Source organism: Bubalus kerabau, chromosome X, assembly GCF_029407905.1.
Source record: "Bubalus kerabau isolate K-KA32 ecotype Philippines breed swamp buffalo chromosome X, PCC_UOA_SB_1v2, whole genome shotgun sequence".
Lineage (NCBI taxonomy): Eukaryota > Metazoa > Chordata > Mammalia > Artiodactyla > Bovidae > Bubalus > Bubalus kerabau.
In genome coordinates this window covers 22127079-22199167 of record NC_073647.1, presented here as the reverse complement: position 1 = coordinate 22199167, position 72089 = coordinate 22127079, and the positions used below count along the sequence as shown (strand labels likewise).

Here is a 72089-nt window from a genome sequence, read left to right as displayed (position 1 = left end):
TGAGAAAATGGCAGCCCCTGAGCTGTCGACTCTGGGGCCCTCCGTGCCTGCAGAACTCCAGGAACTGTTACCAATGGACCTCGAACGCTGTCTCCACCCCTCACTGTGCGCCCCCCAGTCTAGGCTAGGAGCTTGAGAGCCGGCCTAGAAAAGAGAGGACTCATTCATTCTCTGGCTGAGGTCGCACTTTGCCTGTGAAAATCACTTTAGGTTTTTGGTTTGATCCAGCGCATGGGCAGGTCAAGGACTCTTGGCAAAGATAGAGAGAGGTGTGGAAACTTTCCCACGCTTTCTGTCATCCTAAAAGAAACCAAAGACGTGAAAGCCCCTCTGGTCTGTACAGGCTGCCTGGAACTGTCTTCCCGGGGGCCAGGAGTTGGACCCCTGGAGGAGGAGCAGGAGGAGGTCGGGTTTGGGGAGCCCGGGGTTCCAGGCAGCCCGAGCCGGGGCTCAGGCTCCCGCCGCCCCCACGCGCGATCTCCCAGACTCCTTTGCGCTGAGGCCGGCGCGGGCGGGTCGGGGCCCTTCCGGCCACCGAGGACCTGAGGGCTCCGGGGGCGCCGCCACCCGGCTGCTTGGGGCCAGCCCGGTTCCCCGCGGCCGCCGCTGCCCCGCCCCGGCCTCGATCCCGGACCGCGAACCCTGAAAGTTGGCTCGCGGCCGGCCCAGGGCCCCGCGGGCTCGCAATCCCGAGGCCTGAACGGCGAACAGGTTCCCACACCCGCCTGGCTTTGCGCTTAGGGTAGGAAAGGCACCTCGAGACTGCCCCCGCGCCTCTCATCTTCTCCCTTTCTCCCTGCTCAGGACGGGTCCCCTCGAGCCAGAAGGAGGCCTGGCAGCAGCCAGCGCCCATCCCACGGGAGGACCATGCCCGCGCCCTCCGGCTCCCTCCAGCGAGACCCAGGTGAGAGACCCGGCCGGTTGGGGACTGCAAGTGGCGGAGGGTGGGAGCCACGATCCGGATTGGGGGCATTGCCTTCCAGATGCGCTGTGGCCCTTGGCCCCAGGCCCCCAAGAGGCATCGAGCTTGAGGGCGTCCACACAGCCTTCGGACTGCGTAGTGCCCTTTTTCTGACTTAAAGCAGTCATCTTACACCATTATTCACACGGTCGAAGTTGCAGTGTGCCTAGATTTTCCTCCAAGGACAAAAATGTGAATAAAGCAATATTTTAGCCAAATATTTCCGTGTCAATTAAGAAGATTGCAATTCGTTCCAGACTATAAATTCTCTTTAACTCTCTAAGGTATTCATTCAAATTGTTTTTCAACGTTGCTAAATGTGCATCATAATGTGTGGGAGTGTGAAAGGAATCCACTTATAGTCAGCAGATCAATTGATCCGATGTTACCACCTTCAAGTAGGCACCTTTCCATTGTTTTCTCATCTTTTCCCAGCACATGTTATTTGTTAGGAAGCTGCGTGCACACAGCCTTGTATTAAGTTTATTAGACAGATGTGGCCCATAAACTAGGAAAAGTTTAGTCAGGCTCTAAATTTAAAATTCCACATTGCTGTAAGTTGTGGGACAAGATATATAGGTTACATTTATAAGCTAGAATTGAACATAATTTAAAATATTTTAATCACAAGGATATTTTTTGAAGGCATCCAGCATTTCCAGTTAGCAGTAATGACTTTTTTTCCAACAAAGGAACACTGCATCAACACTCTTGGCCCGGATCTGGACACAGAAGACTTCTGTTTCAAGAAAATACAGTCATCTCTCAAATCCTGTAATTTATATGCATTCTAAACTCACTAGGTATTGAAAACCACCCAAATGTCCCACAACACGGGATAAAATATAATCAATCACTCAGTGTAATATTATGCATCCTTTAAAAATGTTATTGGAAAATGTTTTATGATCTGTAAGTCAAAATAACCCTCTCCCACCATTTCTTTCTCCCTGCTGCTCCCTGATACCCATGCTTCTTTGTTCCAATTGGCATGTAAGCTTGTTTTCCCTGCCAAATGAGTCAGTCATGATGGGAACGTCAATTGATTTGAACAGATGTGTGTCAATGTTACTTGGAAAACTAGATGCCAATAACCACAGCCACACACACAAAAAAGGCAGTGGTTGCAACTATGTAAAAATTTATGCATACATACAGACAGTGACTAAAGTGGAACCCCAAACAGGAAAACAGTTGGATATACTCCAGTGCTGGGACATTAAATGATTGTATGCTGCTTTTGATTTTTATTAATATGAATAACTGTCCAATTAAAAAGACCTACTAAGGACTCTGCAGTGCAAATTTATTTTGCTGATTGTTTTAAAAAACACCATACCAATCAAATCATCAAGGCAGATGGGGCAGCAGGGGACTGGGTTTTTTCACCCAATCCTGAAACAGGCTCAGGGCAACACTTGGAGAAAAAGTCATCCTACACAGGTGTGAGCTAACTTCTAGGCAGCTTTCCTGAGAAACTGCACAAGACGAAAATAAAAATAGGTCCAAAAAGCATTTTTTTGAAAATCAATGAAAGTTTATAAATAGGAATTAAAGACTAGAGTTGGGGGCTATATCCAAGTTTGAGTAAACTTTTAGAGACCTCTTTTCCCATCGGCCTACAGTGTAACTTATCCTCATAACCCTAAAACTTGATATGCATTTGTGTTTAGAATGATTACATTACTCCTAAAAGAAAATCGATCTATGCACCAATTATAGCAAATGTGTAACTCCCTGCTATTCTACACCCCAGTTATCCTTCCCATTAGTTACTGCTCAGTAAATGAACAAAAATCTGCTAGCTCTTTCATAATATCTCACCTGCATGCAGCCTTTACCTCCCTCCCCTGCTCTAAAAGTGATCTCTTTGGCAAGTTTAAAAAGACATAGACCCCTGTAGGGATAGTAAATTAAACCATTGGGGAGGAGCCCTGACAAGACCTCCATTTCCAGGCAGCTGCTCAGCTTTGGAGCGCTCTACTTATGCCAGTGAGCTCTAGGATCTGAGCAGCCAGTGGGAGTCAGTGGCCCTGGCTTGGGCACTGCTGTTAGTCAAGGAGCTGAGAACAGAGCAGTATCCATGAGCTCTGAAGGCTTTGAAGCATGCCTCTCCCAAAGCAGCTCCCTTTACCTATCCCCTAACCCACCTGACCTGCCCTCCAAACCAGACTGTTGCCCCAAGGCTAGACATTTTAAAGTCCCGGCCACATAAACTACAATAATCAGAAACATAATAATCCTAACATTTTTCCTTTTAAAAAAAATTGTGCTTTTACATGCTTTTTCAAATGTTTTCATATTTTCTACCTGCAACAACCCGAAGAGATAGATAGGATAAAACATCAAGAAAAGCAATTGCTGATAAGAAGCCTGGGGCTTATGGGGGTTGAGGCTTTTATGGGGGTCTGAGGCTAGTCTGGGGCCTCTTCCTCCTGAGCTCATGTTGAACTTCTTGTTTCATTACCTGTTAATCAGAACCAACTACACAGTAGTGACTAGAGCAGGAAATGGAGTTGGGTTTGTTTAGAAAATTTAGAGGTGAAACTAATTAGTTGTCTGATGAGCTTTTCCCTCTGCCCTGGACAGTTCCTGCTTGAGGCCCATGATTGGCCCCTGGATGGCTAAATAGTGACAATAAATAACCCAGGTGTATACACATAAGTACACACAAACCAAAAAAAAAAAAAGTGTGATTGAAAATCGTTTTAAAGTCTCTGACCGGTATTGGATACTTTCTAAAGATTTAACCAAATTAATCTTAAGCAAAGATATGGAATGTCCAACCATAAGAGTTAACTTAATGTAGTCACTCACTCAGTGGAACCTCTTTGAGCCATGACAAATAATAATTTTAAAGGCTGAGTTGAAACCTGGGAAACACTTATGATATCAAGTTTTAGAAATCACGGACATAGAATCCTGTGGACACCACAATTGACAAGGGGGTCTATGTAGGAGCAGAAACTGGAAAGAACATCAAAACAAACTTGTTGCTTAAGATGGTGGAATTCCAGCGGAAGTTCTTTCTCTGCTTTTCCATGTGTTTTTTGTTATGCCGTGTTTTTTGTTACATTGTCAAACATAATTCTCTAAAAAGTCTTTAGGGGTCACAGACGATACAGCAGTTTTGAGTCAAGGATGCACAGACCTCAGACATCTCGGGGATCATCATGTCACGAGATACCACTGTGCACTTGTGACAGATTGATAACTGAAAGGTCTGGGAGCCGCTCATCTTCACAGCAATACAACTGGTAAGTATTACAAGACCCGTTGATGAAAAGATCAAAAAGTGGGTTTTGAGCGAGGAAGAAAGAGGTTGCTGAGGTGGAAGGAATGGGACAAGCTGTACTTTACAGTTTAATGGGAGGTGGGAGGAGTCAGACTTTGTGTCTTTAGTTGTTGTTTTAAGTTCCTTGTGATGAATTGACATTCATTCAAGGCATAAGATTTTATATTCATGCTAGAATGTTAAAGAATTTATGCTCAAGCAAACAACTGAAAAGACATGAACCATAAGCACTATAGACACAGGGTCATCCTTAATATGTTGTTGATGTAAGTTGTTAAGAAAAGGCATAAAAACTCCATGAACAAAAATTCACAGAAGAAGAATACATAAAAGATGCTCATTTCAGTACTTTTTGTTTTTGTTTTTGTTGTTTTTTTTGTCCACGCCATGCTGCATGTGAGATCTTAGTTCCCTGACAAGGGATGGAACCTGCACCCCCTGCATTGGAAGCGTGGAGTCTTAACCACTCGACTGCCAGGGAAGTCCCTCATTTCAGTATTTTTAAGAATAGAAATTAGAAACATCTTGATGACCAATGAAAAAGGATTGGGTAAATAAAAGATGGTGCCTCTAATATGTGGCAAGAGAATATGCTCCTGCTGAAGTATTTAGCAATAAAAGAAATGAGCAAATTTTTGCACCTTTCCCATCTATGCAATCTGAGCATACGGGGGGCATTCTGTATGTAGTTTTATTTCAATATACAGATAAAAGGCTGGGAGGAAATGTATCAAAACTTTTAAAGTGGTTATCTATGAATTGTGGTATAAAAAGTGTTCAGAGAAAGATGCTAAACTATTTTTGCGATGTGTTCCTAATATGTAATCTAAATGTATTGGGAACATTTTGCATTCATAGTTTTGTATCAATCTTCATATTATTATATGGAAAGAAGGCTAGGAGGACGGATACCAAAAGTCCATCAAAGAAAGATGCTAAACTATTTTTGCGATGTGTTCCTAATATGCAGTATAAATATATTGGGAGCATTTTGCATGCATGGTTTTGTATCAATATACAGATAAAAGACTGGCAGGAAGAAACCAAAAATTATATCATGGTTATCTGTGGGTTATGATATCATAAAGTGATAAAAGTAAGATGCAAAATTATTTTTGCAATATGTTCCTGAATATTTAATATAAGTATATTGGGAACATTTTGCATCCGTAGTTTTGTATCAGTATTTAGAAAAAAAGGCTAGGAAGGAATATACCCAAATTTAATAGTAGTTATTTCTGGGTTTTAGTATTATAGATGATATCTGTCTTTCTCTTTATACTTTTATGTATTTTCCAAGTAATACTTGTATAAACAACAAGATTCATTACTTTTATAGCGATAATAAAACTTATTTTATGTTTTTAAAGAGTTTGTACTTATTTAAAAAAAAAAAAAAAAAAACATGGTCCTTCGACCCGGGGATGGGGGAAGACTTCCTATTTGGGCAGCAATGGGCCTAGAATACATTTTCAAACCTGTCTGAGCAAAACCTACACAGCTTTGGTTGGCTCTGTGGTCCAAATGTATGTTATCATTTACTCTTGGCAAAGGAAAGAGAAAGTATAATTTTAAAATATAACCATGACAGAGTAATAATAATAATATTGCTAACCAGACTGTTATCTCCTGTCTAATCAGAGTAACACTTCAAGAAGTATAGAGAGTTGAAACAGGCTGCTTTTCCCCATGAGCAATTGAGGCTGGCGGGACTTGGGTTGTTGCCCAGGGCCTCAAGACACATTGGCCAGCTTGGGACAGGCCTGAGTCAGGAAAACACCTTACAGAAAGTCTAATTCCACTTAGCTAACTTTTTGCAGATGCAGATAAACCTCCTGCATCCCCCCACAATTCTGCTGCACTTCATAGCAACCCTGGTGGTGAAAAACACATGTGCCACCTGAAATGTAAGCTTTCCCTGTTCTTTTAAGAGAGACAGAGACCTAGAGGGGTGGGATGGGGGGGTGGGAGTGATGCTCTAGAGGGAGGGGAGATTATATATACACACACACACACACACACACACTTATAGCTGATTCACATTGTTGTACAGTAGAAACTAACATAATATTGTAAAAAATAAATAATTTTTTTAAAAAAATGAGGAGTCAAAATAACCTACCCAAGGTCAAGCATGAGGCCTGCAGCTAGAATTTAAAAGAGAGAGAGAGACCGACAGAGGCATTTGGAGACACATCAGGCTCACAGCCTGACAAGACAGCCACCAAGGGTCGAACGCTCCTCAGTTGCACTGATTTGAACAGAGACACTTTATCAGAAGAGGACTAGGGTCCCACCCCCATCCTTTAAGTAGCACTCTGGGGAAACTGTTTCCCCTCAAAGAATCATTCAAACCCTGTAGCAAGTCCATATTATTAGACATTATTTTTGAAATAAGACTTTGAGAACAGCCTTCCAATTTCCTGGTGCCATGCCCTTTTTCTGCTTAAGGACAATTGTCATATAACCAACCGTGTCCTTTTGTGTCAATGGTTGTGCTCCTCTTTAATCTTTCATACGCACTTTTCTCTGCCGCATTCTAGCAATCTGAGCACATTTTCAGGATACCTAGCTCTGTGCTACTTATTTTTGCAGGGAGGAGAGGACAGAAGAGAAGCGGGTGAATGTGATACTAAGCCAGAGTGCCCTTGAACACACCAATCCTGTCTTCTGTCTGCCACTGAGTACAGAGCTGTGGCTTTGACCTTCTGAGACAAGGCAGACCATACGGAGAATCTGCTTTGCTCAGCTGAATTATCTAGCATCTTCCTTTTCGCCTAGATCCAGAGCATGGAATGGGGGAAGGGTGTGGGAGGGCCCCCTTCCTCATTGGAAGCTTTCCTGTACAGCTGAGAGAGAGAGAGAGGGTGGTGGGGGGAAAGGAGAGAGAGAGAGAGAACTCTTAACATAAGCACTGACCATAAACTCTTCGTTACCAGAGAAAAAGCCCCCGACTTCTGATTTTCTGAACCAATAAAATGTCCTAGAATTTGGCCACTAAAGAGAGTACTCCTAGTTGGGAATGTGCCAAGAGGGGCAGGGTGGGGGAGAGGGGGGCAGGGGGCCGGCGCAGGAGCTGGGAGCTGCCCTTTGCTAGCAGGGTCAGTGCAATCCCTCAGTTTACAGAAGAGGAAATCGAGTTGCTGAGAGAGAGGAAATAACTTGCAGAGAGGTCGCAACTTGCAAAGAATTGGTGGTGACGTTAGAACTTGAACCTTGATCTTCAGGGCTCTTTCCACTGTAATTTATTGCGTCTAAAGGACAGAGAGAGCGACTCAGGAAGATGCTAGATAGGATGTGGGGCTTGATGAACATCTGCAAAGGTAGATGGAGCCAGAAGAGGCAGAGAGGCACATAAGGACACTCTAGGTGGGGGACAATGACCCGGGGCAGGCACGGGCAGGGTGGGCGTGCTGTGGCACTAGGGCAGTCAGGAGGCAGGTCTGGAGGAAATTGCTAGGGTCAAGTCTAGATTGTCAACGTGGGCTATGCAGACCCTAGAGGGGATAAGACATTGTCCCAAGGGGTACAAAAAGCCACGGAATACAGATGACACAACTTCCAAGAGAAAGATTTGATTCAACAGTGGGTCATTTAAAGCACTGTTTTTCTGTTAAGCACAGATTCAGGAAGATAAAACTGAGATGTCAAAATCATTTCAAGTTTGTTGCAGGCCCCTGTGGGCTGCCCCACATCTTCCATCCCAGTCTTTTCCCAAGGGAGGATTTATGCATTTGTCTCTAGACATTTGGCTTTCTGCTTGTTTTTCCTGCCAGTTCCAGGATCCTTGACTTCTGCTAACAGCCGCCCTGCTCTGCCCTTTAAGGTGACTGCTGCTTACCCCAGGAAACTGCTAGAGCCCCATGTCAGGCACAGGACCCAGGTCAGGCCAGTCCCACAGTACCCCGTGTCCCATTACATACACATCAATTACACTCTAAAAATCTCATGTGACCCCAGCCTAATCAATGAGAATACTTCTCTTATTGATGGGAGTAAGGGTGGGTTAATCCTGAAATGGGAAGTCTTTCTTGCAGTTTCTAAGCTTGGGGCTGTATGTGGCTATGCCCTCACCTACCTTGCTCTTCCGTGTCCATCACTGGGAGGAAGTCCATCTTCAGCAGGAGAGAATGAGAACAGCATGCACCTAGAAACACTTAGAAACACAGCAGGAAGGGGAGGAGCAGTGGGGGAAGGGAAGGGAGGCAAATGACCTAACTTTAGTCCGATCCCAGGTTGGGAGCACGTATGGCCTGTTCCTTTTTTGTTTAAGCTGGTTTCATTTGATTTGTTAGAAAAATACTTACTGAGCACCTTCTAGGTACCAGGTACCATCCTAAGGCCTGGACATAGAGCAGTAAACAATGCTGTCATGGAATTTACATTCTAGATTGAGTTGTGCTTCTGTCACTTGCAACAGATTGCGGAAGAATGTACATGCTAAACATAAGGACCAGAGAGAGAGAGTCTATACTATAAACAAAGGAGTATGAAATTTCTTGAGCAGGGGACTCATGTGATCTTTCACAGCAGGCCTGGCTGGAAGCAGTGACTATGAAAAGACTGGAATGGCTGGGGCTCCAATTTGCTCCATTTTTGAGATACTCTCATGAAGAGAATGTCATGGTTCCTGTGATGAAAGTCAACTTCAAAGGAAAATAAAATGCTTCCAGGAAGTGTTCCGGGCCCAGCTCCTCTGGCCCTCCCACCACCCCCACTCGCTCTGGTTGTGTGGTTCTGCCCATGTGCAGTACGATGACTGCTGCCTGCACGTGAAGTGCAGATGCCACTGACCAGAGAGTAGTAGCTGAAGGGAAGGCCCACAGGAGCTGCCGTCTAGGCTGCCCTCTCCCTGCCCCAACCCACCCACCTAAGATCCATCCCAAGTGCTTCATTCTCTAGAAGACTCCCTTGACTGCCCCACCAGGTAGAACCTCCTTTGGGCTCCTGCCACTCTCGTATCCGGGCACTTGCTCATAGCAGAGGTGGCTTTTTTTTTTTCAGGCGATCCTCCTACAACTCAGTAGGAAGCTGTCTGAAGACCAGAGCCAGGCTCCCCTATGCTACTTCCCCCCACAGAGCCTAGCCCTGTGCCTGACACTGCAGAGAGGGTGCTCCACCCCAGTTAGTTGATGAGACTGATTGTGGAGATGACTGAGGGGTAATGATCTGAAGTCCTTTTCCTGGGACAGTCCTGTTTCAGCCTATGTTATTGCCATAATCATCAGCAGCATCCTCCCACTTTCAAAAGTATCATGTGATAAAATAGATTGTTACCTACTCGTCTGGAGGGCACCAAAGGAGCTGTTGTCACAGCCAAGTTGAAAGGGCTCCTGATATAGGACAAAATACTTATAAAATCAAAGCAGCATTATATTGCAATTCTGTGCTCTGGTTACTTGGAACTGAATATGCTCCTTATAGAGCTCTGGAGAGACTTGCCTGCTAGGCTGCATCTGGTTCCCACACTTGCTCAAGCACATGAAGCATTAAAGCCACAGTCCAGCCTGTCACAACATCCTGGTATTGCCTCCATTTATTTCATGCCATGGGTGTATAAAATAGTGCTGTTACACCCCACAAAGACTGAAAAGGCACTGGAGCTCAGTCCAGAAGCAGAAAGAGTTCAAAGGCAATCATGAACACCCCAGAAATCCAGCAGATGGGGCAAAGTGCTGCTTGATGATTCTTTTCAGCTCTTAGCTTGTGAGAATCTGCCTCCCAGGGGCAACCAAAAAAGAAAAAAACAGCCTCACCCCATCACCCTCCCATCTCCCTCTCTACCTCTGTCTCCCCAGGGTTACAGCATCATTTTGCCACTGCTCCATACTCACCAGCTTCTGTGTAGAGGCCCTGTGAGACAAACATTTCTCCCTTGGATGGATTAAAGAGGGCCACAAATTCTTTGACACATGGCTCCCACTGGGATATAAGGTCTATGTCCTCTCCCCTCAAATCTGGGCTGGCCTCAGTGCCTTGCTGCCCTGGGTGGCAGAAGTGGCCTTGCAGCTTCCACCTGGGCCTCTTGGAGCCTCGTGCTTCCACCTATGAGTCCAGTTGCTCTGAGGAGCATGCTCCAGTTGCTCTGGACAAACCATGTGAAGAGATGCCATGGAGACGCCCCAAGACTCCAATAAGGAGAGAAAGAGATGCCCAGGCTGCCCCTAATTGTTCCAGCTCCCAGCAGTTTAGGTCACCCCAGCCGAGTCCCTGGATATCACAAGTCATCTCTGCCAAACTGCAGATTCCTGAGCAAAATCAATGATTTTCATTGTCTTAAGAGACTAAGTTTTGGGGTGGTTTGTTCTCTAGCAACCCATAAGCAGGGTACTCCCTCTTGGAAATATTTATTGATTTATCAATTCTTGTAGCATAAGTCTGGTGCACTGTTCAGCTCTAGGAGCAAAAGTGCAGATGGGGAAGGACTCAGGGGTGAGCGGAGGAGGGAACCCTGCACTGCTGCATTCCTGGTTCAGTAACCTGAGAGCACAGCTGCGAGTAGGCAACAGAATGGTGAGACAGTAAAGGGGAATTTTTTTAAATGTAGTACTATGACTGTTTTTAGCTTCTTTTTTTATGGCAAGCAGAAATGGTTTTGTGTTTGCCATGTTGCTGTTGTTGCTGTTGCTGTTCAGTCGCTGAGTCATGTCCAATTCTTTGTGACCCGCTGGACTGCTGCACACCAAGCTTCCCTGCCCTTCACTATCTCCCAGAGTTTGCTCAAACTCATGTCCATTGAGTCAGTGATGTTATCTAACCATCTCATCCTCTGCTGCCTCCTTCTCCTTTTGCCTTTAATCTTTCCAAGCGTCAGGGTCTTTTCCAATGAGTCGGCTCTTTGGATCAGGTGGCCAAAGTATTGGAGCTTCAGTTTTAGCATCAGTCCTTCCAATGAATATTCAGGGTTGATTTCCTTTGGGATTGACTAGTTTGATCTCCTTGTTGTCCAAGGGACTCTCAAGAGTCTTCTCCAACACCACAATTCGAAGGCATCAATTCTTCAGTGCTCACCCTTCTTTGCAATCCAACTCTCACATCCATACATGACTACTGTAAAAACAATAGCTTTGACTATAGAGACCTTTGTCAACAAAGTGATGTCTCTGCTTTTTAATATGTTGTCTAGGTTTGTCATAGCTTTCCTTCCAAGGATCAAATGTCTTTTAATTTCATGTATTTACCATAGTGAAATCAAATTATACTTACAAAATAAGTGTATGTCACACCCATTAGGATGGCTACTATGGAAAAAAAAATAATAAGTGTTGGCAAGGATATGGAGAAATTGGAACACTTGTGCATTTCTTATAAAATGGTACAGTTGCTGTGGACAATCACCCAGCAATTCCTCAAAATTAAACATAGAATTACCATGTTATCCAGCAATCCCACCTCTGCATATATATATATATACACATACAAAAGAAAGCATATATATATATATATGTACACATACAAAAGAAAGCAGATTGAAATAGATATGTATACACCAGTCTGTGTTCATAGCAGCATTATTCACAATAGCCAAAATGTGTACATAATACAAATATTCATCTACAGATGCATAGATAAAGAAAATGTGATATATCTATATAATAGAATATTATTCAGCCTTTAATGGAATATTATTTGGGCTTCCCTGGTAGCTCAGTTGGTAAAGAATTTGCCTGCAATGCAGGAGATGCAGGTTCGATCCCTGGGTCGGAAAGATACCCTAGAGAAGGAAATGGCAACCCACTCACGTATTCTTGCCTGGAAAATCTCATGGACAGAGGAGCCTGCTGGGCTATAGACCATGGGGTCACAAAGAGTCAGACAGGACTTAGGGACTAAACCACCATTCAGCCTTTAAAAGAAAGGAAATTCTAACACAGGCTACAACATGGATGAATCTTGAAGCCATTATGCTAAGTGAAATAAGCCAGACACAAAGGGGCAAATATTGTATGAGTCTACATATATGAGTTATATGCTTTTATGAGTAATAAACTCATACAGACATTAATTCTGGCAGCTAGCCACAGTCTTCAAGGGCCCAACAGCAGAGTCATCCGCAGTTAAGAGTCTTCCCGGTTTTATTTCCAGGGTCCCAGCAGCCGGGGAGCCCCTCTGGCACAACACATCCTGGGAGAGTGTCTCTAGACCTCCAGTAAGAGATCAGACTCTGGACAGGTCAGAATTAACCACAAGGCATTGGCCCTGCTGGGACATCCTGCAGGCGCCCAGGGGGTCCCCACCTCCCCCAATAATGGTGGGGATGCGCTCTGTCCCAGGACTCGGATGGACTCCCTCCCAGAAGACTTGGGGATGGACCCGCTTGTATTACCCCAGTATACCCGGCGGTGGAGTCTGGGGGAGAAAGTCAAGCCTCCCGGCTCCCCCAGGGTCAACCACCAGGACCGAAGGCTGACTGACGACCACCCAAGGGTGTTTAAGCCTCCGCCTCCGATGCTCTTTGGTACTTGGATAGTACTTGGACGGGGACACGCGACACTGGAGCTGGAAGCTCTGTCTGCGACCTCCCCCAGGACACAAACCTCAGCACAGCACTGCCGACCTGTGAGCACACATCCATGTGGAAGGGTAACCTGACACATGTGGGGCATCTTGGCCCAAGTGGGTTAAGGAAGGCATCAATATGGAGAGTAGGAGTGAATTCTAGAAGATCTGCCCTTGGTAACACTTGACACAACTGAGAATGGGAGCTATTCACCAAACCAAAATGGAAAGGATTAACTGAAAGTCAAAATGAATGAGAACTATATTACCATCACCCCAACCTGTCTTTCCCACTGAGTTTCCAGAATGCTGGCAACTGGGCTTATGTCCCCCAGACAGCAGGTGGGATTTTATTCTATGTAGTAGACACCTCTGGTGCCTCCTGTCCCTTCCCCTTGGGGCACCTCTGATTTCAGCTGCATAAGTGCACTGTTTTGTAAGAGATCAGACTCACCTCATATTGGCAGTGTTTGACCTTTAGAGAGTATTAGGTCTCTCTTTGCTTTCAGTTCCAAGGCCTTCTCTAATGCTGTGTGTGTTATGCTGTGAATGTTTATGTCTCCACTCCCGAAAATTTCTATGTTGAAACCTAACCCTCAAGGTGATGGTATTGGGGGATGGGGCTGATTAGGTCAGGGTGGGAGGCAATTAGGTCCTGAGGGTGGAACTGTCCTCAGGAATGGGAGTAGTAACCTCATAAAGAAAGCTGAGAGCCGAAGAATTGATGCTTTTGAACTGTGGTGTTGGAGAAGACTCTTGAAAGTTCCTTGGCCTGCAAGGAGATCAAACCAGTCATCCTAAAGGAAATCAGTCTTGAATATTCATCAGGACTGATGCTGAAGCTGAAGCTCCAATACTTTGGCCACCTGATGCAAAGAAATGACTCATTGGGAAAGACCCTGATGCTGGAAAAGATTGAGGGCAGAAGGAGAAGGGTACAACAGAGGATGAGATGGTTGGATGGCATCACCGACTTGATGGACATGAGTTTGAGCAAGCTCTGGGAGTTGGTGATGCGCAGGGAAGCCTGGCGTGCTGCAGTCCTTGGGGTTGCAAACAGTTGGACACAAGTGAGCAACTGAATTGAACCTCATGGAAGAGGCTGGAGAAAGATCCCTTCCCGCTTCTGCCAGCTGAGGACACAGTGGAAAGAGGCCAGTCTATGAATCAGGAGGCAGACAACATGATGCTGCACTTCCCAGCACCTAGAATGGTGAGCAAAGAATGTCCATTTTTGATAAGCCCCTCAGTTTGTGGTATTTTGTTATAGCAGCCCCAGTGGACTAGGAGGCTGTAGGAGCTACTTATAAAAGTAGCTTGTAAGTGTGGTCAATTAACACCCCAGGGTTAATAAGACTTTATTAAGGGTTAGTAAGGCTTTACCCTCACCCAACAGGGAGATGGGAGCTGGTGTTTAAAGGCTGAAGCTTCCTGTTCTTCAGTGGTCAATTCTGGAAGGTCTCTGAAAGCTTCTAGGGAGGCCCCGGGTGGAATGAAACTCATGTTTCCCACAAGGGTGACCTCAATAACACTTGGTTATATTGGCTTTTCCTCTTGCCCTGTGTCACTCTCTTAGCTCCCTCATTCCAACTTCCCGAGATCAACTCCCAGATAAACTACCTGCTCTCAATTTTTTTTCTGAGCCTCTGCTTTTGAGGGAATGCAAATTAAAATAGTCTTCATTTGAAGACACCAGAATGAAAAGCCTGTGTGCTGGTCCAGCTGTTCTAGATTGGAGCCAGTGGACAGGCCTGACACAGGTCACAAAGCTTCCAGTCAGCACGTTAGTGTCTCATCCCTAAATGTGGATCAGGGCCCAGAGCTGGGATGAGAGTGAGCCAAGGGAGGCGCCCAGGGCGCCCTGCTTGCCTCTCCTGGCACTGGCTGAGACAGTAGCAAAAAGCCTTAAGACTAAAACCAACAAATGGAAAAAAGAAACGCTAATAAAGGAAACAATGCACACAGCAGAACACAACTTTGAAAAATCCACCGTATCTCCAGAAACATAATTTATGCATTCTTCAAGAAGAAAAGAAGGAGCATTTACAGAACAAGAAATGAAAAGTTTAGGGCATCTCTTAAAGAGTAGAACAAAAAGGCCGAGTAGGAAAATAGAAAAGAAAAGGAAAAGAGCATTAGAGGACTGTTCCAAGAGACAAATCATAGATGTTTCTAGAAAGAGAGCCAGAAAAAAAAATAAAGGGGGAGAGGATCTTATGAAAGAAATAGTACATAAAAATGCCCAGAACTGAAGGACATGAGTTTCCTGTTTGGCAGAATACAATGTGTGCCCAGCGTAGTGAATAAAAAAAAAACCACATCAAGGCACCTCATCATGAAAATTTCAAACGGAAAGATAAAGAAAAGTTTCTAGGAGCTTCCAGGAGAAAAAAAAAATAGATTATACGTAAAAGATCAGAAACCAGGATGACTTTGGATTTTTCAAGAGGAAAACAGGCAGCTAGATGACAGGAAACAATATTCTGAAAGAAAATTAATATCCAACCTAGAATTCTGTATGCAGCTAAAGCAACAATTAAGCATGAGGAGAGAATATAAACATTTGCACACATGCAGGGTCTCAAAAAAGTTGCTTCCTTTCTCAGGAAGCTCCTGGAGGCTATGTGCCACCAAAATGAGAATGAGAGACTTCAGCTTCTGCACATGGCAGGCTAGGTCATTTGGACCAACACTTCTGCTGAAGACATCAAAGAAGGTGGATAACATAATTTTAAAATATTCTTAAAAGCATGAAATACTTAACAAGATAGACAGTAGTGTGCCAAGATCCAGGAGAGATGAGACCAGCTCTTGGGGTCACTTTGGTTCAAAGATATTTTTCCAATCAGAAAGAAGAAGCCAAGAGACTGAACATTTCCAGTGGCCTCCAATGGGTAGGGAACAAAAGTCAGAGTCCAGGGTCAGGCCACGACAAAGATTCTGGTAAATCATCACCTGTCTTGGGCTGGGATCTGGAAAAGCTGTAGCCTAGAAGTAAGGATGGCTTGGAAATAAACCAGGTCTCACACGCAATGCAGCCTGCCTTCCATTCTTCCAAGTAACCCCCAAAACCTCATGCCCTGAAATTGTATTCAGTGTATTTCAGATAGCTAGCAGTCGCAGGCACCTGGGAAAAACAAATAAAAACCTTTGGAGGAATAGAACAGTATCCTAGGCTTCATTAAAAAAGTTATGTCCAACACATAATCAAACTCCTAAAGTTTTTAGATACTATGAAGAGCAAGAACCAGTAGAAATGATAGCCAATACAAATTAAAGCAGAACTCCCAGCACCACAATTTTCAACCATGATTGTAAAACAGTGATGTGTATTTTGTTCAGAGGGGAAATGCCAAGCTTTACAACTGTAGCTGGAAGCTGAAAACCATAAAACAAATCATAGAAGATTAAAAAAAAAAAAAAAAAAAAGGAACATGAGAGTAAACCAATGAAGACGAAGACATGGGATCCATCATATAGAGAATGTAACACAGGTGAAATACAAAGGAAATTCCCCCAGCAATAGGGTAGGAGGATGCCAGGATGAAATCTGTACACCAGACCTTGGGAGCTACCAGTTCAGGTTGGAGCAGGAACTGGAAGGCCTCAAGAGGGTTGTTTTCAGGAGGAAAAAAGTGGAGCAGGAAAAAAAAATAGAGTGGAGTTGATAGATTCTCTAATGTATTTCCCATATGAAAAACTGAGTTGAAAGTTGTCATACAAAGTTACTGGACATTGAGAATTCCTCTGCAGTCCAGTGGTTAGGCCTTGGCGCTTTCACTGCCCAGGGCACAGGTTCGATCCCTGGTTGGGGAACTAAAATCCCACAAGCCCCATGGCACAGCCAAAAAAAAAACTTATTGGGTATTATGAAAATATTTAGCCAAAGATTTGAAGAAAGTCAAGGAGAGAGGGCGAGGGTGAGGAAGAGGGAGGGAGGGAGAGAGAGAGCACAAGAGACGGGACAGAGGCAGTCAATAGGAAATATTTAAAATTTTAAAATCAGGAAAGAGTGGTGTTACCACAGGATTTTATTTGTTTCTAAGTCTAATATCTCACATAGCTTCTTTGATCTATGGGTTATTTAGAAGTGTGTTAGTTTTCTAATATTTGGGAATTTCCTGCCTTCCTTGGATTAATATTTCTTTGTGATGATGTAATTTTCTCTATTGTCTTCTTAGCTTTACTTCTTTTTGTTATTTTTTAGCAGTTGCTCTAGGGTTAACAACATGCATCCTTAACTTAGAAAGTCTATTGAGAGTCATTATTGATACAGAGACAAAACATCAGACTTCGAGCTTTCCCTTCTCATCTTGTGTGTGATACTTCACAAATCTAGGAACCTTAACAACACAGTAATTCCATACACTTGCCCTCCTGTTCTCTGAGCAATCACTGTCATATCTTTTACTTCTATAAGTCTTATAAACCCCAGCTGACAGTTTCTATTGTTTATTTTTATCGTCATTTGTCTTTTAAGTAAATGACAGGAAGAAACACAGTCTTTTATGTTTACTCACTTACTTGCCATTTCCAAGGCTCTTCATACCTTCTTGTATATCCAGAAAAAATGCTAATGCTATTTTGATTAACAAATTAATCACTCTGGTTAATTTTTTAAATCCCACCATTGGGATTAACAAAGACCCTACTTTGGAAGTTTTAACCCATCTCAGTTGAACTGTGAAAGGACCTGCTCTAAGTCAGGGCCCTCCAGAAACCACAGGGAAGAAAAAAAAACTATTTTGATTTTGCATTAGTTACTGTCTTAAAAATAATATACAGCTGTTAAGGGCTTCCCTGGTGGTCCAGTGGTTAAGAACCCACCTTGCAATACAAGGGACACTGGTTCGATCCCTGGTCCAGGAAGCTCCCACATGTTTTGGAGCAATTGAGCCCATCTGCCACACCTACTAAAGCCCATGCACCTAGATCCCATGCTCCACAACAGAAGCCACTGTGATGAGAAACTCTCACACCGCAACTAGAGAAAACCCCTGTGCAGCAACAAGGACCCAGTACCAGCCAAAAATAAATATTAAAAAATAATTATAATATACAGCTATTAAGAAGATTGGTAATAAAAGTCTGTGTAACAATTATAATAAGAATTGTCATTTATTGACTATCTACCTACCCCATGTTGTTGGAAATGGACACTCAGTGGGAACTGAACCTTGCTCAGATGCCAGGGGTAGGGAGGAAGTGGAGGTGAGCACATAAATTCAATTCTGACAGTAGGTACATGTTGGTTTTCTCATGCAATAGCCTGGAAATGTGTATGACACACAAATGTTAGTGTTAGTTGCTCAGTTGTGTCCAACTCTTTGTGACACCATGGATTGTAGCCCACCTGGCTCCTCTGTCCATGGAATTCTCCAAACAAGAATACTAGAGTGGGCAGCCATTCTGCTCTCCAGGGGACCTTCCAGACCCAAAGATAAAATCTGAGTCTCCTGCATTGCAGGCAGATTCTTTACAGTCTGAGTCACCAGGGAAGGCACAAAGCTAAGCCCCAAAAAATGTCATGGTCATACATAAAGTGTGATTAGCATTAGGATAAAAAATACTATGCACTATGATCGTGTTTGGATAGACTTTTCTCTAATTTCCACATTTTTAAAAATCAGAGAGCAGTAAAATCTATAGGAGCACAAACAGGTTTTCTTCTTGATGTAATCAGAAAGACTGAAAAATAATTGAAAAGAGGAAAAATCACAGAGAGTTAGCTTTATTTAAAAAATTATTTTCTTCTTTCTCTGTTTTGGCTACAAAGCAAATAGTTTCATTGTTTTTCTGATTATATAATTTTATCATGCATGCTCAGCTGCTCAGTCATGTCTGACTCTATATGTACTGTAGCCCACCAGACTCCTTTGTCCATGGGATTCTCCAGGCAAGAATACTGGAGTGGGTTGCCATTTTCTCCTCCAGGGGATCTTCCCAACCCGGGGATTGGACCTGCATCTCCTGCATTGGCAGGCAGATTCTTTACCACTGAGCCACCTGGGAAGCCCCATAAACATTCAGATATATACATAAAAGTTCAAAAATCAAATAAACAACCTGATTAAAAATGGGCAAAGGACTTGAATAGACATTTCTCCGAAGAAGATATACAAATAGCTAATAAACAGAGGAAAAGATGCTCGACATCACTAATCACAAGGAAAAAGCAAATCAAAACCACAGTGCAATGCTATTGATACTTCAGACCTGTGAGAATGGCTGTTATCAAGAAAACAAACAATAACAAGTGTTGGTGAGGATGTGGAAAGTTTGCAACCCTTGTCCATTTTGGGTGGGAAGATAAAATGGTGGAGTCATTGTGTAAAGCAGGATGGCAGTTCTTCTTCCAAAAAAAAGTTAACAAAATTATATGGTAAACATCAATTCCATTTCTGAATATATACCCCAAAGAATTGAAAGCAGACACAAATGGGTATTTGTAACCCATGTGCATAGCAACCTTATTCACAATAGCCAAAAGGTAGAAGCAAACCCAAGTGTGTTATTTGCTAAGGGCTGCCATAACAAAATGCTACAGACTGGGTGACTTAAATAGCAGAAATTTCTTTTCTCAGTTTTGGAGGCTGGAAGTCTAAGATCCAGCTGTCAGTAGGGTTGGTTTCTCTTGAGACCTCTCTCGTTGGCTTATAGATGGCCACCTTCTTGCTGTGTCTTCACATAGGCCTTTTGCACTCGGTTTCTTGGACTAGGGTCTTATACTCATGACTTCATTAACTCCATTACCTCTTCAAAGTCCTATCTCAAATGCAGTCACATTAGGGATTATGAATTTTGAGGAGACACAGTTCAGTCCATGACACCAAATGACCATCAGTGGATGAATGGATACACAAAAAGGCTATATATACATGCGATGGAATATTATTCAGCCTTAAAAAGAAAATTCTGACACATGCTCCATGGATAAACCTTGCAGACATTATGGTAACAGACATTAGCCAGTCCCCAAAGGACAAACACTGTATGATTCCACTTACATGAGGAATCTAGAGGAATTAAATTCCTAGAGACAGAAAGTAGAATGCTGGCTGTCAAGGACTAGGAGAAGGAGAGACTGGGGAGTTATTGTTTAATGAGTACAGAGTTTCAGTTTGAGAAGAAGAAAACGTTCTGGAGATGGATGATGGTGATGGTTGCACAGCAATGTGAATGTGCTTCATGCCACTGAATTCTACACTTACAAGTAGCTAACATGGTATGTTTTATGCTGTGTATGTATACCACAATAAAAAATGTGCAAGAACTTCCCTGAGATAGTAATCATTAAAACTAGGAAACTGGACTTCTCTGGTAGACCAGTAGATCAGAATCTGCCTGCCAATGCAGGGGCCACGGGTTTGATCCCTGGTCTAGGAAGATCCCACAGGCTGTAGGGCAACTAAGCCCATGTGCCACAACTACTGAGCCTGTGCTCTAGAGCCCAGGAGCCACAACTATTGAGCCCACAGACCACAACTGCTGGAGCCCATGCACCCTAGACCCTGTGCCTTGCAACGAAGATTAGCTCCTGCTCGCTGCAACTAGAGAAAACCCGCAAGCAGCAACGCAGACCCAGAACCTCCAATAATTAATTAATTTAAAAACACACAAAAACTTGGGGAACTCATCTTTTCATGCATCTTTACACTTACATGTATATATATTATGTGGTTTTTGTCCTCCTAGAAATCCTTTTAATTTCAAAATATTTTATTATTGTATGATATTTCAAATGTATAGAGAATCAAATGCAGATGCCCATGTACCCACCACTCAAGTTTAGAAAACTTTTTTGTATTTTCCCATTCTGGCTTGAGACCTTTTATAAAAGTCTCTTATCATGTAATATTCAGTACCTACAATATTCTGTGTGTATAAAATTAAAATGCACACTTAAGAACCTACCACAACACCCAGTCTTGGAACTAGGCCCTGTGGATACCTTTGAATCCACCTGTGTCCAACACCATGTCATGTCATTCCTCTGCCTCTGCCTACTGGCACCCCGTCCCCTGCCACCAAGAAACACTGTTCTGACTTTTGTGTTTATTTTTCTCTTGCTTGTCACATATGTATCTAGCTCTATTCTGGCCACTTCTTGCTGCCTGAAAACCTGTCTCAAAACAGTGATTTAAAGCATCAGGCATTTAATTATATCTCATGATTCCATGTGTCAGGAATTCAAGCAGGGTTCTGGTAGGAGATTCTTCTATTACAAAGAGTGGATGGGCTGGGCTGGAAGGCCTACATGGGCTCAGCACAAGTCTGGAGGCTTGGTGGAGATGGCTGGGTAGAAGGCTGGGTTCAGCTGGGACTGTTTACTGGAGCCAAACCTCCTGAATAACTGACTCTGGGTAGTCAGACTTTTCCTAGGGTAGCTCAGGGCTCTCAGTGTCCCAAGAAAGCCAAATAAAGCTATAAGACTTCTTATGACTTAGTCTAGATGTCTGGAATGTCACCCTGCTGGACTCTATTGCTCAAGCAAGTCTCTAAGGCCAGCCCAGATTCAGGAGGAGGGGAATTTTCTCCACCTCTTGATGGGAGGATTAGAGAAGAATTCTTGGCCATATTTAATCTATCACAACAGCCCCTAGACTATGTTTTTAGTATTTTTATTGCCAGATGGTGACAGGGGTCCTGTACATGCTGAGCATTCCATAGCAAATGTCACCTTCTCAATTAAGCTTATTCGGATATCTTGTTTTTCTTCCTTTCGTTTAAAAAAAAAGTTTTATAATGGAAAATTTCAAACGTATAAAAACATACAATAGATCCATCACCCTGTTTCAATGATCATCAGCTCATGGCCAATCTTGCTTTCACGCCCCCACCTATTATTTCCCCCATCTCCCATATTATTTTGAAATAAATCCCAGACATCAAGACTTTTTTGTCTATAGATAATTGAATATTATTGTATTTCTAAAAGACAGATTATTTTTAAAAAATAACCACAGTATATTATTTCATATTCTAAAGTGAAGTTGCTCAGTCGTGTCCAACTCTTTGCTACCCCATGGACTGTAGCCAATCAGGCTCCTCTGTCCATGGGATTTTTCCAGGCAAGGGTACTGGAGGGGGTTTCCGTTTCCTTCTCCAGGGGATCTTCTCAACCCAGGGATCAAACCCAGGTCCCCCACATTGCAGGCAGATGCTTTACCATCTGAGCCTTCTAAAAGCCACAACAATTCCTTGATATCAATGTACGTTCAAGTGTGTGCAAATTTCCAGTTGTCTCCTAAGTGTCATAAATGTGTATTTTTTTCTGCACCAACTCTCCCTCTTTTAAATATGCGTGTATTTTAAAGTTTATTTGAATTGGGATCCAAATGAGGTCCATATGTCACTATTGATTGATATTTCTTCTTCTTTTTTGGCCATGCCACATGCATGACATGTGGGATCTTAGTTCCCTGACCAGAAATCGAACCTGTGCCCCCTGCAGTGGAAGCCCAGGGTCCTAACCACCGAACCTTCAGGGAAGTTCCTAATTGATATTTCTTGAATCTCTTTATCTATTGGTTTCTCCCTTATGTCTTTTTTCCTTGCAACTTATTTGTTAATGAAATCAGGTTGTTATCCATATAAAAACAATTGATAGCATCTTAGATTAGAAACACAGGGATATTTTTGCTTTATGAAACCCAGAAAGTTTTCCAGGTTCTCCAGTTTTTCACTTAACAAGCATAATGCAGTTTCTTGGCACTTTTTGCCTCCTCAGCACAAATTTCTCCCTTATTCCTTCTTCAGTGAATCCTGACCTTGTTCAACATGTTCCAAGGGAAATTAACTATAATCTTAGCTTTAAAAGTGGGCTTGACTGGGGAAAAGGCAATCCCATCCCCCATTTCCAGTGATTGATTAAGAAATGGGACATTTGAGCCCATTTTGGCTAGTGGGACTTGAGAGATTCGTCATTGCTGTTGAGAATTGACTCAGAAAGCCTTTCTCAAGGAAGCTTGCACTCACATGACTATTGTCAGCCTCTCTTCTGAATATTCATTGGAAGAACTGATGCTGAAGCTGAAGCTCCAATACTTTGGCCACCTGATGCGAAGAGTCGCCTCATTGGAAAAGACCCTGATGCTGGGAAAGATTGTGGGCAGGAGGAGACAGGGGCAACAGGGGATAAGATGGTTAGATAGCATCACCAACTTAATGGACATGAGTTTGAGCAAACTCTGGGAGATCGTGAAGGACAAGGAAGCCTGGCGTGCTACAGTCCATGGGGTCACAAAGAGTCGGACATGACTGAGCAACTGAACAATTCCTGACCGTAAGAAGGCACAGACTTAGGATGAAGTTGGCATTATGGACCGCAGAATAGAGCGATGGAAACCCCGTGAGTCCTTGGCATCATAGTGGAGCAGTGGATCAACTGGTCATGCCTGAGCTACCTCTGGATTTCCCAGTTACATAGTCAATAAATCTTATTGTGTAAGCCAGTTTGATCTGGGCAATATGACTGGGAGCCTAGAACATCCTAACTGATACAAAGGCCATTCTGATGAGTCCAGTCCCCCTGTCTGGCTTCTTGTCTTGTCACTTCCCTCTACCTTCCCCTTTGCAACCAGAATAGGCTACTCACCATTTCCCACACTCCCCTGCGATTTTTTCCCTATGACTTTGCCCAAGCAGACGTTATGGCTGAAACATTTTCCCCAGCTTTGTTTCCTCTATATCTCCCTGTCAAAACCTTTCCCACTCTCCCAGGTCCCATTTCAATGATCATTTCTCCCTGAAGCTTCTCCCCAAATGCCCCCCACCTCCGCCTCCCTCTTCTGAGTTTCCTCTTTGAATTCCTGTTGTGTTAGGTGTGCCCCTTTTCTAGCACTGAAGGAAGAATTGCCTTGCTTTACAAATGCTTCTATACTTGATCCCTCTCCCCTACTAGACTCCCGTCAAGTGCAGGGATAATTTTCTTTCATCTCTATCCCTGAAGAACCTAGCACAGAGCCTGAGACACAGAAAGGCGCCATAATAAGTCCCTCACATACAAAAAATTTCCATTTCGAGTGTGCCTTCATAAGTCCAACAAAGTCAGCCTAGGTACCCAACTAACACAACTGACTATATGGTACTGTATGGTAATAGTAATAAAAATAAAAACTGTACTGTAATAGGACTTACAATACTTTTCACACAAGTAATACATTAAAAAACACAAAAAATAAAGAAAATACTTTTAATCTTACAGTACAGTACCTTGAAAAGTACAGTAGTACAGTACAGCAGCTGGTACGTCTTAGCAGTACCAGCTACATCACTGCTGCTTTTATGCTTGCTTCCAGACGTCCTGGGCTTGACATAAAGATACTGTACTACCGTACTCTATACAGTACTGCACAGAAAAGTACTCAAATACAATCACTTGTAGAGGATGCACGCATGTGACAATGTATGCCAGACACAGATGTTCGCATCTTTGAAAGCTCGCAACTTGAAGGTTCTTGTGGAGGGCGCTTGTACTGAGTTGAACAGCAACAATACCAAATGTGGTTGCTTCTTTAACTTATGTGACTCCAGACAGTTGTTTCCTATGAAGGCTCAGTGACTTTTTAAAGAAATTGTTATGTCTCCAAATTTACAAGTAACATATGTAAACACATTTTGAAAGTGGGGAAGTCAGGTTCAACTGAAGGCAGTATCTTCCCCCAAGTTCCAACAAAAGGCCAGATGGCCCTTTGTGAAACTTGTTTAACCACACCTGACCAACTAAAGCAAGTGTGGCAACTGTTAACAAAATGTCTTCAGAAAGGTGATTTTGGAAGTGCTGAGGTTCAGAAAGACCCAGACTGAAGAAAGACCAGATAACTTTAAGAAAAGGGTGCTTTGAACAGCATCCCTGGTGTCAGACAGATCCCGGTTTCAGTACTGGTTATGTTCCAGATATGTCACCTTGGACAAATTCCTTCTACTCTCTGGGAGCTCAGCTCCCTCATCTAAGAAAATGGGAAGGGGGAATAAAGTGTATACTCAAGAGGGTGTTGTGAATAGGAATGAAGCAGTGCATGCCCAGTGTTCACACATAGTCAGTGGTCTGTAAAAATGTACCTGCCATTAATAACAAGGAGGGTGATCCTCAAGGGATGGGAGGGGAAAGCAGTGGAAAGTAGGGGTAATGGGGACAGGATAGTGTGGAATGGGGAGGGAAAATCTAAGTAGACCTTTTTGTATAGCTCTGACTCTAACGTTTTGCCATAATAAGTATTTACGACTGGGAGCTGGAGGGCCTACATGAAGTATGAAAGTGAAAGTGAAGTCGTTCAGTCGTGTCCGACTCTTTGCAGCCCCATGGACTGTAGCCTACCAGGCTCCTCCATCCATGGGATTTTCCAGGCAAGAGTACTGAAGTGGGTTGCCACTTCCTTCTCCAGGAGATCTTCCCAACCCAGGGATCGAACCCGGGTCTCCCACATTGCAGGCAGACGCTTTGCCATCTGAGCCACCAGGGAAGCTGAGTTTATACATGAAGTTTATACATGAAGTATAAACACTAACAAATGAATCAAATTCCACTATAGGTTATTAAAGTAATCATGGAGAACAGCATTTTGACTGAATACTATAAGTCTTATGACAAAAACCTGTCCACAAATACTGGACTCTAGTTAATAAATCTGTTACAGGCATATGTAACTACTTTATGATACTAGGGTCGAACAAACTACTGAATTGAGCCACATTCTCTCTGTCAAAGAAAAAAAAAATTTAAGAATAAAGAAAAGGGGCAGGTTAGAATGGATCTTGTGGTGTGGATGAGAGTGGAGACAATAGACATAGGGAAATAAACATACTGACATCTCCACTCTCACTCAAACTACAGGATTCATTCTAGCCCAGATACAGAAGTAAACATTGATGTGTGTGTACATGGGTTAGTATGTGTGCTTGTATTTCCTAGCTCTGTCCACTGGGAGGACCTAGAAGCAAGAACACCCCAATAGTCATAAGCACATCTAGCCCTCGGATCTTGATTTCTAATACCATTGTCCAGTAAAGGGACCAGGCTTCTTGAAGTAATGGTTGATTCCATACCAGGGCAGGGTAAACACAAGGCAAACCTGTAATATCCCACGGTGCCAGGAAATAGGAAAATGCTTGGGAAAGAGTGGGATTAATGGGAACATGCACAGCAAATGTTCAAGGGGAAAAAACGTGCAATAGAAATGAACCTGTGATTTACGTTCAAAACTCTCAAATACTGTCATAATGAAAGGAATAGGAGAAAAAATGTTAAGAAGAGAAGTTCTACTGAAAAGCTACCAAATTTTGAAAGTCACTTCAGTCATGAATCATAATGAGGAGGCTCATTATGATGCACACTCAGGCTGTATAAAGAGAAAACTTGAAACTTAATTTGGTAGTTTTTATTAGTAATGCTTGAAGTTACAAATAATAATGAAAAACCATTAAAAAATCATTACTCTTTCAAGTGGTTTGAAGTATCTATAAAATTCACATTTAAAAATGGCAAAGAGCACACACAATCCTTCATGCCAGAAAGTTATTTTGTCTGAAGCTGCCCACGGGATCATAAAATAAGCCAGCAGAAAAATTTGAAGATCACATTAGAAGAACTCTGTAATCATCTTTGAAAATGCTTCCCAGTGCCAGAGGAAGTCAGTTTGCATTCTTAAAGATCAGCCATGACCTCAAAAAAGCACTTTAATGTACAAGTCATTTGGAATTATTACCTTCAATGAGCTTAATATTTTCCTCTATGCTATCAGTGTATTCATTTCCACTTAAGAGCTGAGTGCCAAAGGTTAAGTGGCAGTGAATGAAGATCCAGGTTCTGGACTAAGATTGCCTGGGTTCAAATTCCTCATCTGCCACTTCTAGCTGTGTGATCCTGGGCAAATGATGCAGCCTCTCTGGGCTTGCATTTCTTTATATGCAAAACTGGGGTAGTTAAAAAAACCAACCCACCATCATAGGGTTTATCATAAAGATTCAAAATGCTTGCTGCTGCTGCTGCTGCTGCTGCTGCTGCTAAGTCACTTCAGTCGTGTCCGACTCTGTGTGACCCCATAGACGGCAGCCATCAGGCTCCACCATCCCTGGGATTCTCCAGGCAAGAACACTGGAGTGAGTTGTCATTTCCTTCTCCAATGCATGAAAGTGAAAAGTGAAAGTGAAGTCGCTCAGTCGTGTCCGACTCTGTGCAACCCCATGGACTGCAGCCCACCAGGCTCCTCCATCCATGGGATTTTCCAGGCAAGAGTACTGGAATGGGGTGCTGTTGCCTTCTCTGTCAAAATGCTTAGTATGGTTCTATTGCCTATGGTGATCATTCAATAAAAGATTAATAATAAATAGGGTTTGGGGGTTTTGTGTGGGCTTTTTTTTGTTTGGGTTTTTTTGTTCAACCTGAACATGTTTTGCTTCTTATTCTAGGTAATTCAGATACAATTTTAAAATATTATATTTATCTTTTTACTTTCTATCATTTATTCAACAAATATTTATTGGGCACTACAATTTGGCAGGCACTGTTGTAGGGGTCTGGGATAAAGCAGTGAACAAGACAGTCCAGGTCCTGCCCTCACGGAGCTAATGGTGTACCACCAGAGACAGCCAATAAATAGAGAAATAAAGGAAAGGCTCCACTCGGCAGGTGCTTTTAAGGGAACAGCTCTGCCATAGGCCATGTGGACAAGGTCAACTGCAGTCGGACCCAAGTCTCAGATCAACGCCCCATGACCCTCCCAGGAACATGGTAAACAGCTTTGTGAGGCACTGTCCTGAGGCTATTGGTCACCCACCTCCCAACCTTGAGGGGGCTGCCTCAGAAGGCAGTTTCTGGACCTTCTCCTTGGTTCCCGAGAGGCATGGGACTTCCAATCTTGCACCACTGAGGCTACAACTGAGAGCAATACAATCATTTAGTTGGAGTATGGAGCCGACCCCACCACGACAGGGCAACCTGCCACTTGTCATCTGTCCTCCCTGGTTTGGTGCCGTCCTGCAGGGACTGGGGATGCAGGAAGCTGACATCATGCTGGGATCTCGCCTACCCTTCGAAGTAATAAACTCTCTGCATCCACCTTGGGCTTTGTTTCCTCCCCACCCCAATCGATGGCAGAGTGGCAAGTCCCACCTAGCATCTATGGCAGTAGTTGCCATTTAGGGACTGCCTGACTGCTTGACAGAGCTAAGGACCATGAGGAGATTAAAACAGAGGTAATGGAGAGAGACTTTGAGGCTATTAGGCAGACCAGGGACAGGTCCACCAAGGTGGGGGGTGAGCTCATCTGGGGGAACAGAGTAATAGGCAGAAGGAACAGCAGTGTGAAGTGAAGTGAGACAGGAGGCGGAGGATAAATGAAGTTAGAGGAGTGGGCAGGGGCTGATTTACCTGGGTTGGGAAGATCCCCTGGAGAAGGAAATGGCAACCCACCTCAGTATCCTTGCCTGGAAAATCTCATGGACAGAGGAGCCTGGTGGACTGCAGTCCATGGGGTCGCAAAAAGTCGGGCACGACTGAGCGACTAACACTTACTTACTTTTGCAGGTCTGCGGATAGCTTGAGTTTTCAAGTGTTAAGAAGGCAAGCAATATACAGTTGACGCTTCAACACAGAGATTAGGGCCGCTGACCCTTCAAGTAGTCAGAAATCTGCATAGAAGGTGTCAGTTCCACGTGCACAGATTCAATGCACAGCAGTGTGTGGCCCTGTAGGTATTTCTGGTAACACATCGCTGTGTAAGTGGTCCACACAGGTGAATATCATTATTCAAGGGTCAACTGTAATCTGATCTGTAGTTTTCAAAAGATTATCATCCAAAAAAGAGGAAAAAAACACATAAGAATGAAAAAACGATGTCCCAAACTATGGCAACCCACTCCAGCATACTTGCCTGGAGAATCCCATGGACAGAGCAGCCTGGTGGGCTACAGTCCATGGGGTCGCAAAGAGTTGGACACGACTGAAAGCAGGGGCCTAGCACTCTGGTGAAATACACTCAGAGTACTAGGAGCCTGGTGCTGGGAGCAGCAAGGTGGGGAAGAGGTAATCCACCCTTGTAGGAGTTTGGCTTGAACGCTGAAACCAGGAGCCACAGGAAGGATTTTAGCCCTGTACACACGCACATACAGCCCTATCAATACTCACTCTAGATAAGATTTAAATTAGGATCACTCAGGCATAAAGGACAGAAATGGTATGGACCTAACAGAAGCAGAAGAGATTAAGAAGAGATGGCAAGAATACACAGAAGAACTGTACAAAAAAGATCTTCACGACCCAGATAATCACAATGGTGTGATCACTGACCTAGAGCCGGACATCCCGGAATATGAAGTCAAGTGGGCCTTAGAAAGCATCACTACGAACAAAGCTAGTGGAGGTGATGGAATTCCAGTTGAGCTATTCCAAATCCTGAAAGATGATGCTGTGAAAGTGCTGCACTCAATATGCCAGCAAATTTGGAAAACTCAGCAGTGGCCACAGGACTGGAAAAGGTCAGTTTTCATTCCAATCCCAAAGAAAGGCAATACCAAAGAATGCTCAAACTACCACACAATTGCACTCATCTCACATGCTAGTAAAGTAATGCTCAAAATTCTCCAAGCCAGGCTTCAGCAATATGTGAACCATGAACTTCCTGATGTTCAAGCTGGTTTTAGAAAAGGCAGAGGAACCAGAGATCAAATTGCCAACATCCGCTGGATCATAGAAAAAGCAAGAGAGTTCCAGAAAAACATCTATTTCTGCTTTATTGACTATGCCAAAGCCTTTGACTGTGTGGATCACAATAAACTGTGGAAAATTCTTCAAGAGATGGGAATACCAGACCACCTGATCTGCCTCTTGAGAAATCTGTATGCAGGCCAGGAAGCAACAGTTAGAACTGGACATGGAACAACAGACTGGTTCCAAATAGGAAAAGGAGTTCGTCAAGGCTGTATATTGTCACCCTGCTTATTTAACTTACATGCAGAGTACATCATGAGAAACGCTGGACTGGAAGAAACACAAGCTGGAATCAAGATTGCTGGGAGAAATATCAATAACCTCTGATATGCAGATGATACCACCCTTATGGCAGAAAGTGAAGAGGAACTCAAAAGCCTCTTGATGAAAGTGAAAATGGAGAGTGAAAAAGGTGGCTTAAAGCTCAACATTCAGAAAACGAACATCATGGCAACTGGTCCCATCACTTCATGGGAAATAGATGGGGAAACAGTGGAAACAGTGTCCAACTTAATTTTTCTGGGCTCCAAAATCACTGCAGATGGTGACTGCAGCCATGAAATTAAAAGACGCTTACTCCTTGGAAGGAAAGTTATGACCAACCTAGATAGCATATTCAAAAGCAGAGACATTACTTTGCCAACAAAGGTTCGTCTAGTCAAGGCTATGGTTTTTCCTGTGGTCACGTATGGATGTGAGAGTTGGACTGTGAAAAAGGCTGAGTGCCGAAGAATTGATGCTTTTGAACTGTGGTGTTGGAGAAGACTCTTGAGAGTCCCTTGGACTGCAAGGAGATCCAACCAGTCCATTCTGAAGATCAGCCCTGGGATTTCTTTGGAAGGAATGATGCTGAAGCTGAACTCCAATACTTTGGCCACCTCATGCGAAGAGTTGACTCATTGGAAAACACTCTGATGCTGGGAGGGATTGGGGGCAAGAGGAAAAGGGGACAACAGAGGATGAGATGGCTGGATGGCATCACTGACTCGATGGACGTGAGTCTCAGTGAACTCCAGGAGTTGGTGACAGACTGGGAGGCTTGGCGTGCTGCGATTCATGGGGTCACAAAGAGTCGGACGTGACTGAGCGACTGATCTGATCTGATCTGATCTGAGGCTGCTGTGTTGAGAGACTGTGTCTGTTGGTCAAGGGAAAGGGGGACAAGAATGGAAGCTGGAGTTCAAATCAAATCGAATCGGAGGTTACTGCCATAATCCATGGAAGAAATCATGGCCAATTTGTCCATGGCAGCCTTCCCTCCATGACTTTGGCAACTGAAGCTCAGAGGTAGTCTCTTCTGTGAAATGTGCTTAGAATGGATAAAAATAATGTATATAAATAATTTAGCACAGCATCTGACATATATTAAACCTATTAAATAGTAGCTACTGGCTTTGCCAGTTTCATTCCTGAAGCCTCTGCACCTACCTTGAGAACTGCTCTTACAGGTTCTTGTGTCTTTAAAAAATGCAAATACAATCTTATCTCTCTCTACTTAAAAACCCTGAAGTGCCTTCACCCTGTGGAATGCAGAAAATCCACCTTCCTGGTCACAGCCTACTGGGTGGTCCATGGTCTGGCCTTGACCTTCCTCTCCAATCTCAGGGCCTGCGTCTCTCCTGGCTCGAAGACACTGGCTTTCCTTCTTTCCCTCCAACCCCTCAGATGGTTGTCACCATCAGCTCATCTCTTCATGTGGCTGGTTTCTCTTCCATTCAGTTGCAGCTCAACCATGACCTTCCCTAACTGCCTTATCTAACATCCACCCCTCACCCACCAGTCCCTAACACATTGCTGTTTTAGCTCCTTCACAACCTGCCACTATTGGAAAGTATTTGGTTTGCTGTCCCTCTCCCCAAGTAGAATGAAATCTTTGTGAAACTAGGAACCTTGCCCATCTTTCCCAGGACCTAGCATATTGTAGATGCTCAATATATTTCTAGGATCTCAAATGCAGGGAAGGACATTACTTGATTAACTTAAGCCTAGCTAAAGAATTAAGGCACTAGCCCAGGTTATCTATAAATCTTTTATACATGGAATTAAAATGGGGACCTATCTATATTTACAGGTATGATTCATAGATTATAAGCATTCACACTGTGGGAACATATGAAGGCTTTGAAATAATGTATTTTCCAGGTTGCTGAGGTGTTCTTCTTTAAGCACCAACATTTCCTTGGATAGCAACATTCCTAACAGAGTCTGTGTTGCCCTAGCTCCTAAATTCAAGTAAGTGAAATTTCATTTTCCCTTCCTTATGAACATTCCTTATTGTAAGAGGCTGAAGTGAAAGAGCAGCCCTGAGGGATTACTGAGGTGTGACATTTATGACCATCTGCTCCAATCCTCAATGACTACATGGTCCCGGAGCTTGCAGCTTTTTCCTTTTAAATATTCTTCCTCTACCTTGACAGGCTGTTATCCTAAAAATTACTGCTATTCCTGTCAGTATCTCCCCTCCCCTTTCTTATAAATGTGTTAGGGGAAGCACACTGATTGAAACTGCCCACCCTGGCCAGGCACCATAGTAACTTTGCATGAGCTGTTTTATGACAGGAGATCCTGATAAGGAATACGGAACTAATAAGCCACCACCAACCGGAAGAGTTCAGGAAAGGTCGAAAGGAGACACCGCGTGTCCATCCACTTTCCAGAATCCCTCTCGCTAGCATCCGTCTTGGCTGAGTGATGCCTGCGCCACCAGGAAAGACTCTGAATTAGAATGATTGGCCAAAGACCACCCGGAAACTAATCCCATCACCATAAAACCCGAGACTGCGAGCCACGCAGCAGAGCAGTTCTCCTGGGTTCCCTTACCCTACTGCTCTCCACCCGGGTGCCCTTTCCCAATAAAATCTCTTGCTTTGTCAGCACATGTGTCTCCTCGGACAATTCATTTCCGAGTGTTAGACAAGAGCCCAGTTTCAGGCCCTGGAAGGGGTCCCCCTTCCTGCAACAGAAAGAAGAGGGTGAGGCAGGTGTGCAGTGGGAGGCAGGATGCAGTGGGGAGTAGGGTGGCCTGGGACGCCTGGTTGGGGGCACGTGGTGAGGAGAGGACTTGGGAGGCATCCTCTTCCTGATCCTGGATGCTACACTCACAAGGTAACACTTACCTCAGACTCACAGGTCACGAAGATCAAATGAGATAACAAAAAGTGAAAATATTTTGCAAACTAGCAAGTTCTAGGACTATAACACATTATTATTCATTATCATTCAAAGTTCCCTGTGGGGAATCACAGCAAACTTTTTAAGGCACAAATATAGCTGGATGGCCTACAAGGTTGCTAGTTCATACCTTACCTGGAGCAGAGAAGCAGTGAAGAGTTTTGGCGTAAAACTTACCTTCCTGCTCCCAGAAAACAAAAAGTTTTGTTGTTGTTCTTTAGTCAATAGAGTATTCTCTACCCAAAGAAGGTAGCAGTCTATGTTTGAAAAGCTGTGGAAGTGTAGGTGAAGTTGTGACTGAAACAATTTAACAGAATTACAAAAGAGAGAGCCATGTTATTTTATTTTTGGTTGCCCCACTCAGTTTGTGGGATCTTTCTTCCATGACCAGGGATCGAACTTGGGCCCTTGGCAGTGGACGTGCAAAGTCCTAAGCACTAGAGCACCAGAGAATTCCCTGAGCTGTGTTATTTTAGCATAGGAGAACATAATAAACTATATACTATGTGTCTAAAATCTAAGGCCTCTGAAGAAGGTCTAGCTCCACCAACCCATTTTAATAGATAATCATTATTTGCTGTGTTTGGTAAAGATTACAATTAAACTATCTACTAAAATTTAACAGACAAGGAAAAGGTAGCCAACAGAAAACTAAACTAGGTTAATTTGTAGAGAAATGACAGGTATGCATAATTTCCTTTAAAGAGATAGCCTTTATTTGAAGGATTTTTACACTGAAGAATTCAAAAAGTGGTAGGTTTTTGGAACTTACTGACCTGTATTGAAAAGGAACTGTTGACAAAGATTCACCAGAAATGATCTGAACAAGCAAGAAAATATAGTTACTACTACCGAAACCTACTGAAACAGTTCCAGGACATACGGTTTCTCTGACATAACAATACCTCTAAGTGCTGTCATGGATATGAAACTGACTCTTATTACTTTTCTAAACACACAGTGGTATAGTTAACAATATTCAATCACTTCTGTTCTTTCCTGAATATATAAAAATTAAAATACCAATTAAAAAACTAATATATTCTTCTCTTTAAATGTTTCTTACAGATACAATTTCCATATTTTCAGTCAATAGTGGTGTGGTTTAAGAGATATTTCATTCACAAGTCAAACAACAATCTACCCAAAGGGAACTGATAGTCTTTAGGCTCGTAGTGCAAATGAAGAGTTCGGGAATGCAGCAACTGACATTTCTAAAATACAAAACAGATCAAATTCTTAGGAGATACATGCAATAAGCTCTATTAAGCAGCTGGCCACAGAACGAGAACATTGGATCATGTCACTGGTGATTTCACTGGGACGCCAGGTATTTCCAAACTCAACTCGGACTCTCATCTTAGGCTTTGTATTTTGCTTTTCCAGTTTCGCTAATGACACACACGTGCTATAAAGTAAAAATTGAGAAATTTACATTAGAAAAGCATCATCTGAAGTGAAAGGCAAGAACAATATTCGGCATGTCTTCTACGAATGGTATTATGCTGCGGGGGTCTTAGTGAAACCAACAGAGGTCTGTGTGCCTCCCCCATCTTCCTCACCCATGCTCACAAACGCATTCTCCAGATTCCTGCCTCCAGAGGAGGAGGTGGGTATTTGAAGGAGAGTGACTTGAGACAGAAACTAGTTCCTTTCTTTCTTATGACCATATCCATCATCTGAAATAATAATGGGATGGTTACTGTGTATTAAAGCTGTTCAACTGTTGAGCCAGCAAGAAGTGTCACCCTCGCCTGGCCAAGTTCCAGCTCTAAGGACGTCTGTACTTGACTACAGCTTTATGCGACTAATGGGAACCATCAGTCTGTTCGAATTATGAGGTGCTGGAAAGAGAAAACAAGTCTTCCCTTTTGTAAATTTTTACATGGGTTCTGAAAACTGAGAGTGAAGAAAAGAAGCATTACTTACATTCAAGTCCCTGAAGTATTCATTATAGTCAAGGGCATATCCCACAACAAACTTGTCTGGAATTTCAAATCCAACAACTAAAAAGAACCATAATTCATCATTCAGATACAGAAAACATCACTTTCAAATCTAATATGTGTAAACATTCTCTAAAGTAACTCTAAACCATTTCATATAAAACTTGTTTGGGTTAAAGATGGTTAAATGATTGACGAAAAGTAATTCACTTACAGTCTGGTTTATATCCAACACTTCGAGGGGTCCTTTTCATCAGCAAGCTGTTAATTATAAAATGTGACATGTGACACGTGGAAACACCGGAGGGCATTACAGAGAACATGTGTGTTCTGCAACATGGTTTCATCTGCCGTTTAGCCTGCTATGGTCAGTTTTCACAAACTCAAAGAAAGACTGTGAAATGGAGAGCAACATCACAGGGCTCCCTGGGCAGGGGCAGCAACGAGTTCAGACTACAGATGGGGCCCTTGACTGATCTCCACCTGGGACAGAAGGGACTGTTCTGAGAACTGCCCCCTGACTACCCACATGCCCATCAAAGGGCAGCTCATTGGGAGGATGAATGGGTGGGGAATGCCAATGAGCAAAGATGATAAGATAAAGGCTCTTAGTCCCAAATCCCCAGAAAACAATCCCTAAGCCACAAATAAGTGGCTTACAAACAGGCACTTTAGCCAAAAAATAAATAAATAAACTACCACCCTAAAGGAGCTGGTATTTATTTTGGAGAACAGAAACTGCTGGTAGGATGCGGCAACTCTACAAAAGCTAATTTCATAACCCAAATGCTGCCTACAGAATTTTTTCAGCTGTTAAAAAAAAAAACCTGTAATGGTGCTTTGAAAGTCTTTACATATGATAAGGCAGTCCCAAAAAAACTCAAGATTTCACACCTTCAGAGATAAGTATATTAAAAGGGCTGGAAAGGACCTGCACATCAGAATTATCTGGGAACCTTAAAAAATATGTAACAGAACTCAGATGCCCAAGCCATACCCCTCACCAATTACATCTGAAGCTCAAGGGAAGGGACTTTTAAATTCTCAGGTGAGGGACTTCCTGCTCCAAATACAGGGGGTCTGGGTTTGATCTCTGGTCAGGGAACTGGATCCTATGTATCAGAGCTGGGAGTTCACAATGCCACAACTCATGATTCCACATGCCACAGCTGGGGATCAAGGATCCCGAGTGCCATGGGACCTGGGGCAGCCAAATAAATAAATTAAATTAATAATTATTTTAAAAAACTCTCAGGTGATTATGATGTACAGCCTAAGTTGAGAAGCACTAGCCTAAGCCTTAGACTCCAAGAGATCATAGTCTAGTAAGTCCTTCGTGATTCTCCTTTCAGTAATGAGAGGAGACACTTGGACTAGGTTTTCATTTAGAAAGAAAGTAACAAATTGATCACAGCAAAACCCCTTCCATCTACCTGAACTCATTCAGGAACAATCCAGAAAAGGTATCATTAAACTCAGTGCAAGCTGTACTAAGAGCTCAGGGGAACTCAGCACCTTATGTTCCTATAGATCTGAATGAAATAATTGGAAGTTACAAAAAAATGCACAGGGAGGATCCCTGTGTCCTTTCTCCAGTTTCCTCCAATGAACATTTCACATAATGTAGCAGATTACCACGACCAGGACATGGACATTGGTGGACTGACCTTGTCCAGATTTCACCAGCTTTACAGGCTCATATATGCGTAGTTCTAGGCAATTGTATCACATGTGCGGATTCATGTAACCACCACCACAATCAGGATACAGAACTTTCCATCACACATGGCTTTTTCTTGCTACCTCTTTATTTATAGTCACCTCCAAACATCACCTCCTAACCCTTGGCAAACACGAATCTGTTCTCCATTTCTATCATTTTGTCACTTTAAGAAGTTGTATAAATGGAATTATACAGTATATGCCCTTTTTAAGATTGGCTTTTATTGAACAGTCCCTTGATCCTCCTCCAAGTCATTGGTGTGGATCAGTAGCTTGTTCCTTTTTAGGGCTGAGTAGGATTCCATGGTAGGGTGGACCACAGTTTAACCAGTGACCTACCAAAGGACATTTTCATTCTTTCCAGTTTGGGGCTATTACAAATGCAGCTGCCATGAACATGAACACATGGGTTTTTGTGCGGATGCAAGTTCGCATTTCTCTGGGAGAAAAGCCCAGTGTACAGCTGTTGGGACTTGTATGGCAGATACAGGTTCAGTTCCTTAAGAAACTGCCAAACTGTTTCCCAAAGTGGCTGCAGCATTTGACACGCCTCTCAGTTAATAGTTTTTTTATTTGCAATTTAACTTTGAAGTTAAAAAGCTTTCTAGTCATTCTTAACCCTGCTCTGAATAAAAAGAATAAGCTTTATGTTTCCTCTCTTTATGCATAAAGCACAAATACACATCCACTACACAAACAAATGCACAATATATCTGTGATATTAAAATGTAATGGCAAGGAAGAGATTAAGAAAAAAAGGTTGAAAAACAACTGACTTGGGTCAAGTCCATCACTAAGAAATGACCTAGGTATTCTTTGAATACTTCACACCTCCAGCAACAGGAAATACCTCTCTCATGAGGCAGTCTTTCTCAGTTTCTCAGCATATTCCAGGAAAGAGGCACAAAAGAATATCCAGAGAAGTACATACCATGGTAGGTTGACATTTAAAACCCTAAAAGCACGTAGACAAACAAGCAAGGGCACTGATTGGTTTACAGGAAATTGCTTAGAGCACTAGAATGCATCATGTCTACACTTCCATCATGCCTGTCCCAAATCCTGATGATAAACTTGCACCAGCTATCAAAAAAGCCCCGAAGGACAAACTGCAGACATATGACTCAGTGGAAGGCTTACTCTGATTCAACGATGTTCAACAAATACTTTGTTCCTTTAAGACAGGTTTATAAAAACCAGATAATCATTTAGGGGAAAAAAAGGCAGATCACTATCTGACCCCTACACAAAAATTGCCGATTGGTCAAATTTTTTAAAAAAATGAAAAAAAAAAAAAAATCCACACAGGAATGTCAGTCGACAAAACACTTAAACTAGTACAGCATAAACTCAGCCAGGTTTCTGGGTTCAAATCTCACCTTTACAGTGATCCAGCTCTGTGCTTCTTGGATAATCCCCTATGCCTTGCTATCCCCATCCGGGAAGTGGGGCTAACAACTGACCTCAGAGTTGTCGGGAGGGGGGGGCGGTGAAACTCGAATTAGGGGTAAAACAAACACAGGTAGAACAAAGCAAAAGCCAGACAGCACAGGTAGGACCAGGAGGTGAGGCTGATTCAGAAGAAAGGAAGCAGGCACTGTCCATTTTCAATGTAGTTACAAGACGCAACACACAGGCCCACTCCGTCACTCGACTGCGGGAGCTAAGGCGCTTCAAGGCCTACCCCTTCCCTCCACCTCCTTACTTGTCTTTACGATCCTTGGTCTCAATTTTGCAAAGTGGCCCCAAACCCTCTACCATGCTACCCTGGACAAGTTGGTATCATTACTATATTGTTGAAAAACCAAATATTAATAACATAAGATGATAAGGCAACTGCACTGAAAGGCTTTAAAACGTGACGAATGATTTACAAGGACATTTACTGAGTCTTCTTTGAGATTACATTACTTTTTGAAGATAAAACTAGAGTTGAGAAAATTTACCCTTACAAAGAAGCAAGTACTCTTTTTTCAAATGAAGTAGCTTATGTCAAAATGTTATATACATACCTCGCAACCTTGACCATCTTTGGTTTATGCTTCTTGACCAAGGCAAGCAAAGTCTGCATTGTCTTCCCAGTGTCAATTATATCCTTTCAAAACAAAGAAAAGATATTTAAATGGCAAATAAAACCATCACAGCTTTAAATTCAGTCATTATACAAACACACACAAAAAACCAAAATCCCATGTATAACTGGAATAATGCCATTTTTTTCAGTGCAGTTATTCTCACCACAATTCATACTGAGATATTCTGGAATCTGAAAATCAGTTGGCTCTCAGCAAGCAGTAGGAACGCCAGTCCTCAGGGCTCGATTTTATAGGCACCAAGAGGTCAATGACAGCTAGTTTAAATATATATGCAAGTATGTACACGCATATTTTATTAGAGAGTTGTGCTGCTGCCCTTCATTATAAGAGATTAGATATTTTTTCATAAATTCAAGATGAGGATGCTTTCCTTCCAACTCTTAGTTGCGGGTGGTTAAAAGACCACACTGAGAAACACTGTTTTATATCATCTTAAAAGTATCCAAGGGACTTCCCTGGTGGTCCAGTGGCTAAGACTCCACATTCCCATTGCAGGGGCCCGGGTTCCATCCCTGGTGAGGGAACTAGATCCTGCATGCCCCAACTTAATATCCCGCATGCCACCACTAAGACCAGGTGCAGCCAAGTAAATAAAGACTAAAAAAAAGTATCCAAAATATTAAGATTTTACTATATAGAATGACTTTACATGAAAGTGAATTTTAGCTATTTAGTCAAAAGTAGGACATTATTCAAAAGAAACCCATCTCTAATTGGGAAAATATTTCTTCAACCATAACCCTAATGTTCTTTAGTGAAAATATTCTCTACAGATGGTCTAAAGCAGCGCTCACAAAATGAAGCTGTAAGTCATCAGAAACATCAGGGCTGGGGATTTGTGAAAAATACAGATTTCTGGGCTGTGGTAGACAGACTCTGACTCCCGCCCCCTAGTGGACACATCGAGAATAACCCCCTGCTCCCTGAGTGTGAGCAGGACTTGTGAAATGATGGAGTAGTCATTAGGTTGTGTTACACAAAACGGCTGGAGCAGCCTGGAGAGACATTCGGCTGGTTTTGAAGAAGTCAGCTGCCATGTGAGAGGGCCATGTGCTAGGACATGAGGACAGCCTAGCAAGAAACTGGGGCTCCCAGTCTCACAACCACAGGAACTCAGTTGTGCCAACAATGGGAATGAATTTGGAAGACAGTACCAGAGTACCATGAACCACAGGTGAGATCAGAGTCCCAGCCGTGATTCAGCCTGATGAGACCTGGGGCAGAGGATTCAGCTACCCTGAACTCAGGCTCCTGATCCCTGAACCCTGAGATAATAAATGTATGTTGTTTTAAGCTGCTTAGTTTGTAGTAATTTCTTTAAGTGGCATCATCCTAGACAAAATGAATCAATCTGAAGTGGAATTAGTGAATCTGCATTTTAAAAGAGCAACCAGTTCCCAGGGATACTCATGTACACAAACCGTTTGGAAAGAGTCTTACTTGTTTATTTACTTTTTTAATCTATAAGCTAAAATCTAAGAACCCTGATAACAATAAAAAAATGAATTAGGGGTTACTGGCAGCTCAGATGGTAAAGAATCCGCCTGTAATGCGGGAGGCCTGGGTTCAACCCCTGGGTCGGGAAGATCCCCTAGAAAAAGATATGGCAACCCACTCCAGTATTCTTGCCGGGAGGATCCCCATGGACTGTAGCCTGCCAGGCTCCTCTGCCCATGGGGCTGCAAACAGTTGGACACAACTGAGCAACTAAGCACATGCTGCTCTTAAGCCTTACACCATTTGACATAAAAGAGTGAGAATTTATTCTATATAGTACCATGATGAGTAATTTGGCAATAACAGTCAAATTGAAAATGTACAAATTCTACAACCAAGTCATTCCACTTCTAAGTGCCTGCACCCGGAAGGAACTCGAACACACGCACACAGGACATCACAAAAGGATGCTCTTGGCAATCCTGTTGTAGTAGGAAAAACTGGAAGCCAACTCCCTATTTGTAGGGCAACAAACAGGTTGATTCACACACTGCAAAGTTATGATGGATTTTAAGGTCAAGTAACTCTATATGTCTCAACATGAATAACCTCAAAACCAATTCTGAGTGAGAATAACAAGTTGCAAGAGAGAACATATAGAGACTATGGGCTTCCTTGATAGCTCGGTTGGTAAAGAATCCACCTGCAGTGCAGGAGACCCCGGTTTGATTCCTGGGTCAGGAAGATCCGCTTGAGAAGGGATAGGCTACCCACTCCAGTGTTCTTGGGCTTCCCTTGTGGCTCAGCTGGTAAAGAATCCAACTGCAATGTGGGAGACCTGGGTTCGATCCCTGGGTAGGGAAGATCCCCTGGAGAAGAAAAAGGCTACCCACTCCATTATTCTGGCCTGGAGAATTTCATAGACTGTACAGTCCATAGGGTCACAAAGAGTCGGACACAACTGAGTGACTTTCACATGTAAATTATCAAAAGATATGCTTTGTATATGGTTATATATATGCAACAGAAGCATAAAAACATGGATGGGAATGATATATGTAACTTTAATTTTTAAATTCCAAGCCAAAAAGAGAGGGGTAAGATATATACCATAATGTTTCCACTATCCAATTTAACTTAAAAATAAATTACTAAATACTTCTTACAAACGATCTCATTCCCTTATAATACAAGCCCATCACTAAAACTGGTGCAAAGGAATTTCTTTCCCTGGGTTACCTTTAGGACTGCGTATACCAAGTTAGAAAATCATAAACACCATATTAAAAATATGTAAAACTTACTTCGACAATCAAGACATTCTGGAAGAAAAAGAGAAATGAAAATCAGTACAATGAATCAGACAGTGTTTCCAATTATAGTTTAAGTCACATCATAACAAACTCTAAGGATTTCTCCAAATTCTTGTTTTAACCTACTTTACTATATCAAACCCTGATTTAAACAAATGGGCCATCTGTTGGGATTTGGAACTCTTTAATATAAAATTTTCACTGCAATGGAATTTTTAAAATAAAATTTGACCCATATGTTCAATTTTTTAAAAGAGTTTCCATTACTTAAACAGAATAATCTTGGGCAAGTTGAAAAATTTCTCTGGGCCTCAGTTTCCCATGTAGAAATACACTAACGTGTATTCCAACTCCAACATTCAAAAACTATAATTTGTACAATAACTCCAAAATCATGCATTTAACTTACCATATGGAATCCTATTAAAACCCCCATTTTCTTGGTAGGCTGAAATTGATCTGCATGCGCTCATATTCTTGGACTAAACTAAAAAAAGATACCAATGCTTCCTGCTACCATAAACACTTATCCCAATTTCTACCTCTTAGAATTTTATAGCTGAAAGAACCCTTAGAGGAAATACTGCCTTAACTCTCTAAGGTAGAGAAGAGTCCTATCTATTCTTGGGAATGAGGTAGCATTTCATATACTGATTATAATCAGTCATAAGAAGATTCATGTTATATTATTTATTTGTAGTCCTCATTTGTCTGTCACATACCTATAGCATTAGGTATGATGTTCTCTATACTTTTCTAAGTCAGTGGTTATCAAGGGGGGTTTGAAAGAAACATTTGAAATTTTTTAAACCTCACCTTATTTAATCTGTAATTTTATAACTGCATGTATTTTATAATATACATTATATTACTACAATAGTTCATATACAACACTCTCTTCCTCATATTACAACTAATTTCTCTCTTCTCAAAAGATACTGTAACCTAAATCTTTAGGAAAATTGAATATACAGTTGACCGTTGAACGACAAGGAGGCTAGGGACACCAACCTTCCACACACTTGAAAACCATATATACCTTTACAGCCGACTGTATCACAGTTCCTCCATATTCACAGATTCAACCAACTACAGATTGTGTAGTAGTATAGTACAGATTGATAGGAAAAAATGTGCATATGAGTGGACTCACACAGTTGAAACCCATGTTGTTCAAGGGCCAACTGCAATCAAGTAATGAACCAATAATTGTTTCACCACCCACCATGTGGTTTGCTCAGCATTTTCTCTAGCCCAGCTAGCACATCTGAAGGATAATATTTTCCCACCAGTAACTTTGGCTCACTGATGTGGCAATCAGAACCATGGGATGGAGTTATAGTTTGAAAACAGCATTGAATTATGAGACAGAAAAACTGGAGTCTAGTCTTGGCTCTAATACTAAGTAGCTGCAAAAGCTTGTCTAAATCATAATCAAAGACTTTTAGTACTATGAGACAGTTTACACAAATCAAAGTCTAGAGAGATTAAATATTTGCCACACAAAATTATAGTATCCAGAGTATGGTATCATTACTGTTTAAAAAATAAAAGAATGAGAATTACAACCATTATTGAGAGTTTATTTTATATCAAATAACTACCTCTTTACTTAACAAATGAAAAAAAAAAGAGGCTCAGAGGTCAAATGATTTGCTTAAAGTTATAAAAATAGTCAAGTGGATAGACTTGAGAGGTTTTCAGGGTTCAAAGCCCATATTCTCAGCTACTAACTAGAAAAAAAAGGGAAAACTACTCATAGACACAAACTGAAATAGAAAGTCTAAATAATCCACAATCTCACCCCTAAGAAATAACTTCACCCAACTTCTGCATCTTGATTTTTTCCCACAATAAATGAGCTTACTCTAAGTTATTTCAGAAGCAAAGAACTTGTAAGATCACAGAGCTATGCAGTGGGACAGCCATTAGGTGGGAAAGGCAAGGTCGAACGCAATCAGAAAGCTTTGAAGGCTAGGTCCCTTCCAGCACTAAAAACTGATTCTAGGAGTAAGGGCTTCAAATGACTTCTAAATATGGACAAAGCATGCTGAAAGGGAAGGAGAATATGTCTGGCAGAAAGGGAGAAGAGTCAACAGATTACAATTTCTCCTTTGAAGTTTTCAAAAGATGTTGAGGAAGACAACATTAGTTTGGCATGACCCTGATATGGGACCATAGAATTTGACACAAGTGTTGTATGTTAAAATTGCCTTACAGATACTCAGTCATGTAAGTAAGCTATAAGCATTAAAATCTAAAAACCAGAGGAAGAAAAGAACTTTGGAGCTAGACAGACCTAAATTTAAATTCAAGTTCTATCATTCGCCAGCTTCCCTGGTAGCTCAGAGGGTAAAGATTCTGCCTGCAATGAAGGAGGCCTGGGTTCAATCCCTTGGTTGGGAAGATCCCCTGGAGAAGGGAATGGCAATCCACTCCAGTAATCTTGCTTGGAGAATCCCATGGACAGACCATGGGGTCGCAAAGAGTCAGACATGACTGAGCGACTAACACTTTAACTTTCTTTCACTCTGCTGGCAGAGTGACTTTGGACAAGTCCTTCAACCTTTCTGAGTCCTAAGTTTCTTGATCTATAAAACAAGAATGATAATATCTACCTCACAGGATTCTTGTGAAACTTTTATAAGTTTATGCCTTTATATTTGGTACTGTATCTATCAGCAAAAAAAATAAAATAAAATAACTGGCAGCTGAAAAAGAAATCATAGCATTCCATCATTTATCACAGGTTACTCAAAAATCATTTCAGCGTATCAGAAGAATATATTCAAATATTTTAATAGCTCTATTATCTCAGCTAAACGTCTGTACTGGAAGATTTTTGATGTATTAAAACTCTCTTTGCAATTCCTTAAAATAATAGTATATTTGAAGTGTTTGTACTACCAGAAACTGCTGAAAGTTCTACACGATTATTATCACTTGACCCTTTTAACTCTCTGAGGTGGTTGCCAGTATCATCCCACCATACATATGGGAGACAGAGAAGTTAAACAACCTGCCCAAGGTCACGCAGTTAGGAAGCACTGAGTCAAGCATTGAATCCAAGTTCTCCAGCTCCAGAACCCACACTTTCAGTCACTACATTATACTGTTTATCTTTTAAGAAACGATGTGTGATCTATTTTTAAAAAGGAGGCTTTTCCCTTCATATACTCTTTTGAAGGATCCCAAATTAGATCCCCACAGAAGCATACCAACAGTACTTGGCAACAAGAGATCTGAAGTTTAACGTTGGATTCTGTGGACTCTTTGCTATATGACCTAGCTTAGATGCCTAACTTAGATTGTTTCCAAGGGCTAAGTAACTTGTGTTTGAGTACATAAATAACTATCTAAATTGCCTCCTGGTGATGGATTGAAAGTACAGTATGACTCTTGGTATGGAGTGTTCTTTCCTTCTCCCTCAAGATACATACCTTTCCCTAAGAGGAAGTTTATCTATGAGCTTGCCCCAAGAAATGAGAAAAATATCGAATAAACAACCTAACCTTACACCTAAGAGAACCAGAAAAAGAACAACAAGATACATACCTTTCCAGTTAAAGCTGAGAGATCATCTCCACCAATTACTTTTATGTCACCTGTTGACTGGTCGTTCTAATTAAAAAAAAAAAAAGCATATAAATATACATGTATATCCTTCCATATAATACACACACATTTCAAGTTATCAAATGGGAACTAGGAGATTTAAGAAGTTAGCTATCTCATGTCACACCATTATGATACTCTAAGAATTATGTTTCTAGAAATGAATGACAAAAAATTAAGAAGTTCTAATTAGCCATTACTGATTTGATGCTTTGAAGAGTCCTAAAAATGGGTCACACGCATTTTTGAGTGGGCAGTATTGCAGCAGCCACCCATCTTCAGTCTCAGGAATTTCTGAACCATGAAAGAATTTATTAGCATGACAGGTGTCTGGTTCTGGCCCTGGACCATTCCCATGAGTCAATCAAACTGTAGAGTCTGGTCTATATCACACTCAACTCCAAAGATATCTCCCTCAAAAGTCTAGCTGAGGCCCAGGCCATCTTCAGCACAGTCTGGGAAATCAGGTCTGATCAGGAGTCCTTTAAAGCATACCTCTTAGGCTCCAAGTTTTCTGCCATCATAGAATCTAGTATAAACCATTAAAGGAGTTTCAAAAAGGAACGCTCCACACCCACTGTAGCTGGTGGTGATAATGATCGTAATTCAGCTGTGCTGGATTCAAGACAGAAAACTAGTGAACAAACAGTGAATGAAAGAGCTTAGACTTGCCCTTCCAGAGAGCAAACCATACCAAAGTTCTGCCAATTACAATGGTGCTGTAACAGACAAAGAGATCAAGGAACAGAATGGAACCCAGAAACAGACCCAGAAGCACATGAGGATTTAGTACATGATAAAGATGGCTATTTCAAGTCAATAAGAAAAAGAGGAATTATTCAATAAATGGTGTTTCATCAACTAGTAATCCATTTGGGAAAAAAATAATGTACGATCCCTACCTCATAGCGTACACAAAAATAAATTCCAGATGGATTACAATCTAAACATAAAAAATAAAGCCATAAGCAGACCAGAAGAAAATGCAGAGTATTTTCACATTCGCAACAAAAATTGGAGACAACCAACATGTCTATTAACAGGGAATTATTTAAATTAAGGTCATCCACACAGTGTAATACTGTGCAGCTATTAAAAAGAATCTGACAATCTGTACATACTGTCATGAACAACAGTAACTAAAACACCAAGCTGTAGAGCAATGTGCTGCCCATGAAGCCATTTCTGTTCAGCATTTTAAAAAAGCTTATAACTGCAATTACCTCTGAGCAGTGACGAGGGATAAGAAGACTTTCTACTTTCACATGTAGGAATACTTGAGATATTTTGGGTTTGGTTCCAGACCATCACAATAACATGAATGTCGCAATAAAGTAAGTCACACAAATTTTTTGGTTTCTCAATGGACATAAAAGTTATATTTACACTGTACTGTAGTCTATCAAGTGTGAAACAGCATTATGTCTGAAAAACAATGTACATTCCTTAATTTTAAAATACTTTATTGCTGGAAAATGTTATCATTTTTTATGTGGAATCTTAAAAACTGGTACAAATGAACCTATTTACAAAACAGAAATAGAATCAAAGATGTAGAAAACAAACTTAGGGTTACCAGGGGTAAGGGGGGAAAGGGATACATGGGGAGGTTAGGATTGACAGATGCACACTGCTGTATATAAAATAGATAATAAAGACCTACTGTGTGTAGTGCAGGGAACTCCACTCAATACTCTATAATGGCCTCTATGTGAAAAGACTAAAAAAAATGGATATACGCCCATGTGGGGCTTCCCAGGTGGTGCTAGTGGTAAAGAACCCGCCTGGTAGACAAGATGCGGGTTCGGGAATTTGCCCTGGAGGGTGTGGCAACCCACTCCAGGATTCTCACTTGGAGAATCCCACGGACAAGGGAGCTTGGCGGGCTACAGTCCATAGGGTTACAAAGAGTCCCACACGACTGAAGCAACTTAGCACGCACGCACGCATGTGTGTATGCGTAACTGATTCACCGCTGTACACCTGAAACTACCACAACAGTGTAAATCAACTATATTCCAATAAAAATTAATTTAAAAGAACATAAAGACGTGACAGCAAACACTGTGGAGGATGCAGAGAAACTGGACCATTTATACTTCATGTGAGTGTACAGGCACTCTGGAAATGGTACAGGCACTCTGGAAATCAGCAGTTTCTTTAAAAATAAAACATGAAACTATGGTACAACCTCCCCCCAAATATATATAAATAAAAATTCTAACCATCATCAGAGCCTTCAGTGAGTCCTAACCTTTTTGTAATGGTAACATCAAAGATCACTAATCACAGATCACCATAACAAATATAATAATAATGAAAGCTTGAACTGCTGTGTCAATTACCGAAATGTAATTCACAGATGCAAAGAGTGCAAAAGTGTTGCTGGAAAAATGGCACCAATAGACTTGCTTGACACAGAACTGCCAAAAACCTTCAACTTATTTTAAAAAATGCACTATAAAATGAAGCACAATAAAACAAGGTGTGCCTGAATGCTTCTATATACATGTCCATATTTGACGGCAGTGTTATTTTTGAAAAACACAAATGGGCCAACAGAACACAGTGATGCAAACGAGTGTAAGATACAAAAGTATGACTTCCAATATCAAAAACCCTTGCATATCACTTCTCATCGCCACCTCTTATTCTAACTAACTTAAAACCTAGAGTTTCAAACACAGAATAGAAAACAAAAAGTGTATTAAACCTGAAGCTTTCAATGAGCACAACAAATCAAGGTAAACAGCGACATCTTCCGTTGAAATTTGGTATTACACTCCAACTTCAATTGACCCTTTTGTACTGAGGCAAGATCTGAGAACTGAAAAGTATGGAAAGTATGAAATCATGGAAAAAACCCTGTGATCCAAAGGCGACGGTAATAGGGAAACAGACAAGAGAACTCCAAGTATGCAAGACACTGCTGCTCTGGTAGATCTAAATCTCCATATTCGTGTTTGCCCCAAGGGTTTTATCTTCTAAGGCTTCTTTGATGAAAACAGAAACAACTTTTAAAATGCAGGCTAAAACAGCACATTCATTTACGAAAAATGTTACAGTCCACTGTGCTAGAGAAGGCAATGGCACCCCACTCCAGCACTCTTGCCTGGAAAATCCCGTGGACAGAGGAGCCTGGTAGGCTGCAGTCCATGGGGTCACTAAGAGTCAGACACGACTGAGCGACTTCACTTTCACTTTCCACTTTCATGCATTGGAGAAGGAAATGGCAACCCACTTCAGTGTTCTTGCCTGGAGAATCCCAGGGACGGGGGAGCCTGGTGGGCTGCTGTCTATGGGGTCGCACAGAGTCAGACACGACTGAAGCGACTTAGCAGCAGTTCCCAAATCGCATACAAATGACAACCATGAATCCCTTACCCCACCAGAGGATTTCCCTCACTCCCTCCATTCCCATCTAGGTCAAGGTTCCCACTGTCTCCCTGCTGCATTTCACTACTGAGTGACTCTCAAGTACTTCAAACTTCATGAGATGATGGTACTGGCATGGGAGAACCCAATCTGTCCTTAACTCAGAATGTCACTGTCTACTACATAAAATACCCAGAGAAGCTCTTTGGGTTTACAAATACATACCCTTAGTGTCTTTGTTTCCATTTTATCAAGCTTTCTTTTTTAAAAATATCTATTTATGTGGCTGCACCAGGTCTTAGCTGTGGCATGGGAACTCTTAGTTGCTGCATGTAGGATCTAGTTCCCTGACCAGGGATCGAACCCAGGCCCCCTGCATTGGGAGTGCAGAGTCTTAGCCACTGGACCACCACGGAAATCCCTCCATTTTTAAAAAAATAAAATTTGTGGTTTCATGGGGCCAAACGTGACTACTTCCTTCATGTTCTATGAGTCAGGGTGCTTGTATAAAACCTAAGCTGCGCAAGAAGGACTACATCAAAGTAAAAATCCACAGGCAAGGATGAGAAAATACACTTTTGACCTTTCTGTTAGAGTTTCTTTACACTGTGGACAGTACATATCCCCATTCCTGCCAATTTAAACTGAACAAATTCTTTCCCCCATCAGTGTCCAATAGTCTTAGTTCAATAAGCAGGAGAAAGGCATAAATCACTTCACTTACTTTATATATATAAAAATAGGTTTACAGAAGATAAGCTTTAGACCACATCAAAGTGGTACTTTACATTCAAACTTTAACTGTTCTGGAGAAAAAAGCATACCTTAAAGCAATTGACTAAATACATACAGATTGAAAGCTACTGACCTCTTCTTAGAAGAGATACTTTAAGAAACTACTCCAATATTTTCTACATTTTTCTTTAACAAACTCACTCAAAGAGCCAGCTTCTTACAAATAACAAATCACTATAAGTAATTTGCACCTTTCATGTATTAAAAAGTTGGCCTAATCAAGCTACTAATCAAGTGACCTCCAAAATTATGACTGAAACTTACAGCTTTATGAATCTTGATTATAATTGAGGAAAAAAATCCCAGAATTGGCAAAATGAATTGTCTTTGCATGCAAAACTGATGAAGAAATAATAGGAAGCCCATATCAGAGGATCCAAGTCAGTTAAAAAGTTTCCCAAGTAAGACTCTTCTGCACAGAATTAAAGGCCTGGGTTCAAATTAAAGGCCTGGGTTCAAATCAAAGGCCTGTATGATCTTGGGTAAGTCACTTAATCCCTCTGCCCCTCATTGTTCTCAAATGTCTTGTTGCTGTTGTTTAGTTGTGTCCAACTCTTTTGCGACCCCATGGACTGTAGCCCGCCAGCTTCCTCTGTCCATGGGATTTCTCAGGCAAGAATACTGGGGTGGGTTGCCATTTCCTTCTCCAGGGGATCTTCCTGACCCAGGCATCAAACCCATATCTCCTGTGTCGGCAGGTGGATTCTTTACCGCTGAGCCACCAGCAAAGCCCTCCCAAATGTACACTGAGATAATTCCTAACTCAAAAAAGTTTTCTACAAGATTTAAAATCCTAAGAACAACTTCATTTTAAGGTAAGCCATTTAGTCTGAACACATCACAAATCAGGCTAATTTTTCCTTTGATTACGGCCCACAAAAATTTTACTCATCTGACAACTTTCCCTCTTGAGGCTTTCTTCTTTTTTAAAAAAAATTATTTATTTTTAATTAGAAGGTAATTTGGAGAAGGCAATGGCACCCCACTCCAATACTCTTGCCTGGAAAATCCCATGGACGGAGGAGCCTGGTCGGCTGCAGTACATGGCGTCGCTAAGAGTCGGACACGACTGAGCGACTTCACTTTCACTTTTCACTTTCATGCATTAGAGAAGGAAATGGCAACCCACTCCAGTGTTCTTGCCTGGAGAATCCCAGGGACGGGGGAGCCTGGTGGGCTGCCGTCTATGGGGTCACACAGAGTCGGACATGACTCAAGCGATTTAGCAGCTTAGCAGAAGGTAATTGCTTTACAATGTTGTGTGTGTTTCTGCTGTACATCAACGTGAATCAGCCATAGGTATATATATATGCCCCCTCCCTCTTAAACCTCCCTCCCACCTCCCACCCCATCCACTCCTCTACGTTGTCACAGAACACCTGATTTGAGCTCCCAGCACCACACAGCAAATTTCCACTGGCTATCTATTTTACATATGGCTATTTATGTTTCCTTGCTACTCTCTCCATTCGTACCACCCTCTCCTTCCCCCGCTGTGTCCATAAGTCTGTTCTCTATGTCTGCGTCTCCACTGCTGCCCTGCAAATAGGTTCATTAGCACCATTTTTCTATATTCCATATGTATGTTAATACATGATACTGTTTTTCTCTTTCTGACCTACTTCATTCTGTATAACAAGGTCTAGATTTATCCACTTCACTAGAACTGACTTTATGGCTGACTAACATTCCATTGTATACATGTACCACAACTTCTTTATCCAATCATCTTGTCGGTGGATATCTAGGTTGCTTCCACATCCTAGCTACTGTAAACGGTGCTGCAATGAACACTGGGGTACATATGTCTTTTAAAATTGTGGTTTTCTCAGAGTATATGCTCTTGGAAAAGGAAACGGCAACCCACTCCAGTATTCGTGCCTGGAAAATCTCATGGACATAGGAGCCTGGTGGGCTACAGATCATGGGGTCGCAAAAGAGCCAGACATGACTTAGCAATGAAACAACAACAAGGTATATGCTCAGTAGTGGGATTGCTGGGTCATATGGTAGTTTTAGTACTCGTTTTTCAAGAAATCTCTATACTGTTCTCCATAGTGGCTATCTCATTTTTTTTTAATTAAACTATTTTAGTAAAAAAAATTACTAAAAAATTGAACTCACAATAGAGAAAATACATTTGCACACTTACTAACTGCTTTTTTAAAAAAATATCATAGATCTTTAGTGATAGAAAAGGTCACTTAATATATAGCATTTTATTTTTGAAGGATATATATATATACACATCTTAATACCTCCTGAAATTGACATATGACAGTTGTCAGCAACTTACATATATAACTGACAGTGTCTTCTTTCTTAGCAGTACAAAAAGTAGTGGGAAATCTTAAAATCGAGGCTATCTTAGATTTAAACATGGTATCTGGAATCCCTAGGCAATTTCTCAACTAGGCAGTAAGCAAATAAAAATCTGAATAGCTAGTCTAAAAGTATGTAAACTATAATATGTGTGTGTATGCACAGAAAATTCTTCAAAATATTACAATTAAAAGAGGTACTGGAATTTAATTCCTTTATAATTCTTTATGGTTGTATGTTCTTTTACAGGTTTTTTTTTTTTAATCAGAAAAATTTACTTTTTATTCTGAAGAAAAACTAGATAGGCTGTGTTAACACTGTTATGGCTGTTCATATATCTGGGAAAATTTAATAGTTCATGGAGCATTTCTTTAGGATAAGTACAGATCAGTTAATGTTTAATTCACTACTTCAAACTGGTGAAGATTATACTAACGTCATTGTTACCGATGCTACAAACAATTTTAAATGCCTATTTTATGATTACATCAAATTGTTTTATAATATGCACATGTAAATCTCTTCCACAACAAGTTGATGAATTATTAAAGAGGGTAGAAATGTTACTTCAAATCAACAAAGTATATATGGTTTTCCTAATTTCTATTGTTTAGTAGTAAATCTACACAAAATGTCACATAAAACAGAACAGATAACTTTTTTCTCTATGGGAAAATTTACCTAAATGTTTGCTTTAATTATGTTCAAGATCTCAACACTTTTTATCAGTTGAGGAGTTCAGCTTAACAATCCTCTAAGATCTAAAACTAACAGGAAAAAACTAGCAATTCCTTGGTGGTCCAGTGGTCGGGACTCTACACTTCCACTGCAGGGGCACAAGTTCAGTCTCTGATCAGGGAACTAAAATCCTGCATGCTGTGTGGCGTAGCCAAAAAAACAGAATTAAAATGTCAATGTTCCTACTGCTTCAAATTGCTCTATGACTATAAATATACTTAAAAAGAAAATATTAAACTCCCTTCATTTTTTAATGAGCTTTCTTTTCAAAGAAAGAACATTCTGCACAAGTCTCCAGAGTAATGAAGTAGAAGTCATAAAGCAACAAAACTGATTTTTATGTGTATGTGTGTGGGCAGGAGGATTCTTAAGAAGATCAAAAACAGAAATCATGCCCTGGACTGTGAGCCTCTAAGCAATAGCATATTAAAGTCAGTTATATTGACTAGAATTAAATCTTAGTGTAAATCAGCAAAACAACTTCTGTTAAGTAAAAATCCAAATTTTGCATTTAAGCAAGTCTTTAATTCAAGCAAGATTCAGACAAGTTAAAAGGAGTTTATAATTACAAAGTAATGTCATGATATATAAGCACAAAGATTTTTAACAGGATAGGGAAACTGTCTATGATGATACTTAAATAGTTGTTCAGTCACCAGCAGGACTGATAAAAATGGGGGAAAGGTCAAAGACTTGGGTCAAATAGATGATTAATGAAAAGAAAGGAGGCTGAAAGTTAAATGTACATAAGTGGTCCTTATTTCCAAATGGAAGTGTAAACATAACGCAAGTTTCTACAAAGATGCCCTACAATACTGATTTATAAAACAGAAAAAGATCAGACATTCATTCTAATCCTTGAAGAAGCTAGGAAAAAAATCTATTATTTAAGGAAAAGAGTAACTCTCAGGAATTACAATGCCAACATGCAACCAGAAAAAAGGCAACAGTATGAAGTAATAAAAATTAAGCATATGGATGATGAAATTCACATGAAAAGATGACATGGATTTTGGTTCACCCCACAAGCATCAATAATGCTTACTCTGTCAATATTCTGAAGCATTTGAGACTGTGTGACACAGACAGAGGGAATGTGACACAAAGGTGGTTTCTTCAATGTGCTAATGCTCGCATTCCAACACACTTTCTAAGGGACAACTGCTGACCCTCCTTATTACTTACAACTAACTCCAAATGCCTAGGACTCCCTTGCAAGTCAATCTAGTGCCAGAGAGGATATCTGCCACCAGTCAATAGAGGATCCCCTAAGTCCCAAGAGCAATTCCTTAAGGGGGTTTTAAAAATCCAGAAAACCGAAACTAAATCAAAAAAACTTTAAAATAAATATAGGCTTTGGGGGAGAATGGATACATGTATATGTATGGCTGAGTCCCTTCACTGTTCAGCCGAAACTACCACAACATTGTTAATAGGCTATATCCTAATACAAAATATAAAGTTAAAAGTTTGAAAAAAACTAAAATAAATACTGGCAACTGTATAAGGCAACTAGTTTGAAAAAGACAATATTCACTTGGATATAAAGTACTAGGGAATATATTAGAAAAGCTCAGTAACCATGTAAAATGAACATGTAAGTATAGTTTGAAGAGCTTCAAAACAGGAAAACCTACAGCTGCCATGGGTTTTTTTGGTTTTGCAAAACATAATGCTTCACAATAAATTCATGTTAATCTGAATTTTAGAATCCATGTAGTTTTGTTTTTATTTATTAATATAGATCAATTGGAATTTATGCATAATCAGTTAAAGCTGATACATATAGGATGCATATAATAAAAATGCCATGTTTATTTTAAACATATATGAAATATACTTACACAGTAGCTCTTCAGTCTGATAAAATCCACAGTCATAGGAATGGATTTGTCACTATTTCTGTTCAGTGCTTTGATGTAATCCAACAGGTCAGCAAAGAACTTATAGCCCCCCTTGAGCACACAGAGGGCCACAATGTGATGGCCACCCATCTCCTTCATCACATCTCGAGCCAGTCGTTCGGTCCTACAGAAATTAAAATCAGTAATTTAATAGAAATTAAATTATATTATTTAAAAAAAACATTTAAACTTTATGGAAATTCCCTGGCAGTCCAGGGGTTAGGACTCCATGTTTTCATTGATGAGGGTCTGGATTTGATCCCTGGTAAGGGAACTTAGATCCTGCAAGCCGAAGGGAGTGGACAAACATTAAAAAAAAAAAAAAAAGGAGGTTCAAGTCAGTAAACCTATAGCTGATTCATGTTGATGTATGGCAGAAACCAACACAATATTGTAAAGCAATTATCCTTCAATTAAAAAATAAGTTCAAAAAAATATAAATAAATAAAATCAATGCATTGCAAATGTAAAAAAAAGGATTCAGCTTCCACAAAAAACGTACTCTGCCCTCCGTGAAGTCTATCTGTGCTCATAAAGCAAAGGTAAAAATTTCAAAAACCTTCAAAATCCATGTGTACTATAAGATCTATCATGAAAAATTTTAAAAAGCAAATTAAAATAAGATACAATTTTCACCTATCAAACTGGCAAACTCTGATAATACAATATTAGAAGAGATGGTGAGGAAAATAGCACACTCATATACCATTGGGAGTATAAATTAATATAACTTTCTGGAGGATACTTTGACAGTATCAAAACATTCAATAAACACCTTCCCCTTGGCCCAAAATTTCCCCATGGATAAAGTTAATTGACCAAATATCTGTAAAAGGATGTTCCCTTCTACTATGATCTGTAAAAGCAAAATAATGGAGACATCATGCATCCATCAATAAGGAACTGGGTATATCAATTATGGTACAGCCAGAAAGTGGAATGCCATGCAACCTTTAAATATTGAGACAGCACCAGATGTACTAATCTGAAAAAATGTCCAATAAATTGTAGATCTATACAACAGCAATACTAATGTGTTAAAATATATGGTATAGATACATAGGCAGTGAGTAGGGAAGAAATGTGTACAGGAGACCGAGAGAACTTTACTCTTCATGTTTAAGCGTCTAGAGTCAGAATATTTTAGAATATAGTTATAATAATATTATAATCTTAGAATAAAAAAGAACAGCCAGAGACACAAGACAAGCATTTAAATAAAGTGAAGTTTTTCACCGAAATTCATTTAACAGAAAATTTTCAAGCTAGTGTGCATAATAATCAAAATATGACCTTGCCTTCCCATGATTGAGCCCCACTCCATTTCCCTGTTCAGGGTTGAGAAATCAAAGACTTTGTGACTAAAGTTCATTCTTCCAGTTTCCCTTCAATATTTACTTTATTCTTCTCCATACAGATTCCTGGTATACCATGACTTATACTGGGTTATTCATAAGTTCTCCTCCCCTCCCTTTTTTGTCAAGAGGGCTTCTAAAATAGAAAGCATCAATTATGTGAAAAGCTGGCCTAGTTTATGTTCAAATATCAACTAGTTAAAACAGTTGCTGACACTAGAAATTAATATAAGGAAAGACAAAATTCCAACTTGAGATCATACTAACCTGTCCATAATTAGTCCATGAGGAATAAACACTTTCTCCAAATCCTCAGCATAATGATTGGGTATACAAAATAAATTTAGGTCATAACCTGGTTCATCATCGCTAATCTGAAAAAGAAATACAGCTGTGTTAATGAGAGCATTTCAGGATACAAACACTTGATTGGATTTAAATGTTTAAAAACCTTAGCCTATCACAGAAATTTAGATATTATGAGGTATCTTGTGTGTGCTAAGTCACTTCAGTTGTTTCCAACTCTGTGACCCTATGGACTGTGGCCAAGAACTTTCTGTAACTTCATAGGTATAATGAATTGTAGTTATAGAAGAAATCAACCACGTTTCAGAGATTAACAGTTAAGATTACAGAAGCTGAATGACATGAAAATTTCTTTAGTTCAGCAGAGAAGAAAAACTAAATAGCTAAGACAAATATGACAAAATCTTGATAATATTATAAACATAGGTGATAAGTATATAGAGATCAATTATACTTTTAATATGCTCTCCACTTTTGCATGTTTGAAAATTTAGTAAAAAATGTTTAATACACTATAGTCTAACAAGTTAAAATATCACAGTGAACAAGAAAAATTGATGTTCCCTAACTCAAATCAAAATAGTCTCATCTCACAGTAGGGGAAAAAAAACCCACCATGAAGCTAAGTGATTCCTTAAAAACCCACGCTTGCATAACTCTGAGACTGTTATAATCAACTCATGAGGAGCCTTCATACTAGACACTCTAAGATTGTTTGAGCAGGACCACATATTGGTCATCTTGGTATGTCCAGTTCCTGGAAAATAAAATATTAATAACACTGAGGACGTGGTACCTGTGGTGGTAAAATATGCTATGAGTACAGCTTTCTAAATTTTGTATATGAACCTATACACACAGAGGACTTCCCAGGTGGTGCTAGTAGTAAAGAACCTGTCTGTTAATGCAGGAGATGTAACAGACGCAGGTTCGATCCCTGGGTCAGGAAGATCCCCTAGAGGAGGAAATGGCAATCCATTCCAGTATTCTTGCCTGGAGAATCCCATGGACACAGGAGCCTGGCGGGCTATACTCCTTAGGGTCACACAGAGTCAGACACAACTGATGTGATTTAGCATGCATACACACAGAAAAACTATAATAAAATCACAAAAACCTTTATCTTGGGGAGTGCAGTTATAGTAATTTTATTTATTATATATTTCAAATTGTCTTCGATGAGTATATACTGCTTTTTACAAATTCAAGTCCTCATTAATTAGTTGTGGTAGTATGTCTTTTCATATATAATATGAAAAGCATAGGGAAATTTTCTAAGATATATTAAAACCAAATCTATGAATAAAAAATTATAATAGAAATAAAAGGAAGACAAGAAAAAAAAGAAAGGTTGGTATGCAAGAATATACCAAACAGTGGTCAACTGTAAGAACTGGGGACCTGCCACTTTCTGCACATTAATCTTGACCTGGGTTTTTTTCATTGTCAATTTCACTTTAAAAAAAATTATAGTTTCTTTATAATTTCTATTCGGCATTATATTTAAAATTTCTTCAGCACCTGGCCAGTTAGCTCAGTTGGTTAGAGTGGTGCTAATACAGCTTATTCCAAAGACACCAACCAGAATTATAATATTTTGTTTCACATTTTATTCAAGATGGAATATCTTCCAAATCACATTCAAGAAGCCGATGACATGAACTTTGGCAGCTGGCAAGAAATATTGGTCAAACCATAATTAAATCTTGCCAAGTCAGTTATTATCTATTGAGCATCTCCTGCTCCAATCAGCACTGTGTTAGGTGCTTAAGGACAAGTAGCTTGGTTTTCAATAAATTGTAAAAATAGATATTTAAGATGCATCTATTATCCACAGAATTGATAATTATATTTTAAGAAATTTGAAGTTCATGTCGTCTTTCTTTCAGTCCCCAGAGCTCTGAGTTTTCCAGACTTTGGTGGAGTTTCAAGTACTGTCAGACTGGTAGTAATTGCATGCCACTTCCATCTGGAGCTGTGGCCAGGAGGCTGGTGGTCATTTGGGCAGGTGGATAGGGACATGTCCACGGGCAAGGTCCAGCAGCACGCAGAGCACAGGCACTCGCTGGGCATGCAGCCTGAAGTCAATATTGGTTTGTTTTAAAAACAAACATGTTGGAGAAGGAAATGGCAACCCACTCCAGTATTTTTGCCTGGAAAAGTCCATGGACAGAGGAGCCTGGCTGGCTGCAGTCCATGGGGTTACATGACTGAGCATGCGTGCATGAGGGTGGAGGGTCACGGGTTGGTAGCAATAAACTGGTAGAACTAAAAAAAAAAAAAAAAAAAAAAAAAACAACAACAACAACAAAAAAACATGTATTACTTTCATACGCAGGGGGGAATATCCTATTTTGGGTATGGGAGAAAGATTATGCCAGATCCTCTAGGGTGAAGTACTAATGTATCCAACTCAGCATTCACATCAGGCTTATTTCACAAGACATTACTACAAAAAGAATGGGAATGGGACATCTGTGATACCTACAGGAGTATTTTAAGTGAGTATTATTTTTATAATGCTTCATAACAAGCAAGGTATTACTTTTCCAAATTTTATAAACTGAAATCTAATCAAAGTTTTGGGAAAAGGAGAGGTAGACCTTGCTAGATCCTATGCAAGGATAAACATTCATGTCAGGCTTGTCAGACTAGATCTGCTATTACCTGACAAGAATGAAAAATGTACCATTTCAGAGTGCTTTAAAATCAAGATCCAGAGCACCAAAATGGCTTCCCTTCCTCCCAATTACTCACCGCTCTGTCACAAGCATAAACCAGGACCCACCCAGTACTCTGAAACATGCAACACTTTCACGGAAGATTACTGCTTCTGTGAAAATGACTCAGTATCTGGCTGTGGGTTTTGCATGCATCCTAAGAACTTCAAGTCTTGTTTGTATCCATCAAAGCTAATGTGAATTCTGCCCAGAGTTCAAGCCAGACACGCAGTCTAACACAGATCAGCAGGGATATACCCCCAAACGGGAATTCTCTCTGTCAACATGCCAAATTCATTTCTATCTCAGGGAATTCCCTGGCAGTCCAGTGGTTAGGACTCCATGCTTTCACTGCTGAGTGCCCGGATTCAATCCCTGGTCAAGGAACTAAGATCCCTCCAGCTGTGTGGCATGGCCAAAAAATGAAATTTTTAAACAAATTTTTTCCAATTGAAAAGGTTTTATTTTCAATTGGTACTATTCGATTTATATATCACATTCAGTGTAAAAGGGTTTTTTTGTTATTTGAAGCATTAAAAAAAAATACATCAATATAACTCTTTCCAAAAGGCAAAAACAAAATTCATAAAATCTGCCTCACTTGAGGTACTTTAGACATAAATTCACAACTTTGTTATAATTCACTATAAATATATGGGGTTGCCATTTCCTCCTCCAGGAGATCTTCCCAACCCAGGGATCGAACTAGTGTCTCCTGCGTCTCCTGCACTGGCAGGTGGATTTTTTAACCACTGAGCCACCTGGGAACCTCAATATTAATTGATTAATATCTGATATGAATTAACCCCATCTAATATGGATTAGTTAACAGTCCAGTGGGTACTTTGATAGGAAGGGATCATATATATTTAATTACATAAAAATGCATTCAGCATCCACCTTGATTACAGCACTATGCCACAGATTTTGTAGGATACAAAGATGATTATAAATTGAGAGACTTCAAAGAGTTTATAATCTAATGGAAAAGACATATATATATATATATGACCAACTACACAGCACATTAAAGCTTATAATCTGTACCATATCTAATCCCACAAGCCCACAAATGTGTGATTATCAAAAGTGCTTATACACACTAAAGATAAATGGAATCCAAGGTCACCTAGCACCAGTGACCCCTTCCTAAAGAAATATTAAGCTTAAAGTATATGATAAAGTATTATATTCTGTTGCCTAAATTGCAAACTGAGTAAATTAGACTGGCATGTCTCTGGCACCGAATTAGCACAGCCTTCTAAATCAACTAGGTGACAGAAATGCCCAACTTTGTATATGAGTATAAATTACATGGTATTATTTGTAGCTTGGTGTTGTATGTCTAAGGACAGTGGTTACTACCAACACTTCCTAAAAGAACTGTATTAGTCTGCGGTAACAAAAAATCATAGACTGGGTGGCTTAAACAACAGTAATAGTAACTTATTTCTCACTGTTCTGGAGGCTGTGAAGTCCAAGATCAAGGTCAGCAAAGTAGGCTCCATTATGAGGCCTCTTCTCCTGGCTATGTGTGTGCTGGGGGCGGCACGGGGCTGGGAACTCTGGTGTGTTTCTTCAAAGACCAAGGCCCCACCCTCACGACCTTATCTAATCCTAATTACCTTCCCAAGGCCCCTTTCCAAATACCACTGCTTGGCAGGGCGGGTGGGGCGGGGCGGTGGTTAAAGCTTCAACATGTGAACTTAAAATGGCTCAAGCTCACAAAGAAGCTTCTGGATGGCTTTGGGAAGGGCCCAACTCCAAAATATTTAGGGGAGAGCTCTGGAGGGGCTGGAAGTGGTAAACAAATGAAAATGTGGTTTCTTTGCAGATACATCTTTCCTACTATGATTCCCAGTTCAGCCAGAAATGGCCAAAAGATAGGTTATTAATAGCTCTGAGACACTTACCATTTACTCAGTTCAGAAATCTGACTGCATCTACTCAGAGCTTTAGAAGGTAGCTTTCAAATTCTAACTTATCTATAATAAACTTGTTAATGGTAAAATCTACAAGGCACTTTTATTAATATGAAAGATTACTGAAAAATGCAACATTACTATATATCTTTTGTTTAGGACCAAAGTCCATCTTTTACTATCATAAATTATCAAAATTATTTTATTTTCCAGTAAAACTGGAGCCACAAATTCTTAATAATTATATGTGTCACATCTATAATAATGGTTTTCATACATGAAAAATGTTGTTGCTTGTACATAAGATGTCTAATTACAAAGATATATTATCTAAAATTACAGTAAGCAAAGAGATTAACTAGAATGAAGATAACACATGCAACATCAATTCATCATCTGTGAGCTGGATGGCTTAGGTCTATTTGTGATCCAAAAATGACAATGTTTATGCGTCTAAACAAGACTGAATGGAAGTGAGGAAGTGAGTTTTAAAATGTGAATTAAAAGGTGTACAGTAATAGATAAAATACATTTTATTTTATTCTTAGTAACCAACAATACGGGCTTCCCAGGTGGCGATAGTGGTAAAGAAACTGCCTGCCAAGGCAGGAGACCTAAGAGACAAGAGTTCTCTGAGTCAGGAAGATCCCCTGAAAGAGGAAATAGCTACCCATTGCAGTACTTTTGCCTGGAGAATCCCATGGACAGAGGAGCCTGGCAGGCTACAGTCCATAGGGTCGCAAAGAGTTGGACACGACTGAAGCAACTTAGCACGCACACACCAACAATAATTCCAAGCTTCCAGAATGCGCAGAAATGACCAGGTGGCATATTTTTACCTTTGATATTCAGACACTTCAAAACTCTCAAAAAACACCAAAGCAGATATGTCATACCCTTGGGATAATTTGTGATAACTCAGGGTATCTTAAGACCAAAATTATGAACTTCTGATGCATTTATTCCTAAATGTGAAAATAGTTTATAAGCTAGTAGTATGTTCATTTTCCAATTTTATATCAGCCTTACAAATAAACTACATATAACACTTGCTTGCCCTCCCTTCTAATAGGTAAAGAATTAAAAGCTTTACAAGAATCTAAGGCTTACAAAAATTAAAATCAGCATTCTATTCAACTCAGGGATAAATTATTACCTGCTTCTCTGTAAGCGGGCCCATAACTACTATCTATATGTACAAGGACATGCATTTAGCCAACATTATCATCTTTCCTTTCCAGTGTGCACAGTAGAATAATAGGCATGTTAACTCTGGGCAAAATACACGCCTATCAATTATCAGAAGCACAGTGCTGAAGACAGTAGTTCACAGCAATTTCAAATGTCTGTTTGAATTCTTATTTGTAGCAAATTTTTCTAAATATTAGACATTTGGCAGCCACTGGTAGGAAAGTAACAGTCTCAATATTGATATTAACAATTGTGGCTGGCAATTTTACAGCATATAAATCTTACTGATGCATATAATATACAATTAAAGAGGAAGAAGAGGACACTAGCACATCTTCATCTTTAGCATCTCTTCACACTGGGGGTAAAAATGACACGGCCTAATTACTGCCTAGTGAACTACAGAAAGCTAACAGAAAGCTAAAAGAACTCCAAGACCCTTCTTCTCTGTTGATCTGGTTGGTCCTTTTGTCTTTTTCCCACCTCTTGCCTACAGACTTTCTGTAATACCTAGATATAAAAAATGGACGGAAAAAGTTAAGATGAATCTATAGGATGCATGTCACATTAATTAATCAATTTTAGAATGAAACCGCCAAATTCAACTACTCCATTTCTCAGCAGTCACCAAGGATAATTTTGGTCTACACTGTCAGCCTAAATCCTGTTGATAAAATGATAGTGTTGTGGACCCCAAAAAAGCACTATTTTATCAATTCTGTGAAAATGTGGCAGGGTAAGATTTAAGCCCAGTTAATAGGGATTACATTTCTAGCAGTGCTGCTGCTAAGTCACTTCAGTCGTGTCCGACTCTGTGCGACCCCATAGACGGCAGCCCACTAGGCTCCTCTGTCCCTGGGATTCTCCAAGCAAGAACACTGGAGTGGGTTGCCATTTCCTTCTCCAATGCATGAAAGTGAAAGTGAAGTTGCTCAGTCGTGTCTGACCCTCAGCAACCCCATGGACTGCAGCCTTCCAGGCTCCTCCGCCCATGGGATTTTCCAGGCAAGAGTACTGGAGTCGGCCATCCTGAAATGTAGAAGATATTTTATCCACATAATGTATTTCTGATGCTTCATAATAACTTGCAAAAATTTAGAAGCTTGTTCTTTGTTCAAGTGTGTCCAAGTTTTCCCTGGTAGTTTAGAGACATACTTAGAAGTAGCATGGGTCTTATCAGGCAGATCTGGTGGTCAATTTCATCTGATTGATATTGGGTAAGTTACTTCATCCATCTATGCCTCCAAGATCATACTAGTATTTATCTACCTCCCTCAACCTCCCTTGGAATATCTATTATGTATTCTTAGGGCATTTATACTAGATAATGTTGTAAAATATTTACCTCAATGCCTAAGACGTAGTATGTACTGGATAAACACCTACTACTGTCACTTTGAACTTAAAAGTGGAGAGGTTAAGAGCAGACTCTGGGGCCAGATAGCTTAGATTCAAATTCTAGTATTGCTGGGTCATCTTGGGAAAGTTACTTAACCTCTCTGAGCCAGGTAAATTTTTTAAATAAACATCAAACCAATTAATATGTATAAAGGGCTTAGTAACCAGCACATAGCAAGCACTATTTAACTGTTTGTTATTGCTAACATGGAGACAATTTCTGGGAAGGAAATAAAAAAGGGAACAGGAATTTGCAAACCAAAAACACAACGAATATCTTGATGTTTAAACAAAACTAACAGCCAGTTATAGCAAAAAATAATTCACTGTATGCTGGGGCAAGCACTGGACACCAAAACTTAAAACCAATCAACCTCCTAAGCAACTGAATAAAAATAGCTGAGTACATACTATTAGCATCATATTTAAGCACATGGCGCTTGATAGAGACCTAGGTTTGAGTCTGAGCTCCTCTCAATAACTTCAAAGATTTAGAGCCTAAAAGGATTCAAGGATTCCTCATCTGTAAAATGATAACCAAACTTCTGTTAGAGGGTTGTTTTGAGGACTAAATAGGGATAGGCAGGTAATGACAATGATAGATAGGATCCCAGCTACTACTGTTGCTAAATCTATTCAGTCGTGTCCCACTCTGTGCGACCGCATAGACGGCAGCCCACCAGGCTGCCCCGTCCCTGGGATTCTCCAGGCAAGAACACTGGAGTGGGTTGCCATTTCCTTCTCCAATGCATGAAAGTGAAAAGTGAAAGTGAAGTCGCTCAGTCGTATCCGACTCCTAGCGACCCCATGGACTGCAGCCTACCAGGCCCCTCCGTCCATGGGATTTTCCAGGCAAGAGTACTGGAGTGGGGTGCCGTTGCCTTCTCCGAAGGATCCGATAGGATCCCAGGGCAGACTCTTTAAGTCCCAAGGCCTAATATGAAATAGAATCCTTTCTTTTTTAGGGCTCAGTGGTTTATTTAATTTACTCATCCAACAGAAAATCATTGAGAATTTCTTACGTGCAAGGCACTGTGATTCCTGCCCTTGTGGGAGAGACAATCAACAGGTAATAAGGTAACTGTTAAAATAATAATAATAGTAATAATGCAGGCTAAGGCATTTAACTATTGAGAGAGGGTTGGCTCTTTTAGCAAGCATGATCAGAAGGGGAGAGCAAGGGGAGGGAGCAGCTGGGCTTCTTGGAGAAACAAGAACCAATGAGATTGGAGACAGGATACCAGAGACGGATTATGGTACCAATGTCCTTGAAGGTCAGGACCAGATTCGCATTTTTTTTTGTCCCCTGAGACATCAAAGAGCAACGGATTGGGATTCAAGCATATCTGATTACGAGGCCTGGCTTACCTCTGGGCTGTGGGAAAATTACCTAATGTCAGTTAACTATTTTCTACGCATGTAGGTATGGTTACCGCTGCCAAGGCTGCCGCGAGGATGCAATGAAGCAATGCGCATTCCCATAGATATTCATCATAGTGTTTGCAGAACTAAGTGAAAATACCAGTCCCCGCATGCCTCCCATGTGGTCGTTTCCGTGCCCAGGGCCCTCTCCGGAGCTGCCCTGAGGACCTCACTCCCACACTCCAAACCTAGAGAGAAGAGCCTCTCCTAAGAAAGCCCCCACCCTCACCGCGCCAGATCATTCCCGAACTGGCTCACGGCCCCTCCCCATAGCACGCTCGCCAGCGGCACTTGTCAACCAAAACGCCATTTCCACCCTCTCCTCCCACACGCAGCCCTCCTTCCCGGGGCTCTCCAGAGGCGGCCACCCCGACCTCGCCGTTCCGTCACCCCAACGCCCCAGCGTGACACGCGGCCGAACCCAGGAAGATGGGGCCGCCCCCCTTCCCGCGGCCCCAGGCCACCCGGACCCAAGCCCGCACTGCGGCCCCGCGGCTCGGGGGGCCGGCGGCCGCCGCCACGGGCCTCGCGAGCCAGGTTGCTCACCACCACGCTGGGACTGCGGGCCGCCATAACGTAGCCGGCTGGCGCGCGGGCTGAAGGCAGTATGGGGAGGAGGAAGCCGGTGGCGGAGCCGAGCGGGAGGCGGAGGCGCGGCGGTGGGCGGCGCCGCGCGGGAAAGCCAAGAGGTCTGCAGGAGCGCTCTCCACCGCCGCTCAGAGCTCCGGAGCAACAGGCCCCGCCCCACCCCGCCCCGCCCAGGGCCGCCGGCGCGCTCCCCGCGCGCCTCCGTGGGCGCCTGCGGGTTTCCACGCTCCGGTGGTAGCCGTGGGAATTTTCTTCCCAAGGAAGTGGAGAGTCGTCCGCAACCTCTCTTTTGCTTTCCCTCAGTCTCTGTCCAGACGGTCCCCAAATTCCCAGACCTGCCGCCGCCCTCCTTTCCTCCCAGTGGCCCTAAATCGGGCGCCGACTCTTCAGGTTTCTGTCACCACGTGGTTCCTCTCGCCCAGCGTCCCCTTCCCAAGACCTTGGACTGCATTGCGGCTTCCATTTCCCTGAATCGTGGCCCAATTCTAACAAAAATCTTTAACTGGGTGTATGAGTTGAGACCTAGAACCGTAGAGTCAACCCGAACAGGGTATAAATCCGAAGGGAAACCTTAACTGTTCTTTGACTTTGTGCGAATCAGACTCACTGAGCCACTCTTTTGCGTCTCAGTAAAATGAGGATATTAACTTGGATCGTTGAGAAATAATGGTATGTACGTAGACGGTGTTCTATGTACACACACACACACACTATATTTATATATATGTGTATGTGTGTATATATATATATATATGTAATGTATGTGTGTGTGTGTGTGTGTGTGTACAACACTGAGGACGGTGCACGATCAGTAAATGAGAGCTATGGCCTTCACTGATCTCTGTTCTTTGCCACCACAATTCCCGATATGAATCTGGGGGGAAAAATCTTCCCCTACACTCCAATAGGCCGAGCACGCCAATAACAGTTGTTCCATTTCTACTGTGCTCATCTGTGTAGCTCCAGCACCCACCACAGCGCCTAGCACATAGATGGTGGCCTTCATTAAGGCCACTGACAGGTACGTGATGGGAGGAGATTTGTGAAACTGGGCAAGTCATTGAACTCGGAGCGTCAGTCTCTTTCTCAGTTACGAACTTTTTGTACCTATCTTTTGGTGATCATGAGTGTATTTCCATTGGGTATAGACGTTGACGTTCATATCAGCACATTTTTATTACTTATTCCTTTAACAAACACTGTTGCCCTAGGAAGTTAAATTAGAGAAGTTTCGGTTATATATTTGGCCCCTGACACAAGCGGACTCAGCCGCCCACGTTGGTTTCTAAATCAAGTACCAACTCTTCAGAACCTTTCCAGCTTGCTTCTGCTATGCAGTTTCTTTCTCCAACTCCTATACTCCTGTATTTTAACAGAGACTTGAAATAAATGGTGAAAGCCAGTGATTTTAAAGACAAAGAAACAAGTCATTATTTCAACCCTGTCATTTTAGGTGACAACTTGGAGCTTTCACTTGTGAAAAAAAAATTTTTAAACAGCAAACAGAGTGCAATCTACAAGAGGTAATCCTTTGGTAAGTGAAAATCTGGTTCATATATGACATCTTTTGCTGATTTTGGACAATATATTTTAAATTGAAATGTATTCATTTAAATTTTTAATTGTTTTAAAACTAAAGATGAAACAAGAAAATAATGGTTTTTACTAATTACTATTTTTTCTGTAGTAATTAGTAATACCATTATTTTAACAGAAAATAATTTTGTCAGGTAGGCAAAATAATTTTCTCACATAATTTTGTCATTCTGGGTGTCAAATATGCTAGGTATGTCACCATTCTTCACTAGAAGATCTGCATGCAGGAAGAAGTAAAAAAAAGTATGGGTATAACGCAACATTCCCCTGCCCCACCCCTGCCTTTCAAGAAACAATTTTGTAATCCACTTATGTGGACAGAATGAGGAATTATTTCTGTATTACAGCCAATTCTGAGTATATTTCTGCTCCACAGGTTTCTTTGTTTAGTAAGAACCTTGTTTTTACCATGGTACTGTGTATTTCTATGGGGGAAAAAATCACTGCAAAAATCTGTATGCTAAATGTTGAAAAACTGAATTTACAATAGCCTTCTCAATGTCAGATGTTTCTCCATCAGAATAAATTCTCATTAGTTTTACTTTGATTCCATGAATTGGGTGAGAAACTGAACAATTACTGGAATTAATGGGATGGTTCATTTTATGTGCCAACTTTGCTGGGTTGTGGTGCCCAGATATTTCACCAAACATTATTCTGGATGTTTCTATGCAGGTGTTTTTTGGATTAGATTAGCATTTAAATCACTGGATTTTGAGTATACCAGATTACCTCCATTTCAAGTCCTAAATAGAACAAAGGCTAACCTCCCCTGCAGGCAAGAAAGAATTCTGCCAGCCAGACTGGAACTGCAACTCTTCCCAGTCTCCAGCCTGCTAGCCTTCTCCATCAGATTTTGGACTCAGCCAAGCCTCCACAATCACATGAGCCAAGTCCATAAAATCTCTCTCTCTCCCTTTCTCTCTCCACACACACACATCCTGTTGGTTCTGTTTCTCTTAAGAACCCTGACTAATATAACTGATTTTCAATTTGAATCATCGCATGATATCAGTATAAAACTGACATAATTTAACTGTGAAGTTCTCCTGCTAGTAGAGCTACATCTTAAAAGCTATTGTTTCACTTTTCATCATGTACAAGGAAGCATGACATCAAAAAGTAAATGAATGTTGAAAAGTATTTGATCTAAACAAAAGTCATTCATGAGCAATATAAAGCTACCCTATCTGCAGCTGGACCTCCTTAAGTCATCCTCTTTGGGCACAATTTTCTTAAAATAACTACAAACCTTTGAGGTAGATGATACTGTCTCTGCCGGCATGCATACAGCTTCTGGTTTTCATGTGATCAGTGATATCACTGAGGAGCCCCACCCACGTGTGGATAATTATCAACAAGTGTTTTGTTCACATTGTACATTCATGATCAATTTTCTTAAATAACAATTTCAGTATTTTTCATTAGTTATGCACTTTAGTTTTTTAAACTCATGCTGAAAGGGTGGACTGCAAGTTTTAAAAACTGTAAGGGTTGTAGATTTGCAACATATAATGAATAACTATTGTACCAAGAGCATTCAGACTGTTTGCTGTATTATGTTCTATGGCAGGACATATTTCTACCTCTAGTTCCTGAATATATTTTACATACATGTACATATGTAATTTCCTATGTCCACTGGCCTAGTGGCTTCATGTATCTTGCAGGTTTTGGCATGGGCACACCCAGCTGGCACACCCAATGTCCAACAAGAGGCAGAGTAGTGAATACTGCTCTCCCAACCCCCACCCAGGATAAGAATGAGTCGGTTGTCTCTAACTCATAGTGTGAGTGCATTTGCTGACACAAGTGAACACCCAACACACTGTCCTTGAGAGGAAAAGGGAGAAGGTTTATCACTGGCTGTCCACTGGTTGTTGCTTAGGTTTAACTGTGTTAAAGTGAGAATTTGGTTCTCTGCATATTGCATCTCACAAGCTAGTAGACAAGGCCAAGGCAGAAGCTGGAATTTAAAAAGTGATATGCAACTGACCCATCCTGGCTTTTTTCGATTCAACTATTAATACTTACACTTTGACTTCCCTGGTGGTCCAGTGGTTAAGAATCTGCCTGCCAATGCAGGGAACATGGGTTTGATCCCTGGTGCGGGAAGATCCCACATGCCGTGGTACAGCTAAGCCCATGAGCTGCAACTAGTGAAGCCGTTGTGCCTGGAGCCTGTGCTCCACAAGAAGAGAAGCCCACACACAGTGCAACAAAGAGTAGCCCATGCTTGCCACAATGAGAAAAAGCCCACGTGCAGCAACAAAGACCCAGCGCAGCAAAAAGTAAATTGATTAGTAAAAAAAATACTTGATAGGAAAATGAAAAATCTGGGACAAATGCTAAATTGGACAAGATGCAGGGTAACACATAAACTGGGACTGTCTTTGGCAAACTGGAATATATAGTCCCCCTATAATGGTGTAGGCCAGGTTGAGGATGCTTTCCAATGCTCCTGATTGGCAGCTCCCAATCTCTGACCGGTTTTCTTCCTCTCCAGTTCATGTTGGCCACCATGCCTAACGTAATTTGTGCTTCAGATTCATGGCAGGTCTCCAGTTTCATCATCTAGCATTCTGTTCTTGGCTCTCCTTACAACCTTTACTTCCCACTTCAGTTTGGATTCCACCTGCATCACTCTCTCACCACTGCCAGAGGTCCTTTGTACCCTTCTAATTCTGCTCTGCCACAATGGCAGTGCCACACCCTTGTTCAACCCACAGCCTGCTTTGCCCACCCTATTAGGCCGTGAAGGGCTGCAGGAGAATATCCCACAACCATGGACATTGATTCCTCTACAGATTCATGGTCTCAAACCTCAACTGGGCCCTAAACAGCCATGCACAATCCTTTACAAGTGCTTGGTCAGTTCCCCCTCTTGTTCTCCTCAGGAATGTTCTGAACACATTCTCCTTTAACTCCATCAGATTCACTCTAGAACACAGATTCAACCCATTAACTTATGAAGAGATGGAAGGAATCAGACCTGAATCCCTTCAGTTCCTTCCGCCAACATCTGCACTGCTTCTTCACCTCTTTTCTCCAGGCCAAGAGGTGATGAGTCTCTCCATACTTGCTCCATCTGCATTTTCATTTCCCATCTCCTCTCAACAAACCTTCATTACCTCTGTCTCCTGCACCAACCATTGTACTGAAAAAAACTTTAACAAAGAACACCATTGACTGCTATCTTGCCAAATCCAATGGACATTCCTTTTGGCCTTACATAATTGTCCTTCACATTGCATTTGATATTATTTATCACTTTGTTCTTGAATGTCTCTATATTTCTTTGGCTGCTGGAGCACCGCCTTCCTGATTCTCCTACTGCCCTATTTCTTCTTGCTCCTTCTCTCAAACTTCCCAGTATACCCTTCCCATGTTAACATCCAATACAATCACACTTAATGCAATGATCAAAATCAGGAAATTAACATTGCTACAACAGTGTTAACTAATCTAGAACCCTTATTTCAATTTCACCCATTGTCTCATTAATGTCCTTCCTGGACCATGACTAGTTCCAGGAATGCATATTGCATTTCCCGAACTCTCCTTCATTCTGGAACAGTTCCCCAGTCTCTGTGGTCTTGACATTTTTGAAGGGCACTGGTGAGTTACTCTGAACAATGTCCCTCAATTTGGGTTCGTCCAATGGTATGACATCATTAGATTTCACACAGTCCACTTTGGGTCAGAAAGCCAACAGTTGTGATGGTGTGTTCCTCACAGTGCTTCACCTTAGGTGGCACATGTTACCCATCTGTCCCATTATGGATGTTCACTTGGATTACTTAGTTAAGGCAGTGTCTGCTAGGTTTCTTCACTATAAAGACACTATTTTCCCCTTTGTAACTAATAAAGATTATGAGGAATGGTACTTTAAGACTATGTAAAAAATATTCTTTCTCATCAAACTTTCACCAATTTTAGCATTATTGCCGGAAATAATCACTGGGATGTTTGTCAAATGTTGATTTTTCCTATTAACATAATTCCTTTTTAGTTTATTAGCTTGAATTCTATTACAATGAAGAGCTTTCCTTTCTCCCTATTCATTATTTATTAAATTATTTATATCACCATAGACTCAGAGATTCCAATTTTATCTTATACATAATGATCCACTAGTAGCATGACTTTGTTACCCAAATTGCCCAAGATTTGGCCATTGGGAGGCCCTCTATGTTGGCTCCTATATCTTGATATTTCCCCACCATCCTTTGAGCACCGTGTTTTTCTTTTTTTGGCTGTTCCACACAGCATCCTAGTTCCCTGACAAGGGATCAACTGGTGCCCTCTGTCTTGGGAGCATGGAGTCTTAACCACTTGACTGCCAGGCAAGTCCTGAGCACTAATTTCTGGCACTGCATGATTTTCTATGTTCATCTTGTGCTTTCCGAGCCCTAGCCTTGGAACCAGCCATTTCCCCAAAAAGCCCTGGTTCCTTTAGGTTATAACTTTTAATTCATGATGGTACAAACCAAATGTCCTATAATAAGCTTTTAGAGATTCATTCATTCATTGCCAACTGGCAGGATCTTAATTCTGGACCAGGGATGGTACCCCGGCCCTCGGCAGTCAAATCGTAGAGTCCTAACCACTGGACTGCCAAGTAAATCCCAAGAGTAATTATATTTTAAAAACTAAGGTTTAAAATGTAATGCCATCTATCAGTATTTAGTATGTGTGCTGTGTGTGTGCTCAGTTGCTGAGTCATGTCTGACTCTTTGAGACCCTATGGACTGTAGCCCACCAGGCTCCTCTGTCCATGCAATTTTCCAGGCAAGAATACTGGAGTGGGTTGCCATGCCCTCCTCCAGGGGATCTTCCTGACCCAGGGATCAAACCTGCATCTCCTGTGTCTCCTACACTGGCAGGCAGATTCTTTACCACTGAGCCACCTGGGTATGTATATGTATACTTAAGTTTGTACATTTAAATACTGATATATGTACATTTTGAGGTATGCTAAATTCTTTTTTGAAAAGAGAACCTTACATAAAATAGAATTAGTAGCTCACAAAAATAAAAAAGAGCTATATACTGAGTATACAGTTTGTTCTCAAGGTGAGGCAATAAAAGAATTAATTTCTACATGAAGACAGAGTTGTTGCCTCACCCAATATAAATGTGTACTCTTAAAAGGTCTACCTTTCATGCTTCTGTGCTGCATTTGAGTGTTTTTGCTATAGAAATTTCTAAAAATCAGCAAATGAGACAGAAAGGGTTCCTTGCTTCTAGAGAGGCTAAAATCTCTAAGGTTATGTTACCTTCTGTTTTGGTTTTCAGAAAGCACTATTACTCTGGTTATTAATACAGTTAAAGCTGTGGCTACTTGACATTCTCAGGTATCTGTATGCTAACATGACATCTCTTTCTGATGGTTCTCTTTTCCAGGATCAGGTTCAAAATTCAGAATATTAAAAACAGACAGGGTATTCTACACCAAACTATCTTTAACACCTTCTTAGATGGCTGCTAGCACCAAAGGCTTACTCCTTGATCTCCTGACCCACAGTGTGGTATCACAAACAAAAGGATTGAGGGGTGTGTGTTAGAAATTATTAGGTATAATAGATATGCTTCATAATTTTTAATGAGTTCAACAGTAAACTGTTTTATATAGTTCAGGATCCCATTGTAGGGAAAGTTGTAAGTCAAAGCAGCTCAGGTTACTTTAGGTTA

The 72089-nt window shown here is 41.2% G+C and overlaps 1 protein-coding gene and 1 non-coding gene across 4 annotated transcripts; both read right to left on the bottom strand.

Moving 5' to 3' along the window:
* Positions 1-33327: 33327 nt before the first annotated feature.
* On the bottom strand, positions 33328-64940 carry HPRT1 (hypoxanthine phosphoribosyltransferase 1). Of its 3 annotated transcripts, XM_055563808.1 has the most exons (10): positions 64758-64925; positions 56174-56315; positions 55520-55626; positions 53838-54021; positions 44704-44769; positions 41140-41157; positions 38315-38397; positions 34795-34841; positions 34564-34640; positions 33328-34042 (listed from the first exon to the last, which is right to left on the bottom strand). In XM_055563808.1, exons 2-10 carry the CDS (start codon positions 56210-56212, stop codon positions 33995-33997), a joined length of 669 nt encoding a protein of 222 aa, XP_055419783.1. In that variant the 5' UTR covers positions 56213-56315; positions 64758-64925; the 3' UTR covers positions 33328-33994. The 3 variants fall into 3 exon arrangements, with proteins under 3 accessions (XP_055419783.1, XP_055419784.1, XP_055419782.1); XM_055563809.1 differs by lacking the exon at positions 56174-56315 and having other exon boundaries at positions 64758-64940; XM_055563807.1 differs by lacking the exons at positions 56174-56315; positions 64758-64925 and adding an exon at positions 59736-59801.
* Positions 48482-48554, bottom strand: TRNAG-CCC (transfer RNA glycine (anticodon CCC)). Its single transcript has one exon. It is a non-coding gene; the product is annotated as a tRNA-Gly (tRNA).
* Positions 64941-72089: the final 7149 nt, after the last annotated feature.

Excerpts from the sequence above, each read along its gene's own strand:
- HPRT1 (XM_055563807.1), bottom strand. The coding sequence starts at position 59,786 with ATGGAGCCTACTTTGCTGACCTTGATCTTGGACTTCACAGCCTCCAGA. Across the intron at positions 55,627-59,735 it reads ACTTCACAGCCTCCAGAACA|ATTAGCGATGATGAACCAGG; the intron begins GTGAGAAATAAG and ends TTTCTTTTTCAG. Across the intron at positions 44,770-53,837 it reads TCAGACTGAAGAGCTACTGT|AACGACCAGTCAACAGGTGA; the intron begins GTAAGTATATTT and ends TTTTTTAATTAG.